This window comes from Cannabis sativa, chromosome 9, assembly GCF_029168945.1.
Source record: "Cannabis sativa cultivar Pink pepper isolate KNU-18-1 chromosome 9, ASM2916894v1, whole genome shotgun sequence".
NCBI lineage: Eukaryota > Viridiplantae > Streptophyta > Magnoliopsida > Rosales > Cannabaceae > Cannabis > Cannabis sativa.
This window is the reverse complement of record NC_083609.1, coordinates 35,595,128-35,667,216: the sequence shown is the minus strand read 5'-3', so window position 1 is coordinate 35,667,216 and position 72,089 is coordinate 35,595,128. Positions and strand designations below refer to the sequence as shown.

The 72,089-nt window shown below is 36.1% G+C and overlaps 1 protein-coding gene across 2 annotated transcripts; it reads left to right on the top strand.

Annotated features, from left to right (window-relative positions):
- Positions 1 to 43,342: 43,342 nt before the first annotated feature.
- On the top strand, positions 43,343 to 47,157 carry LOC115722083 (isocitrate dehydrogenase [NADP]). 2 transcript variants are annotated; one of them, XM_030651202.2, is made up of 16 exons: positions 43,343 to 43,607; positions 44,059 to 44,102; positions 44,206 to 44,315; positions 44,529 to 44,566; positions 44,708 to 44,785; positions 44,865 to 44,918; positions 44,996 to 45,097; positions 45,257 to 45,345; positions 45,454 to 45,557; positions 45,662 to 45,730; positions 45,810 to 45,925; positions 46,049 to 46,083; positions 46,251 to 46,393; positions 46,469 to 46,591; positions 46,671 to 46,760; positions 46,905 to 47,157. In XM_030651202.2, exons 1-15 carry the CDS (start codon positions 43,559 to 43,561, stop codon positions 46,756 to 46,758), a joined length of 1,242 nt encoding a protein of 413 aa, XP_030507062.1. In that variant the 5' UTR covers positions 43,343 to 43,558; the 3' UTR covers positions 46,759 to 46,760; positions 46,905 to 47,157. The 2 variants fall into 2 exon arrangements, with proteins under 2 accessions (XP_030507062.1, XP_030507063.1); XM_030651203.2 differs by having other exon boundaries at positions 43,357 to 43,607; positions 46,875 to 47,157.
- The last annotated feature ends 24,932 nt before the right edge of the window (positions 47,158 to 72,089 follow it).

The following is a 72,089-nucleotide window of genomic DNA, read 5'->3' as shown; positions in this document are numbered from 1 at the left end:
ATTTGTAAAAAATAAAAATAAAAATATTATAAAATCTTAAAGAAAATTGTTTGCAACATTATGAGAAAAGAACAGGGAATAAAAATCCCAAACTAATAATTGAAATCCAAATTGTTTTTAAACTAAAACAATTAATTCAAAAATAAATAAATGAATAAATGAGCTTCATCTTTATCTTGGACGAACTCCACCCCTTTGTCCAGCTTTCCGATTCAACTCACTAAGATAGCACCTGAGTTCAAGCAGCTTGGGCTATAATAAGAAGAAAAAAAAATAAACAAGGTTAGTAGTCCAGAATTAATAATCCAATTGGATAATAATTCACTAAAACTCATCAGTTTATAGAAAGAAATACCTTGTTTCTTTGCAAGAAGTTTAGGACATTGGGGTTTCCAATGGCCTTTCTCATTGCAGTAGAAACACTTTCCTTTTAATGCATCACCAGGAGCAGCAGCCTTTTTGTTCTTAACTGTTTTCACAGCTTGATCTCGCTTCTTGGTATTTTTCCACTTCTTCTTTGTCTTGGGTCTTGAAGTAGAGGCTACATGTGCCTCAAGTTTAATAGTCCCATTACCATTTCCAAAATTCTGAGGTTTACTCCCTTTCTTCTGGGGTCCTCCAATCAAATTTTCATATGTCTGAAGGTCATTGACTAACGCCTGAAAGTCTATCTCCTTTTTATTCATGACATAATTTGATGTATAGGGCAGAAAAGCTGGAGTCAGACTATTCAAGATAAGGCTTACTTGAGTTGTCTGATCCATTTCAGCACCATGATTCTGGGCTTCCTAGAAATAACTTGCCATAAGGAGAACGTGATCACGCACATTCTGATGGGGTTCCATCCGTGCATTGATGAATTTCTTAGTCGTGTCAAAGCGAGACTGAATAGATGCCATACCGAATATCTCAGTTAACTTCGTCATAATTTCTGCAGTCGTGTCGGTTTTTACAAACCTTGTTTTTAAGGTGTCGGCCATGCTGGAAAGCATGAAGTATCGAGCTTTATTGTTAGCATTCTGCCAACGCTCGAACTTCTCTTTTACAGCTTTAGTTGCATTGTCACCGTTCGTGAGACGCTCGCTTAACACAAACAGGGCACTTTCACCTATGAGAGCAATATTAATGTTCTCATTCCATTTTGGGAAGTTAGATCCATTTAGCTTATTTTCAGTCAAGAGTGATAACATGGGATTTGACATGGCTATACAGGATACTACAAAATAATAAATAGAAATCAATTATGGTTTAACACAAAATCCAATTCAGAAATTATTAGCACATAGCAAGTAGGAATGACAAGAGAAAATACTAAAAATACAATCCTAAATAATTCTAAGGTTTTCAACAAACTGATATCAGTGTCCCGTTTAGGCGAGAGTCAAAGCTACCATCCATTGAATAGAGTTGTCAGCTCATCTAAAATAATAAATATTCTAGTAACCTTTTATTCGATCGAAAAGAGAATCCGACGTTGTCCCATTTAGGCGAGAGTCATGGTCATTCCTATTTCATGAGCTTCCACCATTGTTTCATATTTTGTAAGTCAAATACAGTTGCCACCATTAGGGTGATCAATACTAATATAAAACACTTACAAATATACTTATCTTTCAAGATTAAACGGTGCTAACTTGCTAATGAACGTTCCTCCATTAGGGAGGATTACTCACTAAAACAAAAGCTATGTAAAACCAACAATGGAGATCGAATATCTTAATAATAATAACGCTCATTATTTAAAATGTATTTTCTTTTATTATTTATAATATATATCCATTAAATATCAAATTTAGAATACAACTCTAAATAGAATTTAATTTAATATTTATAAAATTATACTTAGATGGTTATGAAAATAAATTGAATTATTTCCATCTTAGTATTAATTTTCCAATAAATATTAAAAAAATTATTTAATTTAAGTTGTATTAATTTAAATTAATTTTCAACTCAAATTTAAATTTTCATAAGATTATATTTATTGTATTTCGAAAAAGAAAGTATAAAACTACACTATTTTCGAAATACTTAAAAAATAATTATTAGAAAAATACTTCAAGTAAAAACACTATCTATCTAGATTTTCTTTTGACTAATTAATTCAATTTCTAATAATAATATATTTTAGTTCATTTATTTTAAATTAACCATTAAATGAAAACATCATTGATTTAAGTTGGTTCAAAAAATTAATTAAAATAAATAAAATATATTTTAAAAATTATTCAAATTTAAGTTGTAAAAAAAAAATTCAACTTAAAATAATTTTCTATTTAATTAAGTGTCATGAAAAAAAATATTTAAGTATCATGATGAAAATCAACTTAGATATTTAATTTTTCAATTTAATTAAATGTATTAAATTCAAGAAAGAAATAATTAAGTATAGAGAAGGCTTAATTATTAATCTCTAGTTTAATACTATGAAAAATATTCTTAACTTGAATTGTACCAAAATTAATTATAAAATAACTAATTTCACAATGTCTAATATTTTCCTATTTAATATTAGAAATAATAACTAGTCTAGAAATAACTATCTAGAAAATATCTCAATTTAACTAAGTATCTTTTCAAAAAATTTGAAAAATATCTAATTTAAGTTGTTATAGAAAGAATCTAATAAAAAACTTAAATATTTTCAAATTTAAATTCAATTAAATATCAAAATTAAGTTGTAACCACTTAATTTTGAAAATATTCTATTTTAAGTTTAAAACTAACTTAAAAAATATCTCAAGAATCTTCAATAACCAATTCCTAGAATTCCTCAACTTAATTTTAAATTCAAAAAATATTCAAATTTAAGTTTGATAAGAAAAATCAGTTAAAATTAACTAATTTATAACTTAAATAGGAATATTTAATAAATAAGCTTCAGAAAGAATCTAGTTATTTAAAATTCTTTATTTAATTAAATACAAGAAAAATACAAATAGTTTATCTAGAATTAATATCTTAAAACTAAGAGTGTTTTTCTTAAAATTAACTTTAAAATATTAAAATAAAAATAAATTTCATATATTTTAAAAGTTAATTATGTTGCTAATCAATTTTATTAGGTTAAACTAATTTAATTAACCTAGCACAATTATCCAAATCAGGCAAATGGGCCTTCACAATTGGGGTAGTTCATGTGAGGGGGAGCTGGGTTCAGTATGTCGTACCCACTTCTATTGGCCCCCAACTCTCATACAAGGCCCAAAAGAGAGGAATTTAACCTTAAAATAAATAATTGTTATTAATTGAATAGGTCCAAAAACTAAATGGACCTAAATAAAATCTATCAGTGTGTGACAATTTATTTAGCAACAGCCTATATGCATCTATAATAAAGTAAACATATAGGCTCACACAGACACACAGATTTGGATGGACCCTATCATGTTACTAGGTCATACACAGATGAAAGAAGAATGTAAAATTTACCTATTACAAATTATTTACTTGACCTATTTGTTGGCAATTATTTTACCAGGATCTTAGATCTACTCACAAGTATGTTTATTAACATCCTAAATATGAACTTTCTAAAACGATAAAATAAACACATATAAAGTTAAGAAAACCTTACATTGATGCAGCGGAATAAATGTCTCCTTCCACTCAGATCTCTAACCCTTGATTCCTTTCTCGTAGCAGTATAATCAAGATCTGAGCCCGAATCTCCTTCTTCTTCAAGCTTTGATCCTTCACAGTCTTCCAATCTATGATTGAGTTACTGCTTGCTGTGTGTGGGCACTTACTCTTTCACTAGGGTCACGAAAAAGATGAAGGAAAAGAGGGAGAGAGGTTTCGGCAAAGGTAGAGAGTGAGGAAGGCTCGCTTCGAAGAGAGAAATTTCTGTCAGAAAGGCTTATTAAAAACTTGTGTTTTGACTGAGCCATCACTTTCTATTTATAGGCAACTTACTAGGTTTAAGTTTAGAATTATTTGGCATTAAAATAATGAAAATAATAATTTGAAAAAGCCTTATAAGTGGCCGGCCATAGGTGTTGTAATGGGCCCCACTTAATTTTGCAATTTTATCAAATTTTATCTCTATTTTCTCAAAAATGCCAATTTTCCAATTCTAACCTTTTAAATGCCAAAACTAATTATTTAATAATTAAAATACATTATTAAATAATATTGTCATTTAATTTAATTATTAATTAGACATATAAAGTCTATTAATAAATAAATAAACCTAGAAAACTCTTTTCCTTACAATTTCACCTCCCTCGCTAGTGAAAATTCATAAAATCGACATAGTCTAACTTTAGAATTATAATTGATCAATCACGAATCAATTAATGAGTCTTACAAGCGTAATGTTCTCAACTAGAATGGGGACCATGGATCTATATGCCGAGCTTCCAATAAGTGAACCAAATTTACCAAGTAAATTCCTACTTATTAATTCTTCGTTGAATCCACTCTTAGAACTTAGAATTGCACTCTCAGACTTATATAGAGCATATTGTATGTTTCACGATACCAATATACTATCTCATTTAACCATTGTTATAATCTTATTGTGATTTAAAGATCCTCTACATAGATGATTTACATCGAGATGGGATTTCTTTACCGTTCTCACCCCTCAATGTATTTTGCCCCTTAAAACACTTAGCTACCTGTAAATGGTGTTTAGTGATCTAATAATTAGTCAGTTAAACAAGAGCTCATCCATTTACTTCTATTTGCTAAGCTCGAAGGGAATCATCACTTAACTTCTATACACCAAGAAGCTATAGATTCCATATTTATGTTCAAAGACTCCCACTCAATCATACTATCATGTTCCCAAAATATACGTATCACCCTGACCCAAAAGTAGGCTTAACTAATAAATCAAAGAACATGAATAGCACTCCTGAGTTGAGCCCAAGCATATCAGGATTTAGATTCTTTTCAATCTTAAGATCAACTACTGATATTGACTTGGAAAGATATGTATAACGGTAAGTTTGTAATATCTTAACTTAGTTGCAATATCGGTCCAAATTCAATGTATACTCCATACATTCGAAACTAGTATACTTTACTAATGTCCTGGAAAGAACATAACACTTACTCAAAGTGTAAGTACACATCATCGCTGATTATCACATTAGTGTAAATCCAATAACACTGATGAAACAGGGACCAAAACTTTTGATTCATATGATCACAATCACATTCCACTGTATTGACGATACTGTAATTGTGAATAAACATATGATCTGGATTTAACTGATTTTGTGTGTATGAATGTAATAAACATATTAAACATATTAAACCATTAGCATGTAAAATTCATGCAAACATCAATCACTTCAAATTTCTTATATTGATAACTAATCAGATTGTAAAGAGTTTTATTTAGGGCATAAAACCTAACACTATTGACAATTGAACCATGGGTTAAAATTAGATCATTGGATTTGTCAACAAGTTAACCATGGCAATTTAGATCAAGCAATAATAGGTTTTATAAAACTTACACATAAGCTAAAACACATACTCCCGCAACAAGTTGAACTGGATAGTCGGATGTAGGATTTATTTAATTTTAAATAATTAAATTTCGAAAATAATAAATAATAATAAAAAATATATTTTCGGATTTTAAATTAAAATAAAATAATATTTAAAATTAAACCTACAATTTTAAAAAATTAGGTTTCAACTAACCTAATATCATTTCAAAAAAAATTGCTAACCACTTTTAAAAATTTCATGTTATTTTATAAATTAAATATTCAATAAAATAAAATAAATGATAAATAAATATCCTTTTCTGATTTTATAATTTAATTTAAATAAAAAAATAACAAAATTTAAAATTAGCAAAATATCTTATTTCTATTCAAAATATCATGATTATAGTAATCTTATTTTAAATTTAAATAAGGTCAAATTATTTAAAAAAAATTAATTTCAAAAAAATTTAATATCTGATCTTAAATTTAAAAATAAGATAAAATAATCAAATTTAAAAATAAGACAAAAAATTAAGCAAAAAGATAGATTTTTACCTATTTTCAAATTTAAATTACACTAATATATAAAATTAATTTTGAAAAATTCAAATTAATTTATTTCTGATAATTAGATTTGAAATATGAAAAGTAAAAATCAAAATACAAAACTACACAAAAAATCGGAACTTAATTCCATGAAATAGCATGAAAAATTGAAGAAAATGAAAAAGAATTGCAAGTGGTACAGACAGTATGCAATGCATACTGTCCGCGCGCGTATGCAGGGAAGGTTGACCGAGATCCCTCGGCGCAGGAGGCTGCATGCAGCCTCTCCGCGTTCGCAAGGGACAATTTCAAACAAAATCGTGTCCTGACCGAGGAAGCTCGGTCAAACACTTGTCTGAGCGCGTGCATCCGAGGGTTGCACCCTCATCTGCGCACGTAGGTGGGTGACACCATCCTGATATTTTTCCGATTTTCAAAAATTCATAACTAATTCAAACAAAATCGAAATTGAGTTCTGTAAAAAAGTAAATTGCTTAATTTTTTTTTTCCAAACTATACAATAAAAATAATTCCAGAAACAGAATTCAATTAATTTTCAAGTAAATTCACAAACATCAATCAATCATCATATAACACATAGATCAACATGAAACCATCCAAATCACATACAAATCATTTTAAGTCCAAATTTCTTGCAAGAAAATCAATTATCATGGCTATGAGGCCAGTTGTTGGAATTTATTTTACCAAGATCTTAGATCTACTCACAAAGATGTTGTTTAACATCCTAAATATGAACTTTCTAAAACGATAATAAACACATATAAAGTTAAGAAAACCTTACATTGGTTGCAGCGGAATAATATGTTTCCTTCCACTCAGATCTCTAACCCTTGTATCCTTTCTGTCGCAGAGTATTATCAAGATCTGAGCCCGAATGTCCTTCTCTTTGAATTTGATCCTTCACGATCCTCCAATCTATGATTGAGGTACCACTTGCTGTGTGTGGGCACTATTCTATCACTAAGAGGTTTCAAAATTATGAAGAAGATAACAGAGAGAGAGGGTCGGCTATAGAGAGAAAGTGTAAGGCTAAGTTTTCTGAAAGGCAATCTCTTGAATTACTGACAAACTCTTATTTATGACTGAGCCATCACTTTCTATTTATAGGCAACTACCAGGTTTAGGTTAGTAATTATTTGGCATTAAAATAATAAAAATATTAATTAGAAAAAGCCAATAAAGTGGCCGGCCATAGGTGTTAATGGGCCTCACTTGGATTTTGCAGTTTTCACAATTTTTATTTCTATTTTCTCAAAAATGCCAATTTTCCAATTCTAACCATTTAAATGCCAAAACTAATTATTTAATAATTAAAATAGATTATTAAATAATATTGTCATTTAATATAATTATTAATTAGACATATAGAGTCTCTTAATTAATAAATAACCCTAGAATCTCTTTTCTTTACAATTTCACCCATGCTTAGTGAAAATTCACAAATTAAACATAGTCTAACTTTAGAATTATAATTGATTAATCATAAATCAATTATTGAGTCTTACAAGCAGTATGGTCTCAACTAGAATGGGGACCATGGATCTATATTGCTGAGCTTCCAATAAGCCGAACCGAATTTACTAAGTAAATTCCCTAACTTATTAATTCCTTGTTGAATCCACTCTTAGAACTTGGAATTGCACTCGTACTTATATAGAACGTATATGTTCCACGATATAGATATGCTATCTCATTTAACCATTGTTATAATCTTTATGTGATCAAAGATCCTCTATATAGATGATTTACATCGAGATGGGATAAATTTACCGTTTTCACCCCTCAATGTATTTGGCCCCTTAAAACACTTAGCTACCTGTAAATGATGTTTTAGTGATCTAAGAAATAGTCAGTGAAACAAGAGCTCATCCATTTACTTCTATTTAGCTTAGCTCGAAGGGAATCATCACTTGACTTCTATACACCAGTAGAAGCTATAGATTCCATATTTATGTTCAGCGCTCCCACTCAATCATAATATCATGTTCCCAAAATATACGTATCACCCTGACCCAAAAGTAGGCTTAACTAATAAATCAAAGAACATGAATAGCACTCACGATTTAGATTTTTTTAATCTAAGATCAACTAGTGATATTGACTTGGAAAGATACAACGGTAAGTTTATAATATCTTGACTAAGTTCAATATCGGTCCAGTCCAATGTATACTCCATACATTCGAAACTAGTATACTTTACCAATGTCCTGGAAAGAACATAACACTTACTCCAAGTGTAAGTACACATCATCGCTGATTATCACATCAGTGTAAATCTAAAACACTGATGAAACAGGGACTAAGTCTTTTGAATCATGTAATCACAATCACATTCCATTGTGTTGACAATACTGTAATTGTGAATAAATATATGTTCTAGACTTCACTGATTTTGTGCATATATTAAACATACATATTAAACCATAAGCATGAAAAATTCATGCAAACATAAATCACTTCAAATTTCTTAGACTGATAACTAATCAGATTGTAATGGGTTTTATTTAGGGCACAAAACCCAACATTAAGAAACTCATTAGAGTCCCCAAATCTTGAGTATCAAAATCATGATAAACTCCAAGTAGATGTAAGTCATTATCGCTGAAAGGGACCGAACTACTATAAAATCGATGTGTTCATCACTCTTTTTACTGGTTTCATATTAACAATTGCCGCTTATCGAGACAGCATTGTTATTGGTCATTTCACGAGTCAATAATAATATATTATTTTATTTATTTATATTTGATTTTTTATTTAAATTATTATATAAATTAAAAAGTATTTAGATAAAAAAGTAATATTAAACAAGTTTTATAATAAATACATTATTAATGTGAGGGAAGAAAAAAAAGATTTGTAGGACATCACATAAATAGTATCGCCTCCCTCCGATAAACGAGGGGAGGAGAAAATTGTCATAAAATAAAAACAAAGAAGTGGGGATGTGTCGTTAGGGCAGGCGAGCGGGCCTACACCTACTACTTCTCCCTATAAAATAATGTCTGTTACTAGGGTTTTATTTTAGTGAAATTTTTAATATTATCACAGATTTTAATGATCAATCAATCTATTAGTACTAAACTATAGTTTATAAAATCGCACACTTGACGTCCCTATAGGTTAGAGCATTACACTCGCATTCTAGATGTAAGTAGAACTTATCTTAAAATTAGCTAGTCAGTGTAAATCTAGTTCACTGATTCATCTTTGGACATTAAATAAATATTTTGATCATATAATTATAAATTAAACACGTGAGTAATATGATTGACTAGGTCAAAATAAATTTTATATTCTTTATTGATAATAAAAGGTTACAAATGAATTAAAATTTTAATTACGACACAAAATCCTAACCATTCCATTAACACAAAAGCTCTAATTTTCGTTCTCATTTTTACATACATACGCTATGTAACTATATGTAACACATATATTTTGGTGCTAATTTTGTAATCAGTTTTCAACTTTATACTTAAGAAACTCATTAGAGTCTCCAAATCTTGAGTCTCAAAATCATGATAAACTCGAAGTAGATGTAAGTCATTATCGCTGAAAGGGACCGAACTACTATAAAATTGATGTGTTCATCACTCTTTTTACTAGTTTCATATTAACAATTGCCATTTATCGGGACAACATTGTTATTGGTCATTTCACGAGTCAATAATAATATATTATTTTATTTATTTATATTTGATTTTTTATTTAAATTATTATATAAATTAAAAACTATTTAGATAAAAAGTAATATCAAACAAGGTTTATAATAAATACATTATTAACGTGAGGGAAGAAAAAAAAAAGGATAAATGGCGGCAAAACCCCTAAAATTTTTATTTTGGTTTCACTTAACCCCCAAAACCCAATTTTTTGCGGTAAAACCCCCAATACTCGTATTCTATTAGCAATTTAACATTTCCGTCCCTTTTAGGTGTTAAGTGCCATGTTGGACTGGACACAGTGTACACGTGGCACAATTTTTTTGGTCCACGTAAAAAATTATTTAAAAAAATAATTTGAAATTAAAAAAAATATAAATAAAAAATAAATTTTCTCTTTTTTTTCTTTTTTTCCTTTCTTTCTTTTTCTTTCTTTTTTTTTTTCTTTTCTTTCTTATTCTGTTCATCTCGCTCTATCACTCTCTTAATCTCTCGATCTCCTCGGCACCCACCTCTCTCTCGATCTCTGACCACCCCAAGCCACCCCGGGAGATCTCCGACCACCCCAATCCACCACCCATTTGCCCCTCTCTCATCATCATCATCTCCATAACCACTTTCTCTCTCCTCCACTTACTCTCAGACCCATCTCTGCTCCCTTACGAACCTCGAACCCGACCCAAACCAAGGCTAGCTCGAGCTTCTGAACCCACAACAACAACAAACAATGTTCCAGAAGAGGAAGAAGAAGGTCCTGTAGAGTTTTTCCAATCTATAGCTCCGATTTTCACCACTTCTGACGAACCCTCTTCTCTCCAAGTTGCCACCACTGTTCTACTCACCAGTTCCATTGTTGTCTTCCTCTTCCGCTCGCTCCGCCGCCAAGCCCGCCGCGCAAAGGACTTGTAAATTTCTCCTCTTTTTATCTTCAAAACAGAACATTGATTGAAGAATTTGATGGGTTTCGGTTCAAGTTACTGACTTTATGAAAAACTAGAGTTTTGAATTTGGTGGGGATTGGTTTCAGTTATTGAATCTTTAAGAAACGGGTTTTTGTTTTTGTGGTTTTAAATTTGGTGGGTTTGGTTTAAGTTATTGACTTTTTCAACAAATAGGGTTTTGAATTTGGTGGGATTTGTTCAAAGTTATCGAATTTTCAAGAAATGGGGCTTTTGATTTTGAATTTGGTGTGTAGAAATTTAGGTGAGATGGAGTGAAGAAATCAGTGAAGGAAGAAGCATTTGAAAGCTTAAAGGCAATGAGATCAGCTTCAGTGACTGAAGCTAAGTCACCACCTTCATGTTGGGTTTTGTGCCCTAAATAAAACCCTTTACAATCTGATTAGTTATCAATATAAGAAATTTGAAGTGATTTATGTTTGCATGAATTTTACATGCTAATGGTTTAATATGTTTATTACATTTACACACAAAATCTGTTAAGTCCAGATCATATGTATATTCACAATTACAGTATCGTCAACACAGTGGAATGTGATTGTGATCATATGAATCAAAAGACTAAGTCTCTGTTTCATCAGTGTTTTGGATTTACACTAATGTGATAATCAGCGATGATGTGTACTTACACTTGGAGTAAGTGTTATGTTCTTTCCAGGACATTGGTAAAGTATACTAGTTTCGAATGTATGGAGTATACATTGGACTGGACCGATATTGTAACTTAGTTAAGATATTATAAACTTACCGTCATATCTTTCCAAGTCAATATCAGTAGTTGACCTTAAGATTAAAAGAATCTAAATCCTGATATGCTTAGGCTCAACTCAAGAGTACTATTCATGTTCTTTGATTTATTAGTTAAGCCTACTTTTGGGTCAGGGTGATACGTATATTTTGGGAACATGATAGTATGATTGAGTGGGAGTGCTGAACATAAATATGAAATCTATAGCTTCTACTGGTGTATAGAAGTCAAGTGATGATTCCCTTCGAGCTTAGCTAAATAGAAGTAAATGGATGAGCTCTTGTTTAAGTGACTAATTCTTAGATCACTAAACATCATTTACAGGTAGCTAAGTGTTTTAAGTGGCAAAATACGTTGAGGGGTGAGAACAGTAAAATTATCCCATCTCGATGTAAATCATCTATATAGAGGATCTTTGATCACAATAAGATTATAACAATGGTTAAATAAGATAGCATATCTATATCGTGGAACATATAATATGCTCTATATAAGTTTGAGAGTGCAATTCTAAGTTCTAAGAGTGGATTCAACGAAGAATTAATAAGTAGGAATTCACTTAGTAAATTCGGTTCACTTATTGGAAGCTCAGCATATAGATCCATGGTCCCCATTCTAGTTGAGACTATACTGCTTGTAAGACTCAATAATTGATTTGTGATTAATCAATTATAATTTTAAAGTTAGACTATGTCTGATTTGTGAGTTTTCACTAAGCAGGGGCGAAATTGTAAAGAAAAGAGATTCTAGGTTTATTTATTAATTAATAGACTTTATATGTCTAATTAATAATTAAATTAAATGACAATATTATTTAATAATCTATTTTAGTTATTAAATAATTAGTTTTGGCATTTAAATAGTTAGAATTGGAAAATTGGCGTTTTTGAGAAAATAGAAATAAAAATTGTGAAAACTGCAAAATCCAAGTAAGGCCCATTAACACCTATGGTCGGCCACTTGGATAGCTTTTTCCAATTAATATTTTCATTATTTTAATGCCAAATAATTGCTAACCTAAATCTAGTAGTTGCCTATAAATAGAAAGTGATGGCTCAGTCAAATAACAAGTTTTCAATGCTTTTTCTGTCAGAAAATTATTTTCACAAAAACTGAGCCTTCCCTCTCTCTTCTATAGCCGAACCAAGCCCTCTCTCTTTTCTTCTTCTAAATTTCGACCCTTAGTGATAGAGTAGTGCCCACACACAGCAAGTGGTACATCAATCATAGATTGGAAGACTCTGAAGGATCACACACAAAGAGAAGGACATTCGGGCTCAAATCTTGATAATACTCTGCGACAGAAGTGGAAGGAGACATTATTCCGCTGTCATCAATGTAAGGTTTTCTTAACTTTATATGTGTTTATTTATCGTTTTAGAAAGTTCATATTTAGGGTGTTAAACAACATACTTGTGAGTAGATCTAAGATCCTGGTAAAATAAATTCCAAAAACTAGTATCAGAGCCATGGTAATTGATTTGCTTGCAAGAAATTCGGACTTTAAAACGATTGTTTGTGATTTGGATGGTTTCATGTTGTGTTGTGTGTTATTTGATGATTGATTGATGTTTGTGAATTTTTGTGAAAAATAATTGAAATTCTGTTTCTGGAATTATTTTTATTGGATAGTATCGAAAAAATTAAGCAATTTACTTTTTTTACAGAACTCAATTTCGATTTAATTTGAATTAGTTATGATTTTTTGAAGTTTCGAAAAAAAATCAGGGTCGTGCAACAGGGCCACGTGCGCGGACGAGGGTGACACCCTCGGACAGCACGCGTTCAGACGGTGCTGACCAAGCTTCTTCTCTGAATCACGTCCCTGCGCGCGCGAAAATCATGCAGCACTCCTCCTGCGTCGAGTTTCCTCGGCCATGCACTCCCATACGCGCACGCGGACAGTATGCACAGCATACTGTCCGTACAGCTCGCAATTTTTTCGTTTTTCTTCGATTTTTCATGCTATTTCATGGATTTAACTTCCGATTTTTTGTGTAGTTTTGTATTTAGACATTTACTATTCCTATTTCAATTCTAAATATCATAATTAAATTAATTAATTTTTTTAAAATTAATTCATGATATTAGTGTAATTTGAATTTGAAAATAGTAAATATCTATCTTTTTTGCTTAATTATTTATCTTCTTTTTAAATTTGATTATTCTTATCTTATTTTTAAATTGAAGGTTAGATATTAAATTTCTTAAATTAATTTTTTTTTAAATAATTTGACCTTATTTAAATTTAAAATAAGATAACTATAATCATGATATTTTAAATAGAAGTAAGATATTTTGCTAACTTTTAAATTTTGTTATTTTATTTATTTAAATTAAATCATAAAATCTGAAGAAGATATTTATTTATATTTTTAAATTTTTTATTTAATTTTTATTTATAAAATAACATTAATTTTTTATAAGTAGTTAGCAAATTTTGAAATGATATTTAGGTTAGTTGAAACCTAATTTTTCAAAATTGTAGGTTTAATTTTAAATATTATTATTAATTTCGAAAATATATATATTATTTTTTTTTAAATTCGAAAATTAAATATTATTTTTTATTATTTAATTATTTTTTTCGAAATTTAATTATTTAAAATTAAATAAATCCTACATCCAACTATCCAGCTAACCTTGTTGCAGGAGTATGTGTTTTAGCTTGTTTGTAAGTTTTATAAAACCTATTATTGCTTGATTGCAAATAGCCATGGTTAACTTGTTGACAGATCCAATGATCTGATTTTAACCCATGGTTCAATTGGTCAAGTAAATAATTTGTAACAGGTACATTTTACAATCTTCTTTCATCTGTGTATGACCTAACAACATGATAGGATCCATCCAAATGTGTGCATGTGTGAGCCTATATGTTTATTTTATTATATAGATGCATATAGGTTGTTGATAAATAAAATGTCACACCATGATAGATTTTATTTAGGTCCATTTAGTTTTTGGACCTATTCAATTAATAAAAGTTATTTATTTTAAAGTTAAATTCCTCTCTTTTGGGCCTTGTGTGAGAGTTGGGGACCAATAGAAGTGGGTACGACATACTGAACCCAGCTCCCCCTCACATGAACTACTCCAATTGTGAAGGCCCATTTGCCTGATTTGAATAACTGTGCTAGGTTAATTAAATTAGTTTAACCTAATAAAATTGATTAGCAACATAATTAACTTTTAAAATATATGATTTTTTTTTCATTTTAATATTTTAAAGTTAATTTTAAGAAAAACACTCTTAGTTTTAGATATTATTTCTGGACAAACTATTTGTATTTTTCTTGTATTTAATTAAATACAGAATTTTAACTAACGAGATTCTTTCTGGAGCTTATTTAATTAAATATTCCTATTTAAGTTATAGATTAGTTATATTAACTGATTTTTCTTATCTAACTTAAATTTGAATATTTTCTTTAAATTTAAAATTAAGTTGAGGAATTCTAGGCATTAGTTATTAAAGATTCTTAAGATATTTTTTAAGTTAGTTTTAAACTTAAAATGGAATATTTTTCAATTTAAGTGGTTACAACTTAATTTTTTATATTTAGTTAAATTTAAATTTGAAAATATTTAAGTTCTAGATTTTTTCTATAACAACTTGAATTAGATACTTTTTTCAAATTTTTGTTGAAAAGATACTTAGTCAAATAAGATATTTTCTAGATAGTTATTTCTAGACTACTTATTATTTCTAATATTAAATAGGAAAATATTATACATTGTGAAATTAATTATTTAAATAATTAATTTTGGTACAATTTATTTAAGTATATTTTTCCTCGTATTAAACTAGAAATTAATAATTAAGCCTTCTCTACACTTAATTATTTATTTCTTGAATTTAATACATTTAATTTAATTGAAAAATTAAATATCCAAGTTGATTTTCATCATGATACTTAAATATTTATTTTTCATGACACTTAATTAAATAGAAAATTATTTTTTAGTTGTGAAAGTGCAACTTGTAGATTTTAATGATTCAAATTACCAAGTTGTCTATCTTTAGATTGATTGATTTCAAGATATGAATTATGAACATGAATTAAAAGTCAAGCTGTAAATCACACATCAATTTACAAGCTTCATCTGCACTGAGAACACATCTCAGCCGACTAGTGCTTGGGTTCCCCGAACCAGGGTAAGTTCATCCACTAATTCTCAAAGGTTCATATTACAATTTCCAATTCTCTCTAAAGGAATCAAATACAACCTTAACAGCAATCAGTAATGAATTACCAACGACAATCAAGAGCACTGATTGTTAACGCACAATCCCTTGTGCAGCAACTGAGCTCTTCTTCAACATGTCTTCAATCTGAAATCCCTTCAGATCTGATGATGAAGATGACACTGAACTCCCTTCAGTTTGAACTCAGCAATTCCAGATTCTGATCATTCCGCCATTGATGAACACTCTCAAGCTCCAAGATCTGACCTGTAATCACAACAACAAGAAACAAGATACGACTCTCTCTTCACAAACAACCGAAATAACGGTCTGAACGATTTAATGGATAACCACTTTACTAACAGAAACCGACTATTTATATATCCACAAAATAAGTCCAGCTGGCACTAACTAAAACTTAAATGAGACTCTCGTAAACAAACGTTAGTGCAGATATAACAGACTAAAAATCCAGATGCGACTAGACATTGAACAGAACAAACACTGTCACAAAATAATAACACTAACATTCTCCCCCTTGACAGGTTATGTTCAATGACTAACAAACAAAACTAAAGTCCACAAAAAAAGTTAATAAACCAGATATAAATGTCTTTTGGAATATAAACAAAGCCACTACAAAAGCGAAACGAATTACAAATATCTCCCCCTTCATTGAATATGATCTGTGGGTTCCTGTGCTGTGCCAGACTCCCCCTGGGAAGGTGGTCCAGTCGACACAAAGGGTGTTGCAGTGTCAGCTGGAGGATCTAGGTCAGGTTGTGCTGAACTAGAGACAGGATCAAAGGCTGAAGGCTCCCCCTGCATATGTGCATTATTTCCAGACGTGTTTGAAGATGCGCCAAACGAATCACGATGAAACTCAGGCAGAGAGATGTCAGGCAGAGAATCCCCAGGAAAATGGTGCAAAAGAGTGGACTTGATAGAGCGAACCATTTGATACATTGAGGCCTCAAAGGCAAGCTGACGCTTTTGATCCTTCTTATAGCGTTTGGCAAAAGATTGAAACTCAGAAAACATTTGTACCTGCCAGCTGGAATCTGAAAGCCCTTTGAACATAGGAGACTTGCCTTTACTCACTTTGGTTCCTGAGGGAGTGGTTGAAGAAGGCTTCCTGTTGACCACCGAGAGAAAGCTCTTACTGAGAACCAGGTTCTGAACTTGATAATCATGTGTTGTGAGAGGAGGGTGAGCATCCATAAGAACTCGTTGAACTAAACTTGGAAATGGTAGCTTGTTACGAGTGCCAGTAGTTTCTGAGGCTTCCAGTACCCGTTCAAAAATGAGCGAGGGCAGATCAATGGACACATTAGTGCCTACAGCATACAAGAACTTGCCAATCTCAAGTGTAACAGCAGACAAATGAGAATTAGGAAACCAATTGTACAAGGCTACCCGATGAAGAACCCTATAGAATGGAGTCCGATGAGTGACCAGAATATCCTATTTGTCCCAAATATAGCCATCCCTGCCAGTTAGCAATCGACCCATCAAAGATTGATCTGGATTGAAGTGTTTCCCATATGTTGGTTTCCTGATGGACTCAACTTGCAATAAAGACGCAATAGTAGATGGACCAAAAGGAACTCTATGACCCCTAACAAAGGCACTCACACACCCTGGATGAGCCTCAGCAATAACAGTTCTATCAAGATTGGCATAGAATTCTCGAACTAATATGGGATGAGGTGCAGACAAGTTAGTGACCGTGTTGACCCATTTCCTAAGTTTTAAAAACTCATGCAGTTCAGGAAAATCATCTAATATTACCACTTGTTCGAACCAAAGCTCACGACTGCCAAACCACCGTTGATAGACATAGGCTTTAGAGGCATCAACAAAACATTGTACTGTTGCTGGGTCGACAGTTGATATAGGTGCTTTGGGAAGTTTGGACTTTTTAGAACCTCTAGATGACCGTTTGGGAGATGACTCTGTAGAGGCAACTGGAGTGGGTTTGTTCTTGGATTTCTTTTTAGGTGGATGATATGTGGTGTCAGAAGAGGATTTTCGTTTGGGTTGAACACGTTCACTGGTTGGGGGTAGGAATAGAGACCTTTGATGGAGGACGAGGAGGGCCTACAGGTTTCGAGGGAGACTGGTAACTCGACGAAGAGCGAGTGACTCGTTTGGACACAGGTGGGGAAGGAGATGACAGTGAAGGACGAACCTTTTTAGAGATAGGAGGAGCCTTACCTAGAAACGTACGAGGTTTCTGACTGACCTGAGGTGAGGGGGGAGATGGGGTCGACTCTGAACTTGGGGAATGTGCAGAACCACCAACCGCCGACTGGTAGAGGACAATGTCACGACAGGGATTAGGCATTACAGACTCGACTGTAGGAGCCACTGTAGGATCACCAGTCGACGCCACGGATGGAACAACCATAGCAACAGGGGTTACTGCAATGGGTGTGATATTCTCCATGATAGAGAGGAAAAAATTTGAATGATGCAGAGCTTAGCATTTCTGAGAGGAAAGTGAGGAAGTGAGACTGATCACTTTTCATTTGCCTTAAGTATAGGCACCCTGACACAACTGACCAGGCAAAAAAAATGATGATGATTTTTTTTAAAATTTGATTTTTGCCAAAGAAAACGTACGCGCCCAAATTGAATATTTGCTACCACATCATACGGCACACTAAACGAAACAAACCAACGTCATCAGGCAATGAGTGTATCAAAGAAACCAGAAATGTGACAAATATACCAACAATATTTGCATTTAGCCCACACTTAGACAAAATAGAAAAAAATAAAAAACTTAGAGATACTCAAATTTTAAGAAAAAAATGGTATCAACTGATCAATGAATAGTGTTTCTGAGTACACACGTAATGCACACCTTGAGCAACAGATCATTCCCCTTCCCCAGTGACAATGATACTCATGAGAGCACTACACCTTGAATCTCCATTCGTGTGTGAACAGTGATCTCATGTGGTCCAAGAAGAGTGAAAATCAGCTGGACCACTCTCTCAACTAAGCAACAACTGATAATAGAAACATGACGATTTTTGTATTGTTTTTTTTTTTTTGATATGAAGCCTCTTTTTTTTATATATCACTCTGGCTTTTGCTTTAGTACCCAGACATGGCTTTCACTCTCTTCCAGAGATGTAGCCGTCCTCTTTGAGTACCAAGAACTAATAGAGAAGGAGCATACTACTTATTAGAACAAGGTGTACGAGAGCTCTTCCCATTACATCTGGAAGAGGTAGCCTTTTTGACTGGGGAAGATTCAAGTGTAGTATCAATCAAAGTAGCATATAGTAGATGGGGAAGGACAGAAGAACCCATTGCTGAAGAACTGAGACATACACGCATACTCATAGGCGAAATTGATTGATCAGATGACACTAAGAACAGTTTAGATTGTACAGAGACCAATACATGTTCTTAAATGAGTAAAAGTTTGAGTATCTAAAGCTTTAGTGAACAGACCTGCTAATTGATTCGTTGTGGGCACATGAGATATTGACAGCATATTTGACTCAACTAGTTCTCGGATAAAGTGGTACCTGATGTCGATGTGTTTAGTCCGAGAGTGCTGCACAGGGTTTTTAGAGATGTTTATGGCGCTTGTACTGTCACAAAAGATGGTTAGTATGTGTTGAGGATATCCATAATCAGTAAGCATTTTATTCAGCCATATCAATTGAGTGCAGCAGCTGCCAGCTGCAATATATTCTGCTTCTGCAGTGGAAAGGGAGATGGACTGCTGTTTTTTGCTATACCACGAGACTAGGTTATTCCCAATGTAAAAGCAACCCCCTGAAGTGCTTTTCCTATCATCTATACACCCTGCCCAATCAGAGTCACTATATCCTACCAAAGAGGTATTCGTGTCACAACTATACCAAAGACCATAGTTAACTGTCCCAGCTATATATTTGAAAATTCTTTTGACTGCAGAGAGATGAGACTGTTTAGGATTAGCTTGATACCTGACACATAAACCTACACTAAAGGATATATCAGGACGACTCGTTGTGAGATACAGTAAGCCACCTATCATACTTTTGTATAGAGTGGGGTCTACAGGGTCACCAGACTCATCTCGTGACAATTTGGATGTGGTGCCTATTGGTGTGTGTGCATGCTTGACCTGAGAGAATCCAAACTTATCTAACATAGACTTGACATATTTAGACTGTGAAATGAATGTGCCATGATCTAGTTGTTTTATTTGGAGTCCTAGAAAGAAAGTAAGGTCACCTATTAAACTCATTTCAAACTCATTAGTCATTAAAGTGACAAATGTTTGGACTTCACTATCACAAGTTGAGCCAAAAATGATGTCATCAACATATATTTGGGCAACAAAAATTCCTTTGTCAATATGTTTAATGAATAGAGTGCTATCTGCAGTACCTCGAGTGAAGCCATGAGAGATGAGAAATGAGGTGAGTCTATCATACCACGCACGTGGGGCCTGTTTCAGTCCATATAAGGCTTTATTGAGCTTGTACACATGGTGTGGATGATGTGGATCTTCAAACCCATGTGGTTGTTTGACATAGACTTCCTCTTGAATGACCCCATTGAGAAACGCACTCTTGACGTCCATTTGAAAGAGTTTGATCTTCAGAAAGCATGCAATGATAAGAAGTAGACGCATGGATTCTAATCGAGCCACGGGTGCAAGCGTTTCATCAAAGTCGATGCCTTCGACCTGACTATATCCTTGAGCCACAAGTCGAGCTTTATTTCGAGTCACTGTCCCAAATTCATCAGACTTGTTTTTAAACAGCCATTTTGTCCCTATAACATTCGCACCATCTGGTCGAGGGACCATTATCCATACACCAAGTCTCTTAAAATTTCCCATTTCATCCTGCATGGCAGCCAACCAGAACTCATCTAACAACGCATCTCGAACACTTTTGGGCTCAATCTGTGACAGATAGCAGGCAAAGGCTAACAAATTCTGCAGTTTACGTCTAGTGACCATGGTATCATTCGGATTTCCTATGACAGTGGCCTGAGGATGAGCTTTCTCAACCCAAGATGGGGGTCCGTTTTTATGTACTTTAGCTTGTTGGGGTTCTTTGGTCAAGGCACTATCAACTTCATTTCCTCTTCCTGGATCACTGGCACTTGCTTGATTGTCACCTGATACGCCTGGTGCTGTATTTAGAGACTCTGTAGGTGTGTCAGGGTACACTTGAGGCTGTCTAGTGAGGACTGGTCTAGAGCCTGAGAGAACACGAGAATCATCTTCGATCCACACTTCTTCATGTCCTTCTAAATCATCAAATTTCACATTCATTGATTCGACTACAGAGAGAGTCCTTTTGTTGAATACTCTGTAAGCCCGACTGTTGGTGGAGTACCCCAGAAATGTTCCTTCATCACTCCTGGGATCAAACTTGGCCAAGTGATCCCGATCGTTCAGGACATAACACGTACATCCGAAAATGTGCATGTGGCTCACGTTAGGAGGTCTTCCTTTCCGTAGCTCATAGGCAGTTTGAGAGGTACCAGTGCGAAGATGAACTCTATTGCACATGTAGCAGGCAGTATTGACAGCTTCAGCCCAAAATCGTTTTGAAATATCTTTGGCCTGCATCATGACCCGAGCCATTTCTTGTAGAGTTCTGTTTTTTCGCTCAACAACTCCATTCTGCTGAGGAGTTTTTGGGGCTGAAAACTCATGATGAATTCCCATGCCATTACAGAACTCTGAGAATATGGAATTTTCGAACTCTTTTCCATGGTCACTTCTCAGTCTAAAGACTTTTCCAACTTTGGAGTCTTTCTCAGTTTGCAATCTCAGTATCAAGGCAGAGAATGATCCAAATGTGTCAGACTTGTCTCTAAGAAATTCAACCTAGGTAAACCGAGAGTAGTCATCCACCAAGACCATTACATATCTTTTCCCACTGGTACTTTCATTCTGCATTGGCCCCATTAAGTCAACATGCATTAGTTCCAACACACGAGAGGTGAGAAGTCTATTAATTGTGGGATGAGATGCCTTATGCTGTTTTCCAAGCTGACATGGACCACATACTCTCTCCTTGGAGACTTTCATGTCAGGAATTCCCCTTACAGCTTGAAGCTTCACCAATCTTTGGAGATCTCTGTAGTTCAAATGTCCCAGCCTGTAGTGCCATAAGTCAGGTTTGTCCAAGAAGGTCCTGTTGCACACTATGGTATTGCATACAGCATAGCACTGGTCTACAGTTCTGTTTCCTGTTAAGACAACACACCCATCAGATGAAACTAAACATTGAGTTTTAGTGAAACTTACAGAGAGATTGTCGTCACACAATTGGCCGATGCTGATGAGATTTGCTTTGAGTCCTCTCACATATAGGACATTAGTCAGCTGAGCTGCTCCATTCACATTCACATCACCTCTCCCAGCAATCTGCCCTTTGTTACCATCCCCAAAAGTGACAAATCCCCCTTTTTTCATCTTTGAAGTTAACTAGAAATTTCTTATTTCCAGTCATGTGACGCGAACATCCACTATCGAAGTACCACTGACCTTCAACAAAGGCAGACAGGGATAGCTTCGCAACCAGACCAACATCAGGATTTGGTTTGGACTTTATTTTCCATTCTCGACGAGGTTTGCGTCCATGTGACTTATTTGGTGGAGGGAAACTATTTGGTCGATTGATCATGGCTTTCAAGTAGTTCTGCAATTTGTAACACTTAGGTCGAATGTGACCTCTCCTATTACAGAAATGACATGTAGGAATGAAATTGTCATTCTGTAGAAGGTTGTCAGCATCAGTCCTTCTTCCTTCAAACTTGAGTTTGATGGGTCCAGTTGGAACCTGTCTCCTCTCAGATGAGTCAGATTCGTTAATGGTGATTGAGGTGTCAGGTAACCCATCTTCCTTCTTTGATGAATTGACATTGGAGGGTAAAGAATGCTCAACAGACAGGTGATTCCCTTGTTTATATAGCATCTTATATCCTAATGAAGTTCGATCACCATAGGTCTTCTGAAGCTGTAGGGTTTGATTGATAGCAGCAGTGCCTGGGGGGATGAACTGTAAAGCTTGCTTGGTTCAAATTAGATCAGCTGTGAGTTTATAGATCTCATTCTCCTTTTCATCAAGAAGTCGGTTGAGATTTTTGACAGTGTCTTCTAACTTTCCTTTTTCAGTCTCCACTTGCTCTAGAGAGTTCTTTAGGGCACGGATCTGTTTAGTCATGTACTCCCATTGTGCAAACATTTCTTCATAAGCATGTTGACGACCTGTGCTGTCTGCTTCTGATGAGGTGGAGACTGCATCATCTTCAGACTCAACTGGATTACAGCTTTGGGTCATGAATGCCAGTACCTGCTTTTCCTCATCTGATCCTTCACTTGCTGTGGAGTTCTTTTCCTCATCACTATCACTCCAAGTTACTGCAAGGGCCTTTTTCTTTTTTGGTGTGTTGGCGCACTCAGCCTGAATGTGACCATATCCATCACATTCTCTGCACTTAATTCCTCGGCCCTTTTGATCAGTTGAGGCTTGTCCTGGTTTGAAATTTACTCCTTTAGTTTCTCTTGAGAAGATTTTCTTTGTCAGCTGGTGAATTTTTCCTGTAGTTCTTTTTCAAGAATTTTGCATAGTTTCTTGTTAACAAGGCAACTGTTTCATCTGTAATGCCATTCAAATCTTCCAGAACAGGTTTCTTATTTTCTTGGTGAATAAGTGCAATGCCAGCATCTGACTTTTCTTTCACCACCTCCTTTTGTTTCTTGGTTTTCTTCCACCTAGACAGTGATAGCTCATAGTTTTGCAACGATCCAATGAGTTCGTCAAGATCGAGTTCCTCAATGTTTCTCATTTCTTCGATTGAGGTAACTTTGGACATGAATCTTCTGAGGAGGACACCAAGCACCTTTCGAACCAGTTTCGAGTTAGAGTAAGTTTTCCCCAGAGCATACGATTCATTAGAGATGTCACAAAGTTTTGCATGGAATTCAGCCACTGACTCATCCTCCTCCATGGTAAGATTTTCGAAAGCCTTTGCCAAGACACGCAGCCTTGATTTCTTGACAGCATCAGTTCCCTCGTTCTTAATCTTTAGCTTCTCCCATGCTTCCTTAGCAATTTCACAATTGGCTATAACCTTCAACTGGTTAGTGGAGATGGCATTAAACAAGGCATGAAGAGCCTTTGAGTTGAAATTCGCTCTTTCCATTTCAACAGTGGTCCATTGACTCATGGGTTTGGGTATAACGATTTCATTCTCCATCATCGTTGGTTTCCACCACCCTTTTTCTATGGACATCCAAACTCTTTCATCTACAGCTCTCAAGAAGGCACGCATCTTAGTTTTCCAGTATGGATAATTGGCTACTTCCAGCATCGGAGGTCTCGAGGTGGAGCCTCCTTCTCTAAACATTTCCATCCTGGACACAGAAGTGGTAAACAGACACACAAATGTTCTGTAGTTCTTTGAGAGAGAACTCAGAGGAGGTTAGTTACGACAGAATCGATCGTTAAGGTTGACTCAAGAATCAACGATCAAGAATCATACAGGAGTAGGATCTAACACAAATTTTTATAAAATTTCAAGCTCGATACCAATTGAAAGTGCAACTTGTAGATTTTAATGATTCAAATTACCAAGCTGTCTATCTTTAGATTGATTGATTTCAAGATATGAATTATGAACATGAATTAAAAGTCAAGCTGTAAATCACACATCAATTTACAAGCTTCATCTGCACTGAGAACACATCTCAGCCGACTAGTGCTTGGGTTCCCCGAACCAGGGTAAGTTCATCCACTAATTCTCAAAGGTTCATATTACAATTTCCAATTCTCTCTAAAGGAATCAAATACAACCTTAACAGCAATCAGTAATGAATTACCAACGACAATCAAGAACATTGATTGTTAACGCACAATCCCTTGTGCAGCAACTGAGCTCTTCTTCAACATGTCTTCAATCTGAAATCCCTTCAGATCTGATGATGAAGATGACACTGAACTCCCTTCAGTTTGAACTCAGCAATTCCAGATTCACATCATTCCGCCATTGATGAACACTCTCAAGCTCCAAGATCTGACCTGTAATCACAACAACAAGAAACAAGATACGACTCTCTCTTCACAAACAACCAAAATAACTGTCTGAACGATTTAATGGATAACCACTTTACTAACAGAAACCGACTATTTATATATCCACAAAATAAGTCCAGCTGGCACTAACTAAAACTTAAATGAGACTCTCGTAAACAAACGTTAGTGCAGATATAACAGACTAAAAATCCAGATACGACTAGACATTGAACAGAACAAACACTGTCACAAAATAATAACACTAACGATTTAAAATTTAATTTTTCAACTTAAATTTAAATAATTTTCAAAATATATTTTTTCTTTATTTTATTAATCAATTTCGAATTGCATTTAATTATGCTAGATGTTTTTGAATTTATCTTGAAAAATAGATTAAGTTGTAAATTAATTATTTATTTTAATTAATTCTTGGACCAACTTAAATCAATGATTTTTTTTCATTTATTGATTAATTTAAAGTAAATGAATTAAAAATATACTATTAGAAATTGAATTAATTAGTCAGAGAAAAATCTAGATAGGTAATAATTTTGCTTGAAGTATTTTTTCTAAATTATTATGATTTAGGTATTTCGAAAATATGAAGTTTTATACTTTCTTTTTCAAAATACAATAAATATATTCTCATGAAAATTTAATTTGAGTTGCAAATTAATTTAAATTAATACAACTTAAATTAATTTTCTTAATATTTATATATAAAATTACTACTAAGATGGAAATAATTCAATTTATTTCAATCACCATCTAAGTATAATTTTATAAATATTAAATTAAATTTTAATTTAGAATTTTAATTCTAAATTCGTATTTAATGAATATATTTTATTATAAATAATAAAGAAAATACATTTTAAAGAATGAGCTTTATTATTATTAAGATATTCGATCTCCATTGTTGGTTTTACATAGCGTTTGTTTTAGTGAGTAATCCTCCCTAATGGAGGAACGTTCATTAGCAAGTTCGCACCGTTTAATCTCGAAAGATAAGTAGCTTTGTAAGTGTTTTATATGGTATGGATCACCCTAATGGTGGCGACTATATTTGACTTGCAAAATATGAAACAATAGTAGAAGCTCATAAGATAGAATAGCATTGACTCTCGCCTAAACGGGACAACGCTGGATTCCAATCTTGATCGAATAAAAGGTTGCTAGAATGTTGAACATTTTAGATGAGCTGGCAACTCTATTCAATGGATGGTAGCTTTGACTCTCGCCTAAACGGGACACTGATATCAGTTTGTTGAAAACCTTGGAAATTATTTAGGATTGTATTTTTTAGTATTTTCTCTTATCATTCCTACATGCTATGTGCTTATAATTTCTGAATTGGATTTTGTGTTAAACCATTATTGATTTCTATTTATTATTTTGCAATATCCTGTATAACCATGATGAATTCCATGTTATCACTCCTGACCGAAAATAAGCTAAATGGATCTAACTTTCCAAAATGGAATGAGAACATTAATATTGCTCTCATAGGAGAAAGTGCCTTGTTTGTGTTAACTGAGCCGTCTCCAAAAGTGTCGAGGGACAATGCATCCAAAGCTGTGAAAGAAAAGTATGAGCGTTGGCAGAAAGCAAATGAAAAAGCTCTATACTTCATGCTTTCCAGCATGGTTGACACCCTTAAAACTCGGCTTTCTAAAATCGAAAAGGCTGCTGAAGTTATGACGAAGTTAACTGAGCTATTCGGTAGGGCATCTCTTTAGTCTCGCTTTGACGCGACTAAGAAATACATCAATGCACGGATGGAACCCCATCAAAACGTGCGTGATCATGTTCTCCTCATGGCAAGTTATTTTCAAGAAGCCCAAGATCATGGTGCTGAAATGGATCACACTACTCAAGCAAGCCTTATCTTGAATAGTCTGACTCCATCATTTCTGCCCTATACATCAAATTATTTCATGAATAAAAAGGACATAGACTTTCATGAGTTAGTCAATGACCTTCAGACATATGAAAATTTGATTGGAGGCCCCAAGAAGAAAGGGAGTAAGCCTCAAAATTCTGGGAATGGTAATGGGACGGTCAAACCTAAGGCAAATGTTGCCTCTGCTTCTAAACCCAAACCGAAGAAGAAGTGGAGAAACACCAAGAAGCGTGCCAAAGCCATGAAAAACAAAAAGGCTGTTGCTTCTGGTGATGCACTCAAAGGAAAGTGTTTCTACTGCAATGAGAAAGGTCATTGGAAACCCCAATGTCCTAAACTTCTTGCAAAGAAACAAGGTATTTCTTTCTATAAACTTTAAGAGTTTTAGTGAATTATTATCCAATTGGATTATTGATTCTGGACTAAACTTTGTTTATTTGTTTCTTCTTCTTATAGGCCAAGCTACTTGAACTCAGATGCTATATTCATGAGTTGGATCGAAAAGCTGGACAAAGGGTGAAGATCGTCCAAGATGAAGATGAAGCTCATTTATCTATTTTTGAATTAATTGTTTTAGTTTAAAGGCAATTTGGATTTCGAATTTTAGTTAGGGATTTTTATCCCTGTTTTTCTCATATTGTTGCAATATTTTTTTTATTATTAATAATATTTTATTTTCTATTTCAAACAAATTGCAATTTATGAGATTGAGCTTCATTTACTTTATCTTAAACCACAATTACCACATTATATTTATATGTTTGTATGTGTAAGTGTTTTTATTATTGATGCAAATTCTATAATATTTACAACTCTTCATAGAGTTATATTAAATAAACACTAGAAATTATTTCTATGATTATTAATAATTATTAATTCTAATACAATTATTAAGAATTTGTTTAATAAAATGATCTTTTGATCTGATAAGGGTGGAGAAAAGTTAAGAAAACTATGCAGTTCAACGATCTTTTATATCTAATGAACTCTGGATTATATTCAACTCCACATAATCTCTATAACACTTAAGAGAATCATGATCTTTATAACCTTTAGGGGTGGATCATAATCTCTATACACTTAGGGGTGGGATTTATCCACAATACCCTATGTAACACATATTTTCTTTAAACATGGAAGTAATATAATGAATTAGCTATTATCAATATAAATCCTTGATCTTGATTGTATGTTCCAATTTAGTTTTACTGTTGTAGTAAATAATGACACCTGTAAAAGTTCTTTGATTGAGTGGGAGAATTTTAAAATTCTTTACCCATCTTCATTAGGTTGACACTTGTGATAGGAACTTAAGAACACTTCTGAAAAGTAAATCGAACCATTCATGTGGATAGATATAACTTATCAGAATTATGAGAATAAGATAAAAGAACTCTAGTTCAGTCAATTCGAATGACTTGAGCCAAGATTTCTTAATCCTTGTTGACCGAGGTTTTCGGCAACTATTAAAATATAATTATAATAATGAGCTGTAAGAAAGTGAGATGAAGACTTTTTACGTGGTTGGGGCGTTAATGAGCCTTAGTCCACGAGCCACTGCTATTAATGGATGTGTTTAATACAGATTCTACACTTGAGAGAATGTTTTTCTCTTAAATACAGAGAATGTTCTTGGTGAGTTTTTTCTCTTCTTGCTCTTTTGCAACCAAGATTCTCCGACCCCATTAAATGAGCTTTGAGGGGGTATTTATAGTGTTTTGGTGGGGTAATCCCTAGAATTGTTCTTACACATGTGTTTGTAAGTATCCATAAAGTTGGGCATTTCCGATGAATATACCATGGGTGATGCATGGTCAAATCCCTAGGTGCTGTAGGGTTTTTATGGAGAATGTCCTTTTTGTCTTATGATTGACGTGACTCTTCGCAGAGTAGCCGTCGCTAGACTTAAATGATCATTACTGTAGCGCTGCTGTTCGGGGGTTGTGCCGTCAGACTTTATTGCGTGTTACAGTCCCAACACGCTTCCTCCCATGCAGCATTAAATGCGACTTGATTTCTCGGGAGAGACCTGACACATCCCGGAGGGCCTTCACGCTATACTAGCTTCCAGGAGTAACTTGTACTCCGGGTGTCTCCTCCGGGACCCATGCTAATAGCGCTTCCTGGTGGCATAAAAAGACTTAGCAAATCTTTCCAAGTTATCTGATCCACGTGTCCCCTCTTGACTGGTCCACGTATTTTGGGCGAATTTTGGAGCAACATTTACCCCCAAGCCTTGTTTACTTAGTAAAAATAAACCAAGGCTTGTTCAAGTGTCTCCGGTTGACCCCTCGCTTCCCTAGCTCGAGCCTCGAGCGCGTGGGGGCACATTAAATGATGTCATTTAATGCAGCAATATGCTTGTTTGCAGGAATGTTTCCAGCCGCCTCCTCGGTCTTCTGATACGACTTGGGGGCGCGTGGAGGTGTGTCTAATAATGGCATTAAATGCGGCGATTTACTTTTGCAGAGGTCGATTCGTTTCACGCCCCATGATTGATGCGGCGCATTGATGGTGTCAGACGGATACTCAAACGTTTCCACCGCCTTAATGGTAGATTGATCTGGTCCGTTGATCTTTTGGGAATTCGAATCGTGCGTTTCCCCCACCGTGCGATTGGTAGGTGGAGACGCCTGTTCCTCATGCACTTTTGCCTATAAAAGCCACCATCTTTCCTTCATTTCGGTTACTTTCCATTCCTTGCCATTTCTGCTCGAATTTCTCAGAGAGAAAATTCCCCAAAGTAGCACAAACTGCTTTAACACTTAAACACTTCTTTTATTTCCAGTGTTCGATTTTGCCAGTGCTTCTCAACTCTCACTCAACCACACTCAGTACCCCCAGTTCAACAATCAACTGTAAGTTTCTTGCATCTTTAGATAATAACGTGCTTACATTTACTTCGTTTGTTTTCTGGGTTCGCACTTAGAGGCTTCTGGGTGTGTGAGTGTTTAAGTTCTTCGAGTTCTGCTTTATGTTTACTGTGTTAGTTGTAGAGTCGCCATTGTCATGCCTCTGTTGTAGGCATACAGCTTTGTTTGAAGAAGGCCATGTGTTCTTCGTTTAGCAATTGCTTAGGGCATAGGAAGGCTTTTCTCTTTTCTTTTCCTTTTTGCAAAACCACTTTTCTGCGATTTTACTGCACCCGACACTTGTTCAGGGATTCTCTCCTGAGTTTCCCATGTGACACGTGTCCGGAGGGGGCCTCTTTCCAGCGGTTAGGGGACCCCCACTCCCTTTTTTTCTGATTTAGGGTTTGGTATGGGGCCTAACTGCTGGGTTTTTTCTTTTTGTTTTTCTCAGAACATAAAATGTCTGCTTCTGGCTCGAAATCTTCGAAGAAGAAAGGGAAAAACATAGCCACCCTGGAGGAGGTTTCTCTGGGACCCGTTGCCCAGGAAGGGTACAAGTCCCGCGCCACTGGTTGGGAAGCGGCCGAGCTTCGATCGACCCTGACCTGCCCTCACCAGCTGGAGAACATCATTAATGTGGCTGGGATCAAACCCTCTACCTCAGGGACCTTCCACCGGCCTCCTCGTGACTCGGAGACGCCTAATCACAACTATGACGGCTTCGGGGCTTGGAGTCAGACCCATTTGATGGCCGGTGCCATGCTCCCGCTCCAAGATTACTTTGTGAATTTTCTTGTATTTGTCGGCCTTGCGCCATACCAACTTATTCCTCAAGCTTACCGCTTTGCTCTCGGGCTTATTTATTTTACACGCCCGCGGCTGGGGTCTCCCAGCCCGGCGGAAATTTTATATTTTTATGAACTTGTATCCGTCCCCAAGAAAGGGGACAAACTTAAGGATGGTTTTTATGGGTTCCGGATCCACCCTGCTAACGAGGGGACAGTTCCATATAATAGGCAGACTCATGTTAAGGAGTACCGCCACCGATTTTTCTTCTCGTCCGGGTTCAGGGCCGTGGACCACCCGGAGCTTCTCACGGAGTGGGTGCGGATCCCACCTTACCAGCGGACGCTCCCCACTCAGGCTTTCCTTCGAAGGGCCCAAGCCTTCGCCTCCTACGACCATGCCGATCTTGATGTCGGGGGCCTGGTCACTACGGAGAATTGCAGGAAGGCTAAACTTATCCTTTCTCATCAATCCGTGGATGACTCCAACCTCTCAAAGGTCATCTGCCCCAATGTGAGGGCGCCGGTTGCGGAGAAGGCCTTCCGGGATGAGCTCATTGCTACGGCAGAGAAGAAGTATCAAGATTATCTCTACCGGAAGGCCCAGGAGAAGGCGTATTCTAAGGCCCAGCCGCCTCGGGAGAGGGCTTCGCGTGGGGAGTCCGGTGGTGCGAAGGAGCCAAGCCATTGGCGGGAAGTCCGAGGCAAAATTTTTTGACAAGATTCTTCAAGAAGAGATTGGGGGTCCTTCGCCGGGGGCCCCTTCGTCTTGAAGGTTCTTCGAGAACCGTACTTCCGGCCTCGGCCTTCACCCGAACCAAACTCGGGTGCTCCGGTGCTAGCACTTCGGTGCGGTGGTAAGTCTCCCTTGATAATTCGCTATGTCCCTTCCGTTGATGAATATACCAGTCATAGGCCCATAGGGTTCGACGAGCGTCTCCGTAGGTTTAAGATGCCGTCGACCCGGTGGGGGGATCATTTGAAGGAATTTTATTTTACGAACTTAGGAGATTACCTAGGTCGATCCCGGATGGGCCCCGGCCCTCCGGAACCTATTCCCTTAGGTCCGTCGGCTTACATAGCGTCCAGCTGGTTTCGGCCCTCGGACAGTTATCTTGGAGATGATGCTGCCAGCATTAAAGTTCGGGACTTTGCTAGGGCCGAACTAGGAAGTTCGGGTAGGAGTAGTTTATTTGTCGCACCTTTTATAAGCGATTCTCACGAACTTCTAACACTTGCTTATTTTATTGGAACAGTACCTCCATGGATGCCATCCTGGAACGGCCTTTGGGGTTCATACTCCCGTGGCTCCTCCGGCTTTCACCCCCTCTCCCGCTCCTTCCTTGAAGGTTCCTTCCGCGCTCCTCCCGAAACCATTGACTTAGTGGATGACGAGGAGGTGCTTCCGGAGAAGGCCAAGGGAAAGGGTGGGACTTCTCGGAGGAAGCCGTCGAGGTACCGGAGAGCCTCGAGGCCTTCCAGGTGGTAGCAGAGGAGGATGAGGAGGAGCCTCAGTGGCTCGATTCGCAAGCGTAAGGGCAAGATGATTGCCCAGACGAGCCGAAGAGGCCTCGGAGGGCCGACACTCCCGCTCATGGCCTAGACGGCGGGGTTTCCCCGATGGAGGAAAATCTGCTCCTCCTCACATTGATCTTACCCCGATTCCGGGGATGAGGTGAGGCGGGAGCTTCGCATAGCCAAACACAACTACGCTATGGACGAGTACTCCCGGGGGTATGCCGAGGTGGAGGCCCTTAGGAGGATTCTGCGAGCTGAGGTTGAGGCGAGCATCAACCATCCGACTATCATGATCCGTGGAACCTCAACTCTGGACCCTTTAACGGACCGGTTCCGTCCCCTCCTGGGGCCCACTTTGGCTCCCTTTGCCGCGGAAATGACAGTGAGTTCGCTTCTCGGCTTACACGCCGTGCGCCCAAGCGGTTTGCCACTTGCGCTTCCCCGAACTCCATCTTCCATGTCCAGACCTCACCATTCCCTCACAAAGGGTAAGTACTTTGCAATTTTTTGCGTTTCCTTTTGTTGTTTGTATTTTGTTTTCTTCCTTTGAGAAATTTTTTCTTATACCCCGTTATGGTTCGGCTTGCTGCCGAGGCCGGTCGCCTCTCCAGAACATCATAAACCATGGCTTCGCTCCGTCCGACTTTGGGCACATGAACGACGTCGGGAAGGTCCTCCAAGACCTCACGGAGGAGAGGCGGATCTACCGGAGGCCGCCGAGCGCCAGAAGCGGCCGCCAAGGCCAAGGAAGAGAAGGCCAAGGCCAAGGAAGAGGAGGCCACCGGAGGGAGGCTCGGGCGGAGGCCATGATCCCGAGGCCCGGCGGAGAGGCGGGATGGAGGCCCATCATCGGGATGAACTAAGGGCTCAAACCGAGGCCGCCGAGAAGGCCGTGCGAGATCTTCGGAGGCCGGGGAGGCTTTGGATGAAATGGCCGCCAAGGTGAGGTCTCTGAGGAGACTCACCGGTCGGATATCGAATCCAAGGCCGCTCTAGCCGCGGAGTTGAAGGAGCTTCGGGACTACAAAGACCGCCCTACCGGGGAAGGCCAAGAGGGCCGAGCTCCTTTCTCCTCGTCTCCGCGCCGGTGCCCGAAGCGCTTTGATGATGGTGTCTACATGGCTTGGGCCACCAATGATCAGAGTATCAAGCTTACTTTTTATCCCAAACCCGAGGACATGATTGCCAAATTTCGGGAAAAGAAGAAGAGGCTTGATGCTGAGCTTGAGGCACGGATTGGACCTCGTCTTCCACCGCGGCCGACCGAGCCGCCGTATTATTGACCCCGCATTCTACCCGTTCTTCTTATAACTTTTTTTTTGTTTGTACATATTTGCCGCCGCCTTAGAACAATTTACATATAGGCGGCGGCTTTTATTTGAAGGGGAGACAATTATGTCTTAAGGCCCGTCCCCGGCCATTTACATGTGTATGACCTACCCTTCGGCTAGGATATTTTTTTTTTTATTTATTTATATATATATGCGATTTTTTTTCACACTTATATATTTCAACCTGTCCTTTGGCTCGGGGTTTTTATACTTACGCTCTTTATTTTTGCGCATATTTCTTGACCTGCCCTTTGGGTCAGGATATTTTACTTAGATTGACCCGCCCTTTGGGTCGTGATATTTTACTTAGATTGTTTTTGTTTGTCCGTGCGTATACCCTAGTACCCCACGAGTGGCATAGAAACTTTGTTTTTAAGGCACTCGGTTTTATTTAATATAGAGGAGGCATACATTTGGACGGTACAAACCCTTTGAACAAAATATAAGTTTAATTCGCTACCGGTAATATTTTCCGAGGTGATCGGTATTCCAGTGCTCTTGGGACGGTAGTTCCGTCCATTCTTTTCGGTTTGTAAGTGCCGAACCGATTTCGTCCTCGATTTCATATGGTCCTTCCCAATTTGGTCCAAGTACCCCCACTCCGGTTCTTGGGTGGCCGGGAAAACCCTTCTTAGACCATATCCCCAATAGCGAATTTTCTCGTTTTTAACCTTGGAGTTAAAATACTTGGTCACCTTCTTTTGATAAGCGGCCATCCGTATTTGGGACTCATCCCGAGTTCTTCGACTTGATCCGCAGCTTCTTGGAGCAGGGCCGATTGGTGGCCGGATCATAAGTCGTCCTCCCGTGGGATGGGAATAATGTTTCCACCGGACCATTGCTTCACAACCGTACGCCATTGAGAACGGCGAGTGACCTACTGTGGTTCGGGGGTCGTCCGTAGGCCCACAATACCCTTGGCAATTCTTCCGCCAGCTTATTTTTACGGCCGGCGGCTTCTTTTTCAAGGTGACCTTTAGGATTTTATTGATCGCTTCCGCCTGGCCATTTGTTTGAGGCCGGGCTACCGCGGAGAAGCTTTTCACTACTCCGTGTTGGTTGCAAAAGTCAGTAAATTCCTCGCAATCAAATTGCTTTCCATTGTCTGAGACTATCTTGTGAGGCAAGCCGTATCGACACACTATGTTTTTGATAACAAAGTCCAACGCCTTCTTAGCAGTTATTGTCTTCATAGGCTCAGCCTCTGTCCACTTGGTGAAGTAGTCCACTGCTACTATTGCATACTTTACCCCTCCTTTTCCCGTAGGTAGAGACCCGATGAGATCTATGCCCCAGACCGCGAAGGGCCAGGGGCTGGTCATCAAAGTGATCTCATTTGGAGCAGCTCTCGGTATGTTCGCGTACCTTTGGCACGAGTCACACTTTTGGACATAGTCTATACAATCTTTTTTCATTGTTGGCCAGAAGTATCCCTGCCTCAATATTTTCTTTGAGAGGCTGGGTCCTCCCGTATGATCTCCACAGAACCCTTCATGGACCTCCAGCATGATTTGTCTAGCTTCAGGGTCCGATACACACCTTAAATAAGGCATGCTGAGTCCTCTCCGGTAGAGAATTTGATCCATCATTACATAACGATGAGCCTGATACTGAATCTTTCGAGACAGTGCCCTCTCTTGGGGCAACTCACCTGTGGTTATGTATTTTATGATGGGGACCATCCAGCTGGGTTCTTGCCCAACCGTTTGTGTGGTCTCTTTTATTTTGATGCTTGGCTCGCCAAGCGTTCCACCGGTACTACCCCCGGCTCTTCGATTTCGCCGTCCGAGGCTAACTTAGCCGGACGGTCGCGTGAGCGTTCTTTTCTCGGGGGATTCTTTCTATTTTATAGTCCGTGAATTCGTGGAGCAGTTCTCGGACTATTGTTACGTACGCGGCCATCCTTTCGCCGCGAGTTTGGTATTCTCCGGAAACTTGGTTTACGACCAGCTGAGAATCGTTGTAGACTTCCACCCTCTTGGCTCCTACAGCTTTAGCCAATTTTAGCCCTGCTATCAGGGCCTCATATTTGGCTTCATTATTCGAAGTCGTGAAGTTGAATCGGAGTGCTGCCTGGAGCCGCAACCCAGTAGGTGATATCATAGCCACTCCGGCTCCTGAACCGTTTTCATTAGAAGCTCCATCCACAAATACTCTCCAAGTGGGGATGGGTGGCTCCGGTGTATTGGCTGTTGCCTCGGCTTCGTTACATTCGGTGATGAAGTCCGCCAAGGCTTGGCCTTTTATGGAAATCCGGGCACGTAATGTAAGTCGAACCGACTCGGCTCCATTGCCCACTTCGAGGAGTCTTCCGGATGCTTCAGGCTTCTGGAGAACTTGCCGGAGTGGATGATTGGTCAAAATTCTGATCGGATGGGCTTGGAAGTATGGTCTCAACTTCCGTGATGCCATCAGGAGGCAGAATACTAACTTTTCAATAATCGGGTACCTTGTCTCGGCCCCTACCATGCGTTTACTAACATAGTACACGGGGTGCTGAATTTTTTCTTCCTCCCGGACCAGTGCAGCACTGACCGCATGCTCGGAGACGGCCAAGTAAAGGAACAAGTCTTCTCCAAGGACGGGTTTTGATAGGATAGGAGGTTTGGCCATGTGGTCTTTTAACCTTTTGAATGCCTCCTCGCATTCATCTGTCCATTCGAACTTTTGGCATTTCTTCGCATGTTGAAGAAGGGTATGCACTTGTCCGTGGACCGTGAGATAAAGCGGCTCGGTGCGGCTACCTTTCCTGGTCAAACTTTGCACGTCCTTATGTTTCTTGGGGGATGGCATGTCCGGGAGAGCTTGGATTTTCTCCGGTTCGCCTCGATCCCCCTTTGGGCGACTATGAAGCCCAGGAATTTTCCCGACTTGACCCCGAAGGTGCATTTTTTCGGATTGAGTTTCATGCCGTATCTCCAGACGACTTCGAAACATTCCTCTAAGTCGCTTGCATGGCTGTTGCATGCTTTGGATTTGACGAGCATGTCGTCTACATATACTTCCATGTTTCGTCCCAGGAGGCTTTTAAACATCCGGTTAACCATTCTTTGATAGGTTGCTCCGCGTTTTTCGATCCGAAAGGCATGACTAGGTAACAGTATACCCCCTTATCGGTCCTGAAGCTAGTGCACTCCTGGTCTGCCGTATGCATTTTTATTTGGTTGTACCCAGCATAGGCATCCATGAAAGACAGCAGCTTAAATCCGGACGTGGCGTCCACCATCTGGTCGATCCTGGGCAGCGGAAAGCAGTCCTTTGGGTAGGCTTTGTTTAGATCTGTGAAATCTATACAAACCCGCCAAGTCCCGTTTGGCTTGGGCACCGGGGCCAGGATTGGCCAGCCATTCCGGATAGTATACGTCGCGGATCATGCCATTGGACAAAAGTTTATCCACCTCTTTCTCTAAGGCCTCGGCTTTCACCGAGTCGAGCGGCGTCTCTTTTGCCGTACGGGGGGCATGTCCGGTTGACATTGAGTACATGGGTGATGACATGAGGGCTGATGCCGGTCATGTCTTCTTGGCGCCATGCAAAAATGTCGATGGCGCCCTTCAGTGTTTTTATTATTTTATCTTTTTCCTCCGGATCTAGGCTTCTCCCTATCCGGAGTACTTTGGTGGAGTCGTCGTCGCACACTGGTATTTCTTCGACGTCCTCCATTGGTTCTACGACCCTTTCGGATCCTATGCGAGGATCCAGCTCGTCTTCTTCAGCCTTCTCTATTTCAGGGGGCCCCCGGACCATGAGTACTGGCAAGTGGGTGGCAACATTGTAACATTGCCTGGCCTCTCCTTGATTTCCCCTCACCGTTCCGACTCCGGCTTCAGGTAGGGAATTTTAGGCATAGGTGTCGGATTGAAGTTATTGCACCGAAGTCGACGAGGGCCGGTCGGCCTAAGATTGCGTTGTAGGCTGTTGGACAGTCTACCACCACGAAGGTGCAATACTTGAATGTGCTTTGGGGGGTATCCAGGCACAGGGTAACTGGGAGCCTGACCTTTCCCATCGGGATTAGCGTTGTCCCGTTAAATCCTGTGAGCTGCGACCCACTAGGAGAGAGGTCCCGGTCGGTCAACCCTATCGCAGTGAAGGCTTCTTTGAAGAGCAAGTTCACGGAACTTCCGTTGTCAATCAGGACCCTAGCCACCACTTTATTTGCGATGGGGGTCTCTATGACCAGCGGGTCGTGATGAGGAAAACGTACCGTCTTGGCGTCTTCTTCCGTGAACGTTATGGGTTGGTCCATTAGCCGAGGCCTTTGAGCTGGGAGTTGAGTGACCTCCCACACCTCACTGTGTCTTGCGGCCTCGGCATATCTCTTTCGCTCCTTTCGAGTGTTTCCTCCGATATGGGGACCTCCGGAGATCATGGCTACCCGTCCATTAGGCGGGGCGGTAGTCCGGTATATGCTTGGGTGTCACTGCGGGAGCAGCTGGAGGCAATACTCCTGCTGTACCCCCTGGTGTTCCCGAAGGCATACCCCCTGCCACCTGCCCCGGGTTAAGGTGGGGCAACCTATTTTTGATCCACTCATAGAGGTGGCCCAAACGGATCAGATTCTCAATCTCATCTTTGAGATTTTTACACTCATTGGTGCTGTGGCCAATGTCGTTGTGGTACTCGCACCTTTTACTCGGATCTCTCCGGAGCTGTCTCTGTACAATGGGCCGGGGTCTCCGTAGTGCGTATTCGCCTTGTGGCAAAATATACACGTTCCCGAGAGTCCGTGAGCTCGTGTCTTGGGTGTATTGGGGTGTGTACCCCTTCTTTTGGCGCTTCTCTCCCGTTCGGTGTCGCCCTTGGAAGACCTTTTGCTTCGCGACCCCGGGTAGGGCACGTAAGCTAGCGGTCGGGGCAGCCCGTGAAGGAGTCCGTCCATTCACCCCGGACGGGTTGCCGTAATGGGAAGATGCGGGGGCAAAGCTTGGCCCCCGTCGTATCCGGGAGTAGCGAAAACCGTATGCCACTTATCGGAGGGGTCGCGGTCGGGACGGGCGATACTCACGACATGTATCCCGCTATCCCGTGGGATAATAGCCTCCGTAAGCCACGATCCGGGCTTCTTCGAGGTTAATATATTTTTGGACTCGCTTCTGAAGTCCCGAAGGCTAGCGGCGCCTTCTTGCCGTAATTCGTTCCGGAAGGGAGTCCCGGTGCGGATTCTGCTTGGAGAAGCGCAAGCTGTTGTCCGTCGTCGACCTTCTTGGTCTTCGAGGCTTCCTCTCGGAACCTCTTGATGTAATTCTTCAAGGTCTCGGTGGGCAGTTGCTTGATGTTGGTCAAGGCACTAACCTCCAAGTTGACCTTCCTGGCGGCGACAAATTGTCTCCGGAAGTTGGTTTGGAGTTTGTTCCAACATCCCACCGATCCTGGTTCCAATTTCTTGAACCATTCCTCTGCCGATCCGCTCAGAGTGAGGGGGAAGCATAAGCATTTGGCGTCATTGCTGACCCGCATGACTGTCATGACTCGGTTGAATCGTGACAAGTGATCACTGGGGTCGGAGTTCCTAGTATATGCCGCCATCTCGGGCATCTTGAAGTTTTTAGGGAGCTCCGCCTCCAGGATATGTTTGGCACAAGGCTCCCGATCCTCACTGTCCGAGTCGGGGTCATCTCCCTTCTGCCTCCGGGAGACTCGGGCAATATCTTTTCGAAGTATGGCAAGCTCTGCCATAATCCCTTCGTTTACAGTGCCCGAGGAGACTACGGGTCTGTATCTTTTTTGGTCAAGGTGATCCCGGAGGTCACCTTGATTCCCATTGATTTGATTTCTCAGATCAATGGGTGGACATCTCTGTCCTCCTCTTCCTCTACCCCCTGGTTCCTGGTGCACGGAAACGCTTTTCCGGTCCCCTCGATCTTGAGGGTCAAGACTCCCTCTTTGGGGCTTGCCCCTCTGCGGACCTTTCCCTTTAGGGAAATCCGAGCGGACCTTTCGCGGATCCTGCGCCCTTTTCTTTCGACCAGGGGCAGAAGTAGGGTTTTTTGTTTGGTTTTCCTCAGCAGGGTGCCTTATAGGGCTAGGTTCCCTAGGCCTTTGCTGCTGGGAATTAGGCGAAGACGTCGCTGGCTCTCCGTCGAGTCCAGCGGCCATCGCCTTGGGATGCACGTGAATACCAGCTGCCTCCATGGCTTTCTGCATGGCTAGCATCACTTCATGCATTTTTTGATTTTACACTTTCTGAGCTTCGATCTCAGCTTCATGATCGATAGCTTTTTGTCTGAGGAGCACCAGCTCTTGGTAGCTTCCATCATCATAAGCATACTCGTCGAGGTGTTCCTCGTGGTTTTCATCGGGAACTACTCCTTCTTCTTCTTCCTCGGACTCCTCTGCTGCCCTTGAGGCTACATCTTCCTCATTGGGATCTTGAGCGTCTTCTAGAGGGCGAGGGTGACGTGTAGCTCTTGTCTCCACCATTATCGTGAAGTTAAATGCTTGTTGTGAAGCAGCTTTCCTCAGCTCTCAATGAAAGCACCAAAATGTTGACCGAGGTTTTCGGCAACTATTAAAATATAATTATAATAATGAGCTGTAAGAAAGTGAGATGAAGACTTTTTACGTGGTTGGGGCGTTAATGAGCCTTAGTCCACGAGCCACTGCTATTAATGGATGTGTTTAATACAGATTCTACACTTGAGAGAATGTTTTTCTCTTAAATACAGAGAATGTTCTTGGTGAGTTTTTTCTCTTCTTGCTCTTTTGCAACCAAGATTCTCCGACCCCATTAAATGAGCTTTGAGGGGGTATTTATAGTGTTTTGGTGGGGTAATCCCTAGAATTGTTCTTACACATGTGTTTGTAAGTATCCATAAAGTTGGGCATTTCCGATGAATATACCATGGGTGATGCATGGTCAAATCCCTAGGTGCTGTAGGGTTTTTATGGAGAATGTCCTTTTTGTCTTATGATTGACGTGACTCTTCGCAGAGTAGCCGTCGCTAGACTTAAATGATCATTACTGTAGCGCTGCTGTTCGGGGGGTTGTGCCTTAGTCGGACTTTATTGCGTGTTACAGTCCCAACACGCTTCCTCCCATGCAGCATTAAATGCGACTTGATTTCTCGGGAGAGACCTGACACATCCCGGAGGGCCTTCACGCTATACTAGCTTCCAGGAGTAACTTGTACTCCGGGTGTCTCCTCCGGGACCCATGCTAATAGCGCTTCCTGGTGGCATAAAAAGACTTAGCAAATCTTTCCAAGTTATCTGATCCACGTGTCCCCTCTTGACTGGTCCACGTATTTTGGGCGAATTTTGGAGCAACAATCCTCATAACATTTTATTGTATCTTAATTTTGATTACTTAATCTCTAGCAAGTATTTTCACTTCAAATACTAGTCTGCTATGTTGATGATTTAGTCTTAAAAGAAACTTAAAGTTTCAAACTAATACAATAAGTCACAACTAGATAACTCTCCAAACAATAAAGAGGTTAAATGTATTATTTAACCAGACATCTGCCATTGAGTGGGAGCTATCTGAGATGTAATCAAATAAAGAACATTAGAAGATATTCAAGAAAGATTTATTAAAGTGATCTATATGTTAGATATTAGGGAACTGTATATTAGTTATCCTTGTATCTTCCCCAGCTCATTCGAATTCTTGAGATGGTGGTTACTCTGGGGGTGGAGGAATTGTTCTATAATAATTCAAGCTCTACCTGAGAAGATTTATAACTTTGTAAATTCGAAATTACCAGAAAGTTATTTTACTGAAGAAAAGTCTACACTGTATTATCTCAATTTCATATTTTAAAATATGAGAGATATGTCTTCTGTTTATTCAGATGTACTTTAAAACAGTAAGGATTTCAGTATCCCTTGATGAGTAAAGCATATAGTAAAGGATGTTTCATAAATGTATTTATGAACTAGTTTCCAGAAGTTTGGGTGGAGTCAAATATACTACACTTGATCTGAAGATCAAGACATCAGATTGATTTATTTGCACAGTTTGTTTTATGTTAGTGCAAGTGGGAGTTTGTTGGGTTTTGTGCCCTAAATAAAACCCTTTACAATCTGATTAGTTATCAATATAAGAAATTTGAAGTGATTTATGTTTGCATGAATTTTACATGCTAATGGTTTAATATGTTTATTACATTTACACATAAAATCTGTTAAGTCCAGATTATATGTTTATTCACAATTACAGTATCGTCAACACAGTGGAATGTGATTGTGATCATATGAATCAAAAGACTAAGTCCCTGTTTCATCAGTGTTTTGGATTTACACTAATGTGATAATCAGCGATGATGTGTACTTACACTTGGAGTAAGTGTTATGTTCTTTCCAGGACATTGGTAAAGTATACTAGTTTCGAATGTATGGAGTATACATTGGACTGGACCGATATTGCAACTTAGTTAAGATATTAGAAACTTACCGTCATATCTTTCCAAGTCAATATCAGTAGTTGATCTTAAGATTAAAAGAATCTAAATCTTGATATGCTTAGGCTCAACTTAGGAGTACTATTCATGTTCTTTGATTTATTAGTTAAGCCTACTTTTGGGTCAGGGTGATACGTATATTTTGGGAACATGATAGTATGATTGAGTGGGAGTACTGAACATAAATATGGAATGTATAGCTTCTACTGGTGTATAGAAGTCAAGTGATGATTCCCTTCGAGCTTAGCTAAATAGAAGTAAATGGATGAGCTCTTGTTTAAGTGACTAATTCTTAGATCACTAAACAACATTTACAGGTAGCTAAGTGTTTTAAGGGGCAAAATACGTTGAGGGGTGAGAACGGTAAAATTATCCCATCTCGATGTAAATCATCTATATAGAGGATCTTTGATCACAATAAGAATATAACAATGGTTAAATGAGATAGCATATCTATATCGTGGAACATATAATATGCTCTATATAAGTCTGAGAGTGCAATTCTAAGTTCTAAGAGTGGATTCAACGAAGAATTAATAATTAGGAATTCACTTAGTAAATTCGGTTCACTTATTGGAAGCTCAGCATATAGATCCATGGTCCCCATTCTAGTAGAGACTATACTGCTTGTAAGACTCAATACTTGATTTGTGATTAATCAATTATAATTCTAAAGTTAGACTATGTTTGATTTGTGAATTTTCACTAAGCAGGGGCGAAATTGTAAAGAAAAGAGATTCTAGGTTTATTTATTAATTAATAGACTTTATATGTCTAATTAATAATTAAATTAAATGACAATATTATTTAATAATCTATTTTAGTTATTAAATAATTAGTTTTGGCATTTAAATGGTTAGAATTGGAAAATTGGCGTTTTTGAGAAAATAGAAATAAAAATTGTGAAAATTGCAAAATCCAAGTAAGGCCCATTAACACCTATGGCCGGCCACTTGGATAGCTTTTTCCAATTAATATTTTCATTATTTTAATGCCAAATAATTGCTAACCTAAACCTAGTAGTTGCCTATAAATAGAAAGTGTTGGCTCAGTCAAATAACAAGTTTTCAATGCTTTTTCTGTGAGAAAATTATTTTCAGAAAAATTGAGCCTTCCCTCTCTCTTCTATAGCCGAACCAAGCCCTCTCTCTTTTCTTCTTCTAAATTTCGACCCTTAGTGATAGAGTAGTGCCCACACACAGCAAGTGGTACCTCAATCATAGATTGGAAGACTGTGAAGGATCACACCCAAAGAGAAGGACATTCGGGCTCAGATCTTGATAATACTCTGCGACAGAAAGGATACAAGGGTTAGAGATCTGAGTGGAAGGAGACATTATTCCGCTGCCATCAATGTAAGGTTTTCTTAACTTTATGTTTGTTTATTTATCGTTTTAGAAAGTTCATATTTAGGGTGTTAAACAACATACTTGTGAGTAGATCTAAGATCCTGGTAAAATAAATTCCAACACTTCACCTGTTCGAGAGAGTGATAGAGAGAGAGAGAGTGATAGAGCGAGATAAACGGAATGAAAAGAAAAAAAAAAGAAAAAGAAAGAAAGGAAAAAAAGAAAGAAAAAAAAAAGAAAATTTATTTTTTATTTATATATATTTTTTTAATTTTAAATTAATTTTTTTAAATAATTTTTTACGTGGACCAATAAAATTATGTCACGTGTACATTGTGTCCAGTCAACATGACACTTAACACCTAAAATGGACGAAAATGTTAAATTGCTAACAAAATATGATTATTAAAGATTTTGCCCCACAAATTTAAATTTTAAGATTAACTGAAACCAAAATTAAAATTTTAGAAGTTTTATTGCCATTTACCCACAAAAAAAAAAAAAAAAAAAAAAAAAAAAAAACAAAAAATTTGTAGAACATCACATAAATATTATCGCTTCCCTCGCCTAATATGAGGGGAGGAGAAAATTGTCATAAAATAAAAACACAGAAGTGGGGATGTGTCGTTAGGGCGGGCGGGCCTACACCTACTACTTCTCACTATAAAATAGCCTTCAAACCCATTGTTGTGTGTTCTACTTACCTCCGTTTTTATTTGGTGTTTCAACTCAACAGCATTTCCAACTCTCCTCCAACCTCAACTCCTTTCCAACTCTGATCATGGCGTTTGAAAAGATCAAGGTCGCTAACCCCATCGTTGAGATGGACGGTGAGACTTTTCAATCTTTTGTTTTTCTTTGCTTTTTTGTGATCCGATCTGTTCTCACACGTGATCTGAATCTATTCTGATTCATCTCGATTCTCTATTGTTTCGCTTCCTTTGAACGTCCAATAGTGAGAAAGAAAGGATGTTTCAATATCGTTTTGATGTCGTTAGATCCGATTGCTCTTTTCGGCTCAAGTTATTTGTGCCGTACTATGTCTTTTTGCAGTTGACTGCTTCTATTGAAAATTTCTGTAATTTTTTTAATGGATTCCGTTCCGATCTTAAAGTGCCATGGACTAAATTGAAAATAATAATAATAATAATAATAATAATAATAATAATAATAATAATAATAATAATGAATTAACTAGTTTCGGACGTGTTGGTTTTTCTGTTGGTACAACTTGATGTGATCATTATGTGCTAAGAATTTATGTCTGCTTTTTTATTTCAGGAGATGAAATGACAAGGATATTCTGGAAATCAATAAAGGACAAGGTCTTTACATTTGTTTTTGGAATTTTTTCTACTAAATTATAGTAAATAGGAGCTTGAAATATGTTCACTCCTGGATTAAAATTTTGGTCGGTTTTGAATTCAGCTTATTTTCCCATTTGTCGATTTGGACATCAAGTACTTTGACCTTGGCCTTCCTAATCGTGATGCAACTGATGATAAAGTTACAGTTGAGAGTGCTGAGGCTACCCTTAAGTAAGTGTTTTTAATGTCCCTGATTAATTGTCCAAGAATGTTTCCTTGTTATCCTAACCTTTTCTGTTCATTTTTTCCTGTAGTATTTGAAACCTTTTCTTGTCAGTTCCTTGTTAATAATCTTCGACTGATGTTGTTCTTTAAACATATTTTGTATCATATGTTATACTTTTATTCTTCTGACTATTGATTTTTTATTTTTGAAAATCCTAGGTACAATGTAGCAATCAAATGTGCAACAATTACCCCAGGTGGGCTGTATGTATTGGGAATTTGAGAATGTTCAATCATCCTTTAAACACCTAAACTACCTTTTCCCTTTTATGATGCTGTAGTATTTTCATTTAACTTATCCGTTTGCATATCTTTAATCTACAATTGCTGATTGACAGATGAAGCTCGTATGACGGAATTTGGCTTGAAGAGCATGTGGAGGAGTCCAAATGGGACCATTAGGAACATATTGAACGGTTGGTATACAGTGTCACTGTAAACTCCATTATCTTTTCGGTTTGTTCATATTCAACTGAAATCTGGTGTTTTCTGCAGGTACTGTTTTCAGGGAACCAATCCTTTGCAAAAACCTCCCTCGTCTTGTCCCAGGTATTTTTCTTTGACATTCTGTTAGTGTCCTTCAAACTCCCCTAGACTATATGTATGCTGATTGTTCTTAATATCAGGATGGACGAAGCCAATATGTATTGGAAGGCATGCTTTCGGTGACCAATACAGAGCAACTGACACAGTTATTAAGGGAGCTGGAAAACTGAAGTTGGTGTTTGGTAAAGCTTTTTCACATTTGACATCATTATATATATATTAACTGTTAGCTTTACTGAGTGTAGGGGGAAACATCTCTCTCTCTCTCTCTCTCTCTCTCTCTCTCTCTCTCTCTCTCCCTCTCTTGTTATCCGTATACTAAGTAATAGAAGTACTTACAGAGCCAGAACAAGGTGAGAAGACAGAGTTTGAGGTTTATAACTTCAAAGGTGATGGAGGAGTAGCTTTGGCTATGTACAACACTGATGAGGTTTGTTCATGTAATTTCTTCAGGAGCTTTTCAAATAATTTTCTTGATTCCTGGAAACAGCCTAATGATTTGTTTTTATAACTGTTTATGTTATATGGTTGTTTGTAGTCTATTCGTGCTTTTGCTGACGCTTCTATGAACACTGCCTATGAAAAGAAGTGGCCTCTTTATCTGAGCACCAAAAACACCATTCTTAAGAAATATGATGGGAGGTATGGCAACATGTGTTTCCGCTAGTTATTTGTAAATTCTGATTTCTTTTCACAATCATTCTTAAGATATCTGTATCTTTTATTTATTAACACTGTTAATAAAGATTCAAGGACATATTTCAAGAAGTTTACGAGGCCAGCTGGAAATCTAAGTTTGAGGCTGCTGGAATCTGGTGAGGGTCTTCGTAAATTTGATTTACCCTGATCATTATTAGGTCAACCTGCTATAATCTTTTGTGATTGAATTTAAAGGTATGAACATCGGCTCATTGATGATATGGTGGCTTATGCACTCAAGAGTGAAGGCGGTTATGTTTGGGCATGCAAGAATTATGATGGAGATGTACAGAGCGATTTCTTAGCTCAAGGTCCGTCTAAGAACAATATTAAAAGTTTGTCAAATATATAAGTGTCGAATACAAAATATATTTTTGAATCTCTAAATCATATTCAAGTTATTTAATCTCTAACTAGTGCTTTCTTGATCACAGGGTTCGGATCTCTTGGGTTGATGACATCTGTATTGGTATGTTTTTCCAGCGTCTTTTTAATTGATCAATTATCATGGATCGGTCCCTTGTGAAAGGGAATAGTTTTTTTTTTCTTTTTTCTTTTTCACTAAAATATCTGTTGAACTGGTTGTTGTTGTGAATGGTTTGTTTGGATGCTAACCTTAGTTACAATTGGGTTCAGGTGTGTCCTGATGGAAAGACCATAGAAGCAGAAGCAGCCCATGGTACAGTTACTAGGCATTACAGGGTTCACCAAAAAGGAGGTGAAACTAGCACAAACAGCATTGCTTCTATCTTTGCTTGGTCTCGAGGGCTTGCTCACAGGTATATTTATTAAGTTTATCCTAGTTCATACTTGCTAAAACATTCGTGAATAAAAGCTAATTTAATTTTGCTCAGGGCTAAGCTGGATAACAATGAGAGACTTCTGGATTTCACTGAGAAGCTGGAAGCTGCTTGTATTGGAGCAGTTGAATCTGGAAAGATGACCAAGGATCTTGCCCTAATTATCCATGGATCTAAGTATGTATTATAAAATGTAATAAATTCACTGATAGTTGCGTGACCAATGCTTGATATGTGTATGGACATGATGGTGCAGGTTGAGTAGGGAACATTATCTGAATACTGAGGAGTTCATTGATGCAGTATCGGAGGAACTAAGAGCAAGACTTTCTTGCAAGGCATAATTGTATGTTAATTATAATTTTACTAATGCGCTTTTGCAATTTTTATATTTGATTTGCTGTCAGGAAGAATGACTAATAATTAGGCGAGGCCTCATTTTCCATTCTTGAATATTCAGGGCACTGAATAAAGTGAGTTTTTGCTGCAGGGCCAGGTATGGTGGATGGCATTTTAAAAGTTGGGATTTTTGAGAAGAAATAAAGTAGGGATGATGATGGAAAAGTGGCCTCTCGATCCCTTGTGGGAGAAATGTGATGTGTTGTTTTTGGGTTGTATGATTCAGTGGAGGGAATTGGGGTTTTTCTTTGTTATTGTTGTTCCCAAAGACAGTTCAGGTTCAATTTAATCTCATTTTTACTATTAACTGTTCTATTAATCGAGCAAAAGTGATTATTAGTTAAGTTTATGCTTTACTATCGACAATGCCGAGATTATTTCACACTATATGTTGACAATTCTCGTCTCGTAATTATCATATAGTATCAATCTATTTTTGGTTTAATTAACATTTATAAGTTAGCACTTGGGATCTACTTTGCGAGAAGAAGCCCAAAACTATTAGGCTATGCCTATGATTCACATAAGTACACACTTTTTAGGTATCTGTTCTAGCCGAAAAAAAAAGTATTTTTTTTTGAGTGAAAAAAAATAGTATCTAAATTAATATCATTTTGGTATCAGTTTGCACTTTGTTTTTTGTTTTTTCTTTAAATAATAATAATAATAAAAGCACATCCAGCTTTTTAAGTTTTAATGTTTGAATAACTTGTAAATTTATGTGTATGAAGATTGGAAAAACACTATTTTGGCGTGCATCTAGTAGTGCTTTAACCTTTCAGCCGTGATGCCTAGTGGGAATTCTTGTACATGGTGAATAACTATATTCAAATTGAAAAGGAGATTCGAGTTTCTATGTTTAAATGAGGCCCTAATAACAAGATAATCCCCCGCTAATTAATATTACCAATGTATGCTGCTCTTCGAGTTTCCTTTTTAGGCTACCCCCACTTTGAAGTTTCCCTATTCACTCTAATTCTCCTTTTCTCTCTTCTCTTTATACCTCACTTGGCTGCCTAACTGAAACTCACCCCTTTCGACGTACCTTGATTGCTGGTTGCTTAACCTTTGTAGTGCCACTAAAAATGTCAAACTTTCGTAAAATGATTTGAACTAACTAGGGTATCCTTGTCGAAAGAAAAGAAGATTAGTATCCCGAAGAAAGAATAAAATAGCACATTGACATTCATCTTCTTCTCAAAGCCCTTTGAGAAGAGGGGCAACTAGTGAAGATGCCACAAAAATAATCACTTTTCCTTCTAAAATAATAAAAAAGTAGGTTATAATTGATCAATAATAATACTCATTTTTTTGATTTCTCATACACAATAATGTTAATTTTATTAAAAATTATATCCATTTTTGTAGATAGAATCTTCAATGAGTGAAAACAAGCACCCAACCTAATAAAGTTGTTGAGTAAGGTCAACTTTTGAGCCCCAAGTTACTTGGTGAACTTTACTAAGTCACATTCCTACTTTAGTCTTCACACCCCAACTTTAGAGCTGAAGAACTCCTCAAGCTAACATGGGGTTCCTCTTAAAAATAATTATTGATGAGCGAAATAGTCCATATCTATTCTATATAAAATGTGACTATATAACAGAATTTTTGGTTTATGAGAAATTATTGGGTGACTTTTTTTTTAAAAAAAAAATTATATCTATATATAATATAAAGGAAAGCACAAGAAGAGTTTATGTGTCATTTTATAAAATTTTCTTCCTATTTTTCCTAATTTCTAACTTATTTTCTTATTTTGTTTGAAAACTAAACCACACAAACAAACTAAAAGTCCCACATTGTTTAAAAACTCTTTAGGTTTTATCTATGTAGGTTATAAATAATATTCTTATTACAATACTTTCCTTTATCTAAAAAATATTATTTTTTTTATGGGTGATTGATTAATTTCTTACTCAAGTTTTTATTTTGCCTAATTAGTCTCAATTTTTTTATTTTTTTTTCTGAAAAGAATACAAAATATATTTTTGTACTTCTCAATATTTGTGTTTAAAATAATTATAAAAATAGATCTTTTAATTATATAAAAAATATTTATTTATTTTTTATGTGGGTGATTGGTGAACTTAATCTTGCCCATTGTAATTTTTTTTAAAGTGAATGCAGAATATATTTTTGTATTTTCAATCTTTGTTAATTTTAAAATAATTATAAAAAAATCATTTAATTATTTTTTCGTATAAAAATTATTTTCTTATAATTCTTTATTTTAATTTTATTTAATAATTAAAACTATATTAATATATTAATAAATGATATTTATTAGTATAATAAGACACCTTAAATATATCTTTTTTATATATACTTCTTTGATATGAGACTATTATGAATGTTAAACTTTTAAGTTATATATATTTCATCAAATATGTAAATGATAGATATTATTTATTTACACATATTTTTACATTTTTCAATCTTTGCAAAATATTTAAAATTAAAAAAAAAAATCAGTTTTTAACAAATAAATCAATATGTATATAAAAGAAAACACTAAAGAAAATGAGGTGGCATCCTACAATATTTTAATCCATTTTTACTATAAAAAGAATTTAAGTAAATTTAATTTATTTTATATATTTATAGATATTGAGAAATATGACTTCTTAGTAATTTTTTTTTATTATTATTATTTGTGAAAATCTCACATGAATTAAGAACTACATAATTAATATACTTCTAAACTATAAACAAAGTATTCTTACACTAACTTTTATTCAAAACAAATATGGACAGAAAATATATAAATTATTTTAACAAAACAAAGCACAATAAGAGTTTGTGTCATTTTATAATTTTTTCTTCCTATTTTTCTTATTTTCTAACATATTTTAAAACCAAACCACACAAACAAACTAAAAGTCCCACATTGTTTCAAAACTATTTAGGTTTTATCTATGTAGGTTATAAATAATTATAAAAAAATCATTTAATTTTGTTTTTCATATAAAAATTAATCTCTTATAATTATTTATTTTAATTTTATTTAAATAGTTAAAACTATAATGATTTATTAATATATGATATTTATTAGAATAATAAGACACCTTAAATATATATTTTTTTATATATACTTCTGTGATATGAGACTTTGTGAATGTTAAACTTTTAAGTTATATATATTTCATCAAATATGTGAATAATAGATATTATTTATTTACACATATTTTTACATTTTTTAATCTTTGTAAAATATTTTAAATTAAAAAAATCATTTTTTAATAAATAAATCATCTATATCTGTATATAAATATAAAAGAAAACACTAAAGAAAATTAGGTGACATCCTACTATATTTTGATCCATTTTTACTATTAAAAGAATTTTTGTTAATTTAGTTTATTTTATATATTTGTAGATGTTGAAAAATATGACTTCTTAGTAAAATTTATTATTATTATTATTTGTAAAAATCCTATATATGGATTAAGAACTACATAATTAATATATTTCTAAACTATAAATAAAGTATTCTTACACTAACTTTTGTTCGAAAATATATGGTCAGAAAAATGCGAGGCATCATCCTATTATTTATTATTTTTTTTTAAACGCAACATCCTATTATTTTAAAATTCTATATTCTTTATTATTTTTTTTCTTTTACATATTTTTTTATAAATTTGTTTTCTAAGTGACGTTTGATATACTTACTAAAAAAATTATGTACAACTATAAAGTATAAATAATGATATAATAGATCTAATTATAATTAAATTAATGAATATATAATCAATTTTTTTTATAGTAATTAATAATAATATCTTATAGTAATTAAATGAATCAATAAGAAAATTAAGGTGATAGAATAAGAATTTAAAAATTATTTTATTTAAATTTAAAAATAATTAGAAAATAACAAATGATCATAATTTTTAATATTTTTACTCATTTAGTAAAAATATTTACAACTATTTATTAGAATATAAATTTATGAAATAAAAAATACGAAAAAATAATCATAAAATAAATTTTATTTTTTTTAATAATTATAACGATAATATTTGTCACAAAATCTTCACTTTTTTTTTTATATATATTTTAAAATAGCAAATTATATTTTTAGTTTCAACACTATTAATTTGTTTATAATATACACGTTAAAATGTTATATTTTAAATTATATCATTTAATATAATATATATACATAGAAATTATAAAAGTTGGACAACACCACGCGAAGCGCGGCTTAGTTCCCTAGTTAAAAAATAAGAGAGGTTAACTCTCACGTTAACTTCAAACAAATTGAAATTAAACCCTTTAACCAATCTGAATAATTGATATAGTTAATAGTAATTATATTGAGATTTTTTTTTTGCGTACAAATCCGAATATAGTGATATGCACATATATATGTAGAAGATGTTGTTGTTATCTAATATCTTCTTCCCAATATTATTTAATTGAATTTATTTTATATTAATTAATAAATAGTTGAGTCGATTTCAATCTTATTTAATCGATAGATGAGTCGATTCCCAATCAAACAATCGATTCTAGGTGGGTTGCACATACTGCTTAGATCTTATTTACATAATATAATTTTAATTTACTATTTTCTTAAATCTGATCTGATGCTTTAATATTTTCTTAACACTATGTATGTAATGTATATTGCATATGATCTTACAGTTCTATATAGTTAATTTGAAAATAATTGGTTAAATATAATGACGATTCAAAGTTAACTAAGAGAAGTCAGTTTAATTTCCTCTCTGGTGATCAAGATGGTGGAATGTCACTTGAATGTTATCAATGTCAAGCAACTCAGTGAGTACAATTGGTATTTCAAGCAATAATTTTAACTTCACAGTGTAACTTAATATCTATTTGAGTGTTTTTCTTCTTCAGGGTAATTTTGATTTATTTGTTTTTGTATTTGTGTGGAGACATTTATTGTTTGGGTTTGATTGTGAATTTTTGTGTTCTTTACATTGTAATGTTCTCACATCAACTTATTTGTAAAATCCAGTTAAAGTGTTTATTTGGATTGTTTTTATAATGAAATGCTTTTTTTTTAATAATAATAATAATAATAATAATAATAATAATAATAATAATAATAATAATAATAATAATAATAATAATAATAATAATAATAATAACGTGATCATTTTGCTTATAATTTCTCATTTCAAGAATTACTAATGATAAAATGATTAACTTTGATAAGCTTATGTGCAGGTTATATAAGCAGTAGAGGGAGATTTGGGAATCTATTATCTTTACTGCATTTACATGACTCAACCTTTCCATAACTCCTTTCAAATTTTATCTTTCACTTGGTAAAGTTGCTTCTTTCTTTCCAAACAAATTTATTTGATTTTTTTTTATAAAGAAGAAAGAAACTTCATTAATCAACTCAACACAATATAACCAAATGAACTTCTCCAAAGAGAAGCAACAAAAACAACAAACTAATAATTACATATCATTCTTTGGAGTAAGTTTTCCTCCACTCTTGTCCTTTTTCTTTCTTTTATCAAGCATAACCTACATTTCACATCACTTTTAATTTTGTTCACTGTACTATTAACAGAATTAGAGTAAAGAGAAAACAAACAATTGTTTCGATTCCTCCAAAGATGATAAATTGTGGATGCCAACACATCACTCTTATTCTGTCCAAAAGCTTCGGTCTCGTACTACACAACCATATGTTCCAACTATCAACATTTTTGGACCACCCTTCAAAACCCAGCCATTGAAAGATTGTATTAACCACCTGGTTTGACAGTTTACAGTAGAAAAAAAGGTGGTTGTGGCTCTCGGGTTCAGCCTCACACAACACACAATTCAAGTGTTCTACCTGAATATTGAACCTGCTTAACTTGTCCCTTGTTAGCAGCCTTGAGTGAGCAGTTTGCCATAGCTGAAATGCATGTTTTGAAACATTCAAACTGCACGAAATAGCACCAGCAGCAAGATCAACATTTTGTTGCAGCGAAACGTTGTAAAGTTTAAAAACTTTAAACACTCCACTACAACCAGCAACATTCAGATCATCCTGTTCAAATACATTTTGCAATCGACAAAGTTTTCTCCAATACCAACTCGCATCCATCTTCAAGGTATAAGACCAAAACTCTCTCCCTTTTAGATAGATCGAATTGATCCATTTGACCCATAACAAATCTTTCTTATTCTTTAAGTCCCAAATGAATCTAGCAAGAGAAGCTTTATTCCATTTAGAACCATCTTTAAACCCAAGACCCCCATAAGCTTTAGGAAGACAAACCCTCTCCCAACTCGTCAAATGGATTCTAGTGCGATTTTCTTTCAACCCCCAAAGAAAACCCCTACATAACTTCTCAATCTCTTTTAACACACTTTGGGGTAAAAGGAAAATTCTCATCCAATAATTTCTTAAACCAATCAAGGTAAATTGAATCAATTGGATTTGGCCAGCATAAGAAAGGTACTTATTGGCCCAAGAATGAAGCCTACTCTTCATTTTCTCTTAAAGCTGTTTGTTCAACTCATTAGCGTATTTATTTTTAGAATCAAACCTTATATGGCTGCATAGTAGACTTAGTTCGATTGTCTTGGAGAATATTTTAATCTTCAAAGATACCTGTTTGATGTCAAATTCATTATTATTTGTTTTGAGGGCACTATTTCTAAATCTAGACAACATTCGTCAGGCTCATTCAAAGACAAGGGCAATGGACTTTCAAGTTTGGAGAGAACTGAAATTGATGTTGCTGTAGTTATGTGGTTAAGGATAGAGACAAAGCATTCAATTATTGAAGGAGATTAAAGTATAGATGATGATAGTGATGAGAATTATGCTAGCACTTAGAAACTTATGTTTGCTGTCAAAAGAGAGCCCAACTTTAATTTTGCTTTTCTAGAATATGGACATGGTATCTTAGATGTGTAAGGTATTATTAATTCTCTGATGTTCATTTCATTGATTGTTGACACTAAATTGCCCAAACATTAGCACTTTCTTTAATTTAGTAGGAGAAGAATTTCCATTAAAAATCAATAGAAATAAAAGAGATCTTGAATTAGAGTTAATAAGAGTATTCCTTGTTGCAGTGATAGAAATGATTAGATTTTAAAAATAAAGTGTCAATTTATATAGAGTTAATCGATATATTAAATTAATGGGATATCACTCTTAATTCTCCAAACTCTCTTCCTGCCATCATTTCAGTAGTTGGAAATCCTTCCAGTAAATCTCTCTCTTTTGAAAGGATCTGCTATAGTATTTTTTTTTCTTTGCGTTATGTATAAATATATAAAAGTCAGAGATTACCACACAATAAATATTTTATTACTTTCGTAAATACTGCTATATTTATCATGCTAATACTCATTATTAAAGTGATTTATTTTTACTTTGTTTCTTAGAGAATTATTTTCTAAATTTCTATGATTTCAATTTAATTATAAACCACCTAATATAAAATTATGTATACGTGCCTTGTACGTAACTTTTTTCTAGTTCTTATATATGACTCAATACTTTTACATTTAATCCATGTGGGACAATGTTCTCTAATATCCTCCCTCAAGGTGGTAGTCATTTTTTCTCACCAATCTTGAATCACCTTATCACAGGTCATGCTATTTGCTCGCTTATTTTTGTTCGAATCTCAAGCCTCTTTGCACCTTCTGGATCTCATGCGGCTGGCTAACCATCTAAATAGGTGTGGATTAAAAACCCGTTAGAGATATAGCTCTATGAAGCTTATAAATATACAATACTATCAAGAACACAAATAACTTGCAAAAGCTTGAGCTAGACCATGAACTCATGATCTTTATTTATAGACAAAGGAATACAAGGACAAATTTGTTACAATAAAAACTAGCTGTAACTAACTCTCTTAACCAAAGTCAAAGTAACTGAAAACATAGCAACACCAACAGAAAATAAACTAATAGGTGTTTATCCTATATTTATGGGTAAGTGATTTTACGAGTGTTCATCCAATCCAATCCAAGCCGTACTATTTTCTCATAGTGCATCTGATCTACATTAAGTGTAAATTTTATATTTTGGATCAAAGCTAGTTACTTTTGAATATTTAATTATTTATTAAAAAAAATATTTTTTTAACATAACTAATAACAAAATAAAATAAATTATTGTTGTTTTCTGTCTCCAATAATAAATTAAAATAAATAAAAAAAAAACTAACAAATCTAAAGGAACAAGAAAAAAAATATATGTATAAAGAAATGCTTATTTTATATTAGATTATAATTTCCTTATATTAAGAATGAAGTATATATTTGATCTATTAAATTTTAAAATATATTTGTAAAACATGTGTTAGATTTTTAAATCTTTTACATTAAAATATTAATTATACATAATTTTTTTAAAATATAAATAAATATGTGTGGATTGGAATGGATCGATTATTTTTAAATATCAATCAACATTCAATCTGCACAAGTGCAGATATCTGTACTTTGTGGATTGGATTATGCATATATTATGTATTTTATGAACACCCTTAAGTGATTTTACTATAAATTGTTGTTGGGGTGGTTATATTACATGTATGTAGTCATTTTTGAATAGATCTATACATTTCTACTTGTGTTTTATTGATTTTATGAAACAAAATAAGTCAGTGAAGTTCTCGATGTTATCTCAATTTTTACCCACATGACGTAGCATGTCCACGTAGGTAATATTGATGCCACGTGGAGTACAACTTGTAAGCAAGAAGACCAAGTCATCATACACAACATATCAATTGACGAGGAGGCCAAATACTTAAGTGGAACAAAGAGACAATAAACTGGTCAGCTTAAGGGGTCTGGCCAGACCCTCGGCCGGCCCTATTGCTAGCATAGGCTAGCAGCCTCCAACAAAGGAAGGGCCGGCCAGCCTCCATCCTGGCAGGCACTTTTTATGCCTCTACATCTTACATCTTAGACAACACTTCATGTCACGAATTGGGCTTCAACAACCCACAAAAATAGGACATAATGTTCAGTTATTTACCTATTCTTGGGGACTAATTAAAATATTATTGATTTATTATTTTAATATGTAACAAATAAGTGATATGTCCTCATTTTAAGGGATATCAACATATCATCTCTTGTAAGCTCTCCTACATAAAGTGCACTAAACTGAACCTAATCTCTCTTAGTGTAAGTTTTGAGTTCTAAGTGCAAGATACTCTTTGAAGCTCTAAGTTCTAAAACCCTAGTTCTCTCTCTCTCTCTCTCTCTCGCTCTCTCTCTCTCTCTCTCTCTCTCTCTCTCTCTCTCTCTCTCTCTCTCTCTCTCTCTCTCTCTCTCTCTCTCTCTCTCTCTCTCTCTCTCTCTCTCTCTCTCTCTCTCTCTCTCTCTCTCTTCTACATGCCCCAACTACTATGGAAGAGACTAAGTTTCTCTCATCTCTCCTACTTGAGATTTGCTTCTTGATTTTCACTATTGTAATCTTAAGAGAGCCATTTCAAAATCCACAACACTTGTGATCTGAGTGGTATTATCTCTATATTAATACAACCAAAAGGGGAGTAGGTTATTTCCCGCTAACTAACGGGGCCAAACCTCTATAAAAATATTGTGTCTCTTTGATTTACTCATTCTTATTGTGTACACATAGTGATATCAGTCATCGATACGACTTCGCTGTCGGTTAGCCAAATTTGAGGTCAATAATTTGGTGCTTTCATTGAGAGCGTTGTCTATTGATCTGATCTATCACCATGGATGTAACAAAGAGAACGATACAACTCTTGCCTCATCGGGTCTTCCTCAAGATCTCATGACTACTAATCTTGTTTGTTCGTGTTCTAGCCACCACTAGAGTCTCCACAAATTTGATGGATGTGGCCAACCCTGCCAACCCGACAGGTAAAATAAACTTGACCAACACAACTAGTTAGGTCGACACTGCCAACGTGGCTGATCATAATGACTGGCCTCTACCGCCTATGGTAGATCCTCCATTGGCACCTCGTATGGAGGGTTTGGCCAACGTGGAGCAACCTTCGGGCACTATAACTAACTTTGGTCCCTAGTATTATGCTAGGGAAATGGGGCTAGAAATTGGTTAGCCAGCCATTGGCGAGCCTCACGTGGATTTGGGAGAAAATTTTGAATAGGCCAAACTTAGAGAGATTGTCTGTAAAGTTGGCCAATGGCTGCGATGCATTCGCACAACAGAGACGAAAATTTTTTAGATGTATGAATGACTAAGAGTACATCCTTTGATCTCATCAGGTGGAACTAGACTGCTGTAACAGAGAAGCTGGTGACTTGATAAGGCGGTTCAATGAAAGAACTATTGGGAGAGGTCAGGATCTGATCATAGATACTCTCGAAGGGAGACTAGTTGACAGATTGGGCAGGGTCTAGTGACAAGCAGTCCAATTAGGTTTTGCAAGAACTAGGACGGACCTCCCCCTGCTTGAAGGTGGAAAAGTCCTGCCACACAGATCTAGTGGCAGGAACAGCCAAACTCTAGCAACTAGTTGCTTGGGGGCCGGCTAGGGATCTCTGGCTCAACAACACCCCCATTTGTCCAACCTTTGGCAGGCCAGCCCCTTAGTAGTGCACATCTGGTTGGCCAATAGGGCAAGCTTCCTCTCTAAAATATTCGAGAGCAAGTCATCCTAAGGTCATTTTTTGACCGGCTAGGCCCAAGAACGGGTGGAAATATCCAAGACAACATCAACTCGAGAAGTGAATACAATCAATTCAAGCATTTAGATCTACCAAACTCCAACAATTGGTGTGATCTACTCCTGTCAACACACAGGCTGCACCAACCAATTAGGGGAGAACAGGAAGCAGACTTTGCCTAGTATAGAGCTAGCCGACCATGCACAACTGCCCAGGGTAAGGCTTGTTTGCCATGGCCAATTTCTTACCTAGGGCTGGCCAGCCAAAGCCAGATGCTAAGCCTGGGGCTGCCCGCCCTTGAACATACTCTTTCCTTGGGTATGGCCAGTAAGGTCCTGACCAATCCAGGGCTGCATCCCAATCAAGAAAGGCCAATCTACCAGGCTTGCAGCATCAGATCCTTCTGTGCAAGCACAGTTGGATCAAATAAGAGACATGATAAAGGGCTTGGCTGACCCGAAACCATTTGACCTTGAACTGGATAGGTCAAGGGGCTCACCATTTTAGTGTACATCAATGCCCTGCCCTTACCCAAGTTCAAGATGCCGGTATGGAAAATGTATACCGGGCGAGAAGACCCTCTAGCACACATCAAGTACTTCGAGATACAGACTGATCTCTATAAGGTTACTGGTGATGTCTAGTGTCAGATCTTCCCAGTAACTTTGTCGAAAACAGCTCAACAATGGTACTTCTACACTCAATTCTCGTCCTCAAGACTAATACCATCATAGTTGGAAGACCTTGTTGAGGTCAAACAATGACAAGGTGAACATTTGAAGGACTTTATCCAAAGGTTTATGGCCAAGGCCCCCAAGGTCAAAGGCCTAATAAAAGAGAGCTGTTATACAACCATATTGGGGGGCATTCTTTCGTTGAGTGACTTCTGGAAAGATATCTGAAGGATCTCAACCAATAACATGAAAGAGTTCCTCAAATTAGCAGACAACTTCATAAAACTAAAAGAAGCTGCCGGATAAGCCCAGACAGGGAAAGTCAACAACAGGTAGTCTTATGGTGTTGTACAGCCCCAAGACTTGCCAAACACGCATGCCAGCCCTAGAAGTATTGGCCAGACCTCTAGTGGCAAGAACATTGGAGGAAAGTGCAATAACAACAATTTTGGATGGAATAGTAGCAACAAAGAGAAGTACAATACTTCTCCCATGCCGCGAAACTAGAAGGAGAATGAGGAGAAGTACACCTACTTCACCCTCCTAATAGAGAAGGCTAAGACCATTAACATGGCCACTCATGCTACTATCCCATACAAGGATCCCCATCTAATCAAAAGGGAGATGAGCAAGAGGGACATGTCGAAGTTCTGTCAGTTTCACAATGATTTCAACCATGACACCAACGAGTGTTGGAACTTGAAGAGGGAGATTGAGTTCCTCATAAGGAAGAACAATCCACACTTGTGTCATTATGTGCAGAACGACTAAGCTCAGGCACAAGCTACCCAAAACAGAGGCCCTATGCCACCTCTAATGGTAGGTCACTTAGGGGTCATAATTGGCAGACCCCACATTGCAGGCGAGACTAGCAAGGCTAGGGAATGCTATGCTCGGAATCTCTATCATGAGCCTAAAAGTGACATCCTGGCCATTGAAGAAAAAGGCTCTAACCAACTCAAGCTTGGGGAGCCTGTCATCTCCTTTACAGAGGGGAATGTAGCCCAGGTCAACTTCCCGCAGAATGACCCCTAGTCATTGCTGCATAGATCGGGAACATGGCGGTTGCTAGGTGCATGGTGGACATTGGAGCCTCCTCCAACATTCTTTTCAAATCAACACATGAAAAGATGGGGCTCCAACTGACAGACTTAGCACCTTACACCCAAGTAAGGTATGGCTTCTTTGGCCAAGGCATTGACCTATGTGGTACATTTGACTACCCTTGATAGTTGGAGAGAATCCAACAACAAGAATGCTGATGGCACAATTTGTAGTAATCGAGGTGCCATCAGCCTTCAATGCTTTGATAGGTCAACCAGCCGTGTACAACCTAAAGGAGGTTGTTGGGTTTTATGCCCTAAATAAAACTCTTTACAATCTGATTAGTTATCAATATAAGGAATTTGAAGTGATTGATGTCTGCATGAATTTTACATGCTAATGGTTTAATATGTTTATTACATTCACACACACAGAATCAGTTAAATCCAGATCATATGTTTATTCACAATTACAGTATCGTCAACACAGTGGAATGTGATTGTGATCATATGAATCAAAAGACTTGGTCCCTGTTTCATCAGTGTTATTGGATTTACACTAATGTGATAATCAGCGATGATGTGTACTTACACTTGGAGTAAGTGTTATGTTCTTTCCAGGACATTAGTAAAGTATACTAGTTTCAAATGTATGGAGTATACATTGGACTGGACTGATATTGCAACTAAGTTAAGATATTACAAACTTACCGTTATATATATCTTTCCATGTCAATATCAGTAGTTGATCTTAAGATTAAAAGAATCTAAATCTTGATATGCTTAGGCTCAACTCAGGAGTGCTATTCATGTTCTTTGATTTATTAGTTAAGCCTACTTTTAGGTCAGGGTGATACATATATTTTGGGAACATGATAGTATGATTGAGTGGGAGTGCTGAACATAAATATGGAATCTATAGCTTCTACTGGTGTATAGAAGTCAAGTGATGATTCCCTTCGAGCTAAGCAAATAGAAGTAAATGGATGAGCTCTTGTTTAACTGACTAATTATTAGTCCTGACACTCCTTCTGTTGTTTGGATTCTTCACAGTCTTACACACTATGATTGAAGACTAACTTGCTATGGGTGGGCATGCACTCAATCACTAAGTCTCAAATTTTATAGTGAAGAAGGCTATAGGATTTCGAATTAGAAGGAAGAAAAGAAGAAGAAGAAGTCTCATAAACCTAGTTGTCAGAGACAAAGAAAACTAGGTTTAAAGCCTTAGAAGCATTAGTTGGGTAATCAGACATTTCTTTTCTTTTTATACTAATTCACTTAGAGTTGGAATTGAATTATTTGGAATAAAAAATGATAAAAATGGAGAAAAATTAGGACCTAGTGGTCGGCCATGAAGTGGGCCAGCACTAGTTAGATTTTTGCTATTTTTCTCAACCATTTATCTATTTTTCACAAATAATACTTTTTGAAATTTCAATCCTATAAGTGCCAAAACTTATTTAATAATTAAATTAATTATCAAATAAAATTGTCATTTATAATATTTATTAATTAGACTCCACTAAGTCTCTTAATTAATAAATGAACCCTAAAATCCTATTTCTTCACAATCAAGCCAGATCTTAGTGAAAATTTATAAACTAGACAAAGTCTAATTTTAGAATTATAATTGATTAATTAAAATCAATTAACTAAGTCTTACAAGCAGTTTATCTCAACTAGTATGGGGACCATGGGCCTATATTACCGAGCTTCCAATAAGCAGATCTAGAATATACCAAGTAAATTTTCTAACTTATTAATTCCTCCTTGCTCCACTATTGAATTTGGAATTGCACTCTCAATTATATAGAACGCTCTATATGTTCTACGATATAGATACACTATAAGATTATCCATTTGTTATTATCCAATAATCAAAGATCCTCTATAGATGATTTACATTGTATAGGGATTAATTTATCGTTACACCCTTCAATGTATTTTATCCTTAAAATACTTTGCTACCTATAAATGATATGTTGGGTTTTATGCCCTAAATAAAACTCCATTTCAATGTAATCCTTTTTATTCAACATCAATAAAGAAACAGAAGTATTTTCATTCATTTGTGTATGTTTTAGTTCACCTTATCAATTGCTTGTCTATTTGATTTATAAATTCATCTGAAACCCTTTTCACATACTTGATCCTGTTTATTGTGTTGTCAACATATTGGAAAGTAAACATGACTATGTGAATAAAGTTTCCTAGATTTATCAGACACAGGGTTTTACTGATATGATAATCTACAACAGAGTTTACTTGCATTTGGAGAAATGCTATGTTCTTTCCAGAGCGTTGGTTAAAGTAAAGCTCAGGTTGGATGCATGGAGTATGCATCGGAAGGGACCGATATTGAACTTTGACTTAGATTTATTAAACTTACCATAATATCTATTCAAGTCAATATCGCCTAGTTGATCCTAGATCAAATGATCTTAATCCTGTTATGATTAGGCTCAATCTCAAGAGGTTATTCGTGTTCTTTGATTTGTTAGTTAAGCCTACTTTTGGGTCAGGGTGATACATACATTTTGGGAACACGGTAGTGCAATTGAGTGGGAGCGCTAACATAAACATGGAATCTATAGCTTCTATCTGGCGAATAGTAAGTAAAGGATGATCTCCTTCCAGCTTGACCAAACGAAAATAAATGGTGGAGTACTCATTTCACATAAGCTGAAATATCATTTATACAAGGTTAAGTGTTTTAAGGATAAAATACATTGTAGGGTGTAACGGTAATCTAATCCCTTTACAGTGTAGATCATTCATATAGAGGATCATTGATCAAATTAGGATTATAACAATGGATAACTAATAATGTGTTTATATGGTGGAACATATAGAGCATTCTATATACTGAGAGTGCAATTCTAAGTTCTATGCGTGGATTCAACAAAGAATTAATAAGTCAGTGAATTTAGGCAATAAATTCTTGATCTGCTTATTGGAAGCTCGGTTATATAGACCCATGGTCCCCCCATTAGTTGATAATATTGCTTGTAAGACTCATATAATTGGTTTGAATTAATCAATTATAATTCTCAATTTAGACTATGTCTATTTGTGAATTTTTCACTAAGTAAGAGCGAAATTGTAAAGAAAGAGTTTTAGGGGCATATTTGTTAATTATGATACTTTGTATGGTTCAATTAATAAATATGATAAATGACAATATTATTTAATAATTATTTATAGTTATTAAATAGTTAGAATTGGCATTTAAATGGTTGAATTAGAAAATTGACATTTTTGAGAAAATGAGATGCAGAAATGATAAAACTGCAAAATTGCAAAAAGTGAGGCCCAAATCCATATTGCCTAAGCCGGACACTTTTATAGGCTTTATCACATGATATTTTTATTATTTTAATTCCAAATAATTCAAACCTAACGCTAGTGGAATGCTATAAATAGATAGTGAAGGCTTCAGGAAATTTACACTTAACTTTCTACTTTTTCCTTCAGAGAAAAACCTGAGCCTTCTCTTTCTATACCCTAGCCGCCACTTCTTCTCTTTCTTCTTTCTTGAAATTTTGAACCACTTAGTGATTAGAGTAGTGCCCACACACAGCAAGTGATACCTCAATCATAGTGAGGAAGATCGTGAAGAAAGACATTCAACAAGAAGGAGTTTCAGCACTAAAGAAGGAGAGAAAGAGATCCAGGTTCAGATCTTGATAATACTCTGCGACAGAAAGGATACAAGGGTTAGAGATCTGAACGGAAGGAGTCATATTATTCCGCTGCACCCAATGTAAGGTTTCTGATACTTTATATGTGTTTATTTCATAATCGTTTTAGAAGTTCATATTTAGGGTGTTAATCAACATACTTGTGAGTAGATCTAAGATCCTGGTAAAATAATTTCCAACATGATATTCCAGTGAACTAATATAATCACTGAAATGAGAACTCAACCATTTATCTCTGTTAAGCGAAGCTTGAAGGAAATCATCATTTGACTTCTATATCCGGATAGAAGCTATAGATTTTGTATCTATGATTAGCGCTCCCACTCAATTGAACAACCATGTCCTTAACCTATATGTCACGGGAAGAACCATTTGGTCAGCTTTAACGAATAGAATCAAGAACACAAATAATGCAACTGAACTAGAACCTAACCATCTCAGGAATGAGATCATTTGATCTAGGATCAACTAGGTGATATTGAATTGAATATATATTACGGTAAGTTTATCATATCTAGTTCAAGTTCAATATCGGTCCCTTCCAAAGCATACTCCATGCATCCAACCCAAGCTTACTTTAACCAATGCCCTAGAAAGGACATAACACTTAGCCAAGGTGCAAGTAAACTACATTGTAGATTATCCTATCAGTTAAACCCTGTGTACAGACAAATCATAGTAATACATTTAATCATATAATCTTGATTACTTTCCACTATGCTGACGACACAATAAATAAGAATATCAATGTGATAAGGATTTGGATGAATTTATAAATCAAATCTCAATAGTTTATGAGGAATTTTTAAGAGTCAGAAAAAATTTAAGGGGTATAGTTTGATACATATCAAAATTTATGGAACAAAAATATTATTAGCTATTTTTTTAGGCTATATAAATGATCTCATGAACTAAATGACATACTAAATAAGTAATGAAAATAAATCTGTTAGTTTATTAATAATTGAATAGAAAAGACTACATTGAAATAGAGTTTTATTTAGGCCACAAAGCCCAACAGTAGGTGTACGTGGAAAACATGCTAGTCAAGTCCAAAAAGGTTAGGGGCATGTAGAGGACCTGAATGAATGCTTCAAGATCCTCTAAGAGTACAGCATGAAACTCAACACCCTCAAGTGCTCATTCAGAGTAGGCTCGAGCAAATTCCTTGGCTTCATAGTCAATGCCAGGGGAACAGAAGCAAACTCGAACAAGATCCAAGCCTTTTTGGACATAAAGTCGGCCATAACAATCAAAGAAGTACAAAGCCTAATGGGATGTATTGCTGCAAAAAGCATATTTGTGTCCAAATGGACGGTCAAAAGCGTGCCCTTATTCAACATACAATGAGGAAACCAAAAATTTGAGTGGACAGGGGAGTGTGGGAAAGCATTCCAAGAGCTGAAGAAATAGTTAGGTCAACCTCCTGTCCTATCAAAACCTTTAGACAATGAAGAGTTGGGTGTGTACCTTGCTATCACAGAGCATGCTGTGAGTGCAATCTTAACAAGAGAAGAAGACAATATACAACATCCAGTACACTACATCAACAAAAGACTAATCGACGATGAAAGTCGATACCCACTCATGGAGAAGCTGACATACATCTTACTCTTAGCAACAAGAAAGCTAAGGTCGTACTTCCAAGCTAACCCAATAAGGGTGTACATCGACCAACCATTGCGGTAAGTTTTGCAAAAACTTGAAGCATTTGGCTGACTACTCAAGTGGACTATTGAGCTTGGGCAGTTTAAGAACACATATAAACCGAGAATGGGCATAAAAGGCCAAGCCCTTACAAACCTCATGGATAAAATGTACAAGCCTATCTCCTAAAATATCTTGAGATTCGGAAGAAGAGCAAGAGCCAGAAAGGAAGCAAGACCAAGAGCATCACCAAGAACCTAAAGCATCAACATGGAAATTGCATGTTGATGGAAGCTGTACTGACCAACTGTCTGGTGCAAGCATTGCCCTCATTACACTTGGGGGCAACAACTGCACGAGACAATCAAGTTTATCTTCAAAGCCTCTAACAACAAGGCTGAATATGAAGCCCTGATCGATAGCCTTAAGCTGGCACATGAAGTACAGGCTGACCACCTGGACATATACAACGACTCTCAGCTAGTCGTAAATCAAGCCCTGGGTGAATACATAATTCAAGGTGAAAGAACGATAGCCTATTTGAGAAAGATCCAATACTTTCTAAGTTGGCTCAAAGGCTATACAATAAGGCAAATCCCTAGAGAAGAGAATGTGACAATAGAAGCACTTGCCCTTCTGGCAAGCAACACCATTGGTGACAAGGAAAACTTGGTGCCAATACAGTTCTTGAAAAATATATAGGATTAGCATCCCTGAAGAAGTCGATATATTGAATGATAATCTAACCTGGATGACACCTATTACAGCTTACCTCCAAACTAGAGCCTTGCCCGAAAATAAAAGCGAGGCAAAAAAGATGAGAAGAAAAGCTGCTATGTATCTAATCGTAGATGAAGTAATGTACAGACAAGGCTTCTTAATGTTGCTCCTAAGGTGTGTCACTAAGACAAAAATTGAGCATTTGTTGATAGAAGTGCATGAAGGCTTTTGCAAAAATCATGCCGGGGGCAAAGCCTATCCAAAAAAATACCCCCGATAGGGGTACTTTTGGCCAACCATGATCAAGGATTCGGTGGACTATGTCAAAAAATGTGACAAGTGCCAAAGATTCTTAAAGATCCTGAGAGCTCCACCTAATGAGCTCATGATGATGCAGTCTCCTTGGCCCTTTGCCATAAGGGGAATAGACCTGATTGATCAACTTGTAAAGGGAAAAGAAGGGGTGCAGTATGCTGTAGTGCTGTTGACAACTTTACTAAGTGGGTAGAAGCTAAACCCCTGGTGACAATAACTTCTAAGAAAGTCCTCAATTTTGTTTGTAAGAACAACATATGTTGATTTGGACTACAACAGAAGATTGTGTCAAATAATGGGAAGCAATTTGACAATGACATGTTCACTAATTTTTGCAACAGACACGACATCATCAAAAGCTTCTCTGCTGCTGATCATCCTCAAAAGACTGGACAGGTAGAAGCTATCAACAAGACCCTCAAGGAAACTTTGAAAAAGCATCTTGAAGAGGCAAAAGGAAATTGGCCAAAATTACTCCCAGAGGTACTTTAGTCGCATAGGACCACCGAGAAGATGGCCACCAGAAAAACTCCATTTGCTTTAGCTTATGGCTATGAAACGATGTTGCCCGTAGAGTTGGTGCCACCGTCTCACAAGAGGATAACCTATGACCAAGAGGTAAGCATCACCTTGGTGGTGGGATCCCTTAACAAAGTAGAAGAAAGAAGAGACCAAGCCAACCTAAAGCTGTAGGCCTACCAACGAAAGGTTGCAAGGCACTTCAACAAACAAGTCAAGAAAAGGAAATTCTTCAAAGGAGACCTAGTGCTGTGAAGAGTGTTGCTAAAAACCAAAGATCCTGCAGCTGGAGTGTTTAGACTTAAATGGGAAGGCCTCTACCAAGTTACATAGATAACAAGTAAGGGAGCCTATAAGCTTGGCAGGTACAACGAGAACATAGAACTGGTTCTCTTACCAAGATATTGGAATGAGGAGCACCTCCAAAAGTACTACCAGTGACCAGCTTGTATGAACTCTACTCTTTAGTATTAGTTTTATTAACTCATTAATAAGAGTTAGTTTAGAAAGAGCTAGGTACCCATCGCTCTTCATCGATTGCCTCTTCCTGGCATGTTAGGCAGGGGTAGCCACTTGACTTCTAGAAGCAGACTTTTTATTTTGTAAGCTTGTAAAATCAATCAATGTAAGTTGCACAGCAACAACACATTTTCAAGATCAAGTGATGAATAAAAACAGTGTTTCAGTTCAAAAATATTATATCGAAACCACTTGCTAACAAGATAATGTCTTAAAGTTATTATTTTTCAGTTCCACATGCGTACACCCAGTAGCCCTCCAAGAAAATTCTTAGGCAAAGTCTATGAAACTTGGTGAATTACAAGTGACCAAGGGACCGTAAGTCTGTGTACTTACTTGGGGGGCACCCACACCGTACAAGGCATCGAACTTGCATAGAGAACTTATGCAGAGAAATTTAAACCTTAGTATAAGCAAAAAAATTAAAAGCTAAGTCAGTGGAGGCATACTTTGTTTGACATAAAAAAAGTAAATCTGGATACTTACATGTCTACGCATAAGAAGATAGTCAGGATTAAAGATCTCTTGGTCGGTCATATGTCCAAGTAAAAGGCTTTAAGGCTGAACAAAAGTAGTGTTCAAAAATAGAGTGCCTATAGGCCAAAGCAAGAACATGAAAGCCTTAAGGCAAAAAATAAGTTATGTTCAAAAGTAAATAGCCAACATTCCATACACAAACATGAAACTGAAACTACTATGAAATAAAATCATAAATGTAAGATGCAAATAAAATGTGTCTACTCATGTACAGGTGCAACGGGAGTAGAGCCGTGAGCTGTAGCATTTGGATCGCCAAGGAGCTGGTTAGTCGGCCATGTGATCAACAGCCTGGTTGGCCACTTCCTCCATACACTGGCCAACCATAGCCTCATCAAGATAGCTCGACGATGACTTCTCAAGCTAGACAATAGTCTGGGCAACCCGGTATGTTCGCATCCTCCTCTCGTAGAGCTCCCTCCCTTGAGCAAGTGTTCTTTCATGGATACAAGATCCCATGTAGGAGAAGTTGACCTTGGACTTATGTAGATAAACCTCGTATAATGCCTCGGAGGACAAACCAACATACTCGTCCTTGATGGCTTCTTCGCTAGCAAGAGCAAGTTGCAACGCTTGATCCTTATTCCCAAGCTCCATCTCCAACTTGGAAGCCTCAGCGGCAAGGTTAGTTACTTCTTGGTTCCTAATACCAAGCAAGTGCTCTAGGCCCTTGTTTAGAACCTGGGTCTTTTGTAACGAGCATGTGTCTGGGTATGTGTTGTTGGGTTTTGTGCCCTAAATAAAACCCATTTCAATATAATCAGATTTACTAATTAATAAAGATCGAAAATCATTTTATGTTGCATGGTTCACATGATTTATTTCATGATTATATTTAATGTCTAAATTCTATTAAGTCCAAAACATATAGTTATTCACAATTACAGTGATGTCAACACAGTGGAATGTAATTCTGATTATATGCTTCAAAAGATAATGTCCCTGATTCATCAGTGCACTGGATTTACACTAATGTGATAATCAGCGATAAAGTATACTTACACCTTGGAATAGTGTTATGTTCTTTCCAGAACATTGGCAAAGTATGCTAGTTTCGGATGTATGAAGTATACATTGGACTGGGACCGATATTGATCTTGGTAAAGATATTATAATCTTACCGTTGTATCTTTCTAAGTCAATATCACTGGTTGATCTTAGATCAAAAGATCTTAATCCTGACATGCTTAGGTTCAGTCTCAAGAGTGCTATTCATGTTCTTTGATTTGTTAGTTAAGCCTACTTTTTGGTCAGGGTGATACGTACATTTTAGGAACATGATAGTGCAATTGAGTGGGAGCGCTGAACATAGATATGGAATCTACAACTTCTATCTGGACATAGAAGTGAAACGACGATTTCCTTCGAGCTTGGCGTAATAGAGATAAATGGAAGAGCTCTTGTTTCAGTGATTATATTAGCTCACTAAAACATCATTTATAGGAAGCTAAGTGTTTTAAGGATAAAATACATTGAGGAGTGAAACAGTAAATTTATTCCTACTCGGTGTAAATCATCTATTGAGGATCTTTTATTATTGAGATAAGAACGATGGTTAAATGTTTATAGCGTATCTATATCGTGGAACATATAGAACGTTCTATATGACTGAGAGTTCGATTCCAAGTTCTATGGTGGATGCAATGAGGAATTAATAAGTTAGGGAATTTACTTGGTAAATTCAAGATCTGCTTATTGGAAGCTCGATTGTATAGGCCCATGGTCCCCATACTATTTGAGTCCATACTGCTTGTAAGACTTAGTTAATTGATTTTAATTAATCAATTATAATTCTAAAATTAAACTATGTCTAGTTTATGAATTTTCACTAAGCAAGGGCTTAATTGTGAAGAAAAGAGATTCTAGGGCTTATTTATTAATTAAGAGACTTTATTAAGTCTAACTAATAAATATATTAAATGGCAATTTTATTTGATAATTGATTTTAATTTTTAAATAAATAGTTTTGGCATTTAAGTGGTTAAATTGTAAAAGTGACATTTTTGAGAAAATAAGGAAAAATTGTTGAAAAATGGCAAAATTCTAAAGTGGGGCCCACATCTTATGCCCGACCACTTGAGAGGGAATTCCCATTTAATTTTTTGAATATTTTAATGCCTAATAATTCTAACCTAAACCTAGGTGGTTGCCAATAAATAGATAGTGATGGCTCACACTAAAAGATGATGAAAATTCAAGCCTTCAGTAAAACTTTCTGAGCCATCTCTTCTACCTATTTCGAACCACTCTCCTCTCTTTCTCTCTTCATATTTTCATACCCTATTGTGATAGAGTAAGTGCCCACACACATCAAGTGGTACTCAATCATAGTGTGTAAGGCTGTGAAGAATCCAGTTTCAAGAGAAGGAGATTCAAACTCACATCTTGGCCATACTCTGCTACAAACAGGATACAAGGGTTAGAGATTTGAGTGGAAGGAGACATTAATATTCTGCTGCACCCACTGTAAGGTTTCTGAAACTTTATATGTGTTTATTTATATTGTTTTAGAAATTCATATTTAGGATGTTAAACAACATACATAGTAGTAAATCTAGATCCTGGTAAAACAAATTCCAACAACTGGCCTCAGAGCCATGGTAATAATTTACTTTCACGAAATATGAATTAAAACGATGTTTGTGTCGATTTGGATGGTTTCATGATGGTTTATGTGCTTATTTGTTGATTGTTTGAAAATCCCAATATATGTTGTAAAAATATTTTTTATTTCATTCTAGACTTTTTTTTTATTGGAAAGTAGACGAAAAATTAATGAATTTAGGATTTTAGAGAACTCAATTTGGATTTTTTATGAATTAGTTACGATTTTTTGAATTTGGATGAAAATATCTGAAACCGAGCACACACGTGCGCACGCGGATGGTGATGCTCGCTCGGACAAGAGGCCTTCAGACAAGGCAATGTCCGAACTTTTCCCCTCCTGACCGAGGCCTTCATACAGGCTGCTTGCAGCCTCTCCCTCGCCCATGTGCAGCCTCATGTGCGCACGGGGGAGTATGCATTGCAATCTTGTTTTTGTGATATCTTTTGATTCAAAAATTATTTTTCATTAAAACAAAATTCAAATTTTGGTAGAATTTTGTGTAGAATCTGAATTTTCAATTAGAAATCTAATTATCAGAATAAAATTAATTTTTTATTCATTTTTTAATTAATTAAAATTAGTTTTAGATATTAGTAGCCTTTGAATTTGAAAATTTGATTTTTCCACAAAAATAGCCTTATGGTTAATTTTGAAATTTTGATTATTTAATTTATTTTAATTACAAGATCAGATATTACTTATTTTATTATTAAATTTTAATGATCGTATTTTAATATTAAAATATATTTTTTTTAAATAATCTAGTTTGAATTTCAAAATTTGCTAACCATATCAGCTTTTCCAAATTTGTTATTTTTGAAATATATTTTATTAAATTAAAATTATCAGATTTGAGAAATGTTAGTTTTAACATTTTATCTTATTAGATATTTTTTTTATTAAAATTAATTTTGGCAAAAATGACATGAAATTTTAAAAATTGGTTAGTTTAGGTTTGAATAGAAATTTTAGGGTTTCTAACCATAAAATTTTCAAACTTATTTTATTTTATTTTTTTTTTAATAAAATTGGTAATATTCTAACCATAAAATATATATATTTTTTTTTCAAATTGTTTATTTTGTAATATTTAATTTATTAAATTATAAGATTAAGAATATAATATTAGGAATATCTAAATTTTAAAATTCAAGATATTATATTATATTATCTTATTAGAAATTTAATTAATTTAAATTTTGAATAAACTTGAAATTTAAAAAATTGGTTAGATATTTGAATTTAAGTTAGAATTTAGGATATTTAGGAGATTTGTTAGGTTTTTGAATTTTTTCAAATATTCTCTAACAATCTAAATTTTAAATTCTAGTTAAGATATATTATAAATTTTAAATTTTAAATTTTAAAATAGAGATATCTTAGCCTACTTGTTTGGTTTCTAATGTTTTGATTATTTATATTTTTATAATTTTTATTTAAACCTATTATTTATTTGATCTAAATTGCTATGATTAACTTGTTGACAGATCCAACGATCTGATTTTAATCATAGTTCAATTGTCAATAGATCTTATAAATAATTTGTAACAGGTAAATTTTGCAATTTCTTTCATCTGTGTAAACCTAGTAACATGATAGGGCCCATCCAAATTATTTGACCTGTGTGAGCCTATGTGTTTATTTTTGGGCTTAGATACATATAGGAAGCCCATTTAATTTTTATTAATTAAATGGACTAGGTTGCTAAAATGAAATTTCACTTAAGTAATTTTATTTAGGCACAATTAGAATTGGACTTATTCAATGAATAACAATTATTTATTTAAAGGTTAAATTCCTCTCCTTTGGGCCTTGTGTGAGAGTTAGGGGGCCTTTGTAGTGGGTACGATATACTAAACCCAGCCCTCCCTAACATGAACCACCCCAATTGTGAAGGCTCATTTGCCTTATTTAAATAATTGTATTAGGTTAATTATATTAGTCTAACCTAATTAAAATTGAATTAGTAACATAATTAACTTTAAAATATATGAAATTTTTTTTCATTGAATATTTTATAGTTAATTTTAGAAAAACACTTAGTTCATGAAATATATTCTAAATAGTTATTTCTAGTAACTAATTATATTTTCTAATATTTTTTTAAGTTGAAAGTTAATTATTTATTAATTAATGTTGGACCAACTTTAACTAGAATATTTTTCCTAGTATTAAATTAGAATTGATAATTAAGTTAATTTTATACTTAATTATTTAATTCTTATATTTAATACACTTAATTAAATTGAAAATTAAAGTTGATTTTATTCTTGAATCTTAAATATTAGTTATTTTCTGAATATTTAATTAAATAGAAAATTATTTTAAGTTGGAAATTTTAATTTCAGAACAACTTAAATTTGA

What these genes read in the sequence shown, in the direction of transcription:
- LOC115722083 (XM_030651202.2), top strand. Translation starts at nt 43,559, where the DNA reads ATGGCGTTTGAAAAGATCAAGGTCGCTAACCCCATCGTTGAGATGGAC. An exon ending in GGAAATCAATAAAGGACAAG is followed by an intron (nt 44,103 to 44,205) that starts GTCTTTACATTT and finishes TTTTGAATTCAG; the next exon opens with CTTATTTTCCCATTTGTCGA. An exon ending in CTTAAGAAATATGATGGGAG is followed by an intron (nt 45,558 to 45,661) that starts GTATGGCAACAT and finishes CTGTTAATAAAG; the next exon opens with ATTCAAGGACATATTTCAAG.